General features: G+C 36.5%; 3 protein-coding genes and 1 long non-coding RNA gene across 4 annotated transcripts in view; 3 read left to right on the forward strand and 1 right to left on the reverse strand.

Moving 5' to 3' along the window:
- Positions 1 to 1,729: 1,729 nt before the first annotated feature.
- On the forward strand, positions 1,730 to 11,016 carry LOC131940497 (nuclear hormone receptor HR96-like). Its single transcript, XM_059299156.1, has 4 exons — positions 1,730 to 1,882; positions 6,134 to 6,251; positions 6,665 to 7,528; positions 10,103 to 11,016. Exons 1-4 carry the CDS (start codon positions 1,763 to 1,765, stop codon positions 10,435 to 10,437), a joined length of 1,437 nt encoding a protein of 478 aa, XP_059155139.1. The 5' UTR covers positions 1,730 to 1,762; the 3' UTR covers positions 10,438 to 11,016.
- A 7,804-nt stretch (positions 11,017 to 18,820) lies between these two features.
- LOC131940482 (uncharacterized) lies at positions 18,821 to 40,978 on the forward strand. Its single transcript, XM_059299141.1, has 8 exons — positions 18,821 to 18,913; positions 25,884 to 26,021; positions 26,382 to 26,485; positions 28,270 to 28,474; positions 30,278 to 30,388; positions 31,682 to 31,693; positions 36,675 to 36,772; positions 40,630 to 40,978. Exons 1-8 carry the CDS (start codon positions 18,821 to 18,823, stop codon positions 40,976 to 40,978), a joined length of 1,110 nt encoding a protein of 369 aa, XP_059155124.1.
- LOC131940499 (uncharacterized) lies at positions 31,682 to 36,993 on the forward strand. Its single transcript, XR_009386549.1, has 4 exons — positions 31,682 to 31,693; positions 32,385 to 32,482; positions 33,640 to 33,844; positions 36,675 to 36,993. It is a non-coding gene; the product is annotated as an uncharacterized LOC131940499 (long non-coding RNA).
- Positions 40,979 to 69,771: 28,793 nt separating the features above from the next.
- Positions 69,772 to 72,089, reverse strand: part of LOC131940483 (uncharacterized) — a 3,770-nt gene continuing 1,452 nt past the window's right edge. Inside the window, exons 3-6 of the mRNA XM_059299142.1 lie at positions 72,007 to 72,089; positions 71,291 to 71,385; positions 71,015 to 71,115; positions 69,772 to 69,942 (exon numbers count right to left, since the gene is read on the reverse strand). The exon at positions 72,007 to 72,089 is cut by the window's right edge and continues 75 nt beyond it. Coding sequence (XP_059155125.1) covers positions 69,772 to 69,942; positions 71,015 to 71,115; positions 71,291 to 71,385; positions 72,007 to 72,089 — 450 coding nt within the window. The remainder of the gene's footprint in view (positions 69,943 to 71,014; positions 71,116 to 71,290; positions 71,386 to 72,006) is intronic.

Raw genomic sequence — 72,089 nt, forward strand, 5'->3', positions numbered from 1 at the left:
GTATGCAAACACACAAAGAAAATCGTATTAAAATAGTATTGATCTTAGATGACATGAAATCAATGATCATCTGTTTTCTCTCACCCGTTCAAGGAAAATAGCAAGTTAATGTATTTTTTTTTTAAATGAGTTTCTTACTAGTTTTAATTCGGCCTCATCTTCACATTAAGGTTGTGTTTACAAAAAAAAGAATTAACCTAAAAAAGTGTCCACGCTGTATTGATTTTAGACACACACTTTCATTACTTTGCTGACGGTTGATTAGTTTTCATTTTGTTTGCTGAGCTCTTGGACAAATTGGTGTACGTTTTCTTCAAGCTATGCGTTATTTATAACTGAATTGTATTGTCGACCTTGCTCGCAGGGGGCTTCACTCAGCTCTAATTCGTACCCTGCAGCAGATATATATATATATATATATATATATATATATATATATATATATATATATATATATATATATATATATATATATATATATATATATATAAATTAGTGTACTCTTCCTATTTATAGAATGGCTACAGGGCCTAATGGGATGTCTGAAATAAACATTTTTTTTTCCATTTTGCTTATATTTTTGTTAGTCTTTAAATTTAGCGAAATAGTGATTCAGCCTAATGACTTCATCAGACTGCTACTGCGTGTGTTTTTAAGCGCAAAAATTAAATAAATGAGTAGTTGTAAAGCATGGTTTAGGGTTGTATGTATACAAAGCATCGAATGGTATCAATGTATTTATCTCCCCTTTATGTTCTTGTATATTTATTTTGACAATGCTAAGTTTGACTTAAAAATAAACTTGTCGTAGAATTGCATAGACACATGTTTATGTATCTGTGTATATATCTTCTTTTTTGAAATTATATAAATATCATATCTAAATGCGAATAAATTGTTCAGCAGAATTGTACACATAGCTTGTTTCCGCTTTTTGGTAATGTTTTTGAAAGACTTAAAGCATCATTATGAAATAGTTTCAGACAACAGCCCAATGATTAATATTATTACTTTATAACCTACACGTTCTATTGGTAACCAACACAATATAGCAAGTTACAGAGTTAAACAATACACGAAGAATTATCCTTGCCGTAAGCTGTATCTCTGGCCTTAAAACAAATCAAAAACCTGGTATTATAAAACTACTCACAACTTATCACATCTCTTTTTGGGTGAGTCCATTGTTGGACACTGGTTTAAAAGGAATGAACCTCCATCTTTAAGGTTTCCATTCTTTGAGTGTTTTCGGCTTAAAGATAGCTCGGCATGTGTGGCTTGCCACAGGCGTGTGTGGTTGAGCACAGGCATGTGACTGACCACACACACTACCACTTGATTACACTGTCACTATCTGTTAACTCATCACCAATTTCAACATCAAATTTCCACTTTTAATTTTTTTTATAATATATATATTTGTCAGGATGTCACATGATCTTTATCTGATCTATGTATTTTGACACAATGGTCCCATTACGTGCTCTGATCTATGTATTTTGACACAATGGTCCCATGACGTCATTTGATCTATGTATTTATTTTGACAGGATGGCCCTCGTTGTTCATCAGTTTTATGAATTTATGTTGACAGAATGGCCCCTGTTCGCAGTCTGATTTTCCATGCTTACCCATAAAGTCCTTAATTTATCAACTTTTTAAAAAATCAAAAAAGTTGTATTTTCACTTTTTATTTATTTATGTATTTATTTTATGTTGACAGGATGGCCCCTGTACGTCGTCTGACCTGGCCCTATCCGCCATGAACGCCAACAAGAAAGACAAACTCTGTCTCGTGTGTGGGGATAAGGCCCTCGGCTACAACTTCAACGCCGTCTCTTGCGAGTCCTGTAAAGCTTTCTTTAGGCGGAACGCGCACAAAGTAAGATCATATCCGCTGACATTACTCTCTGTCCAGTAGAGTTAGGTTGTTTAGATGTGTTTGTGTGTTTATTATCTGAGTTTATTTAACTTCTAGTCAGCCTCAGCTCTTTCAATTCTGTTTACTTACAAGTTCTGAGTCATTAAAAATATGGTCTGTCATTGTTAAATTGTTCGAAGGGTACGATGCTATATTAATTAAAGTTACCCACATAAAAGAATAGAAGTGTGAGATATGATTTGTTGTGTAAATCAATGTAGTTTATAAAGAGTAGGTTTGTTACAAATATATTTTAACACTGTTTAATATGTATACATTGTTATAATGAATCGATGATCTTTGTGGGTTTTAATTGATATATTGGGGAACTTTGACCATTTATTCCAAGTCAGTGTGGGGGAGGGCGGGGGAATGAATTGTGTGTGGGGATTAATGAATTATCTTGGGGTTGTATGAATTGTGTATGGGTGTTTGAGTGTGTGTGTTCAATGAATTATGTGTGGATAGTGTGTGGGTGTTTAATAGTGTGTGGGTGTTTAATAGTGTGTGGGTGTTGAATTGTGTGTGGGTGTTGAATAGTGTGGGGGTGGTGAATAGTGTTTGGGTGTTTAATAGTGTGGGGGTGGTGAATTGTGTGGGGGTGGTGAATAGTGTGTGGGTGTTGAATAGTGTGGGGGTGGTGAATAGTGTGGGGGGTGGTGAATGGTGTGCGGGGTGGTGAATAGTGTGGGGGGGGTGGTGAATAGTGTGGGGGTGGTGAATAGTGTGGGGGTGGTGAATAGTGTGGGGGGTGGTGAATAGTGTGGGGGTGGCGAATTGTGTGGGGGTGGTGAATAGTGTGGGGGTGGTGAATAGTGTGGGGGTGGTGAATAGTGTGGGGGTGGTGAATAGTGTGGGGGGGGTGGTGAATAGTGTGGGGGTGGTGAATAGTGTGGGGGTGGTGAATAGTGTGGGGGGGGTGGTGAATAGTGTGGGGGTGGTGAATAGTGGGGGGGGGGGTGGTGAATAGTGTGGGGGTGGTGAATAGTGTGGGGGTGGTGAATAGTGTGTGGGTGTTGAATAGTGTGTGGGTGGTGAATAGTGTGGGGGTGGTGAATAGTGTGGGGGTGGTGAATAGTGGGGGGGTGGTGAATAGTGTGGGGGTGGTGAATAGTGTGGGGGCGGTGAATAGTGTGGGGGTGGTGAATAGTGTGGGGGTGGTGAATAGTGTGGGGGTGGTGAATAGTGTGGGGGCGGTGAATAGTGTGGGGGTGGTGAATGGTGTGCGGGTGGTGAATAGTGTGGGGGTGGTGAATGGTGTGCGGGGTGGTGAATGGTGTGCGGGGTGGTGAATAGTGTGGGGGTGGTGAATAGTGTGGGGGTGGTGAATAGTGTGGGGGTGGTGAATAGTGTGCGGGGTGGTGAATAGTGTGCGGGTGGTGAATAGTGTGGGGGTGGTGAATGGTGTGCGGGGTGGTGAATGGTGTGCGGGGTGGTGAATAGTGGGGGGGGGGGTGGTGAATGGTGTGCGGGGTGGTGAATAGTGGGGGGGGGGTGGTGAATGGTGTGCGGGGTGGTGAATAGTGTGCGGGTGGTGAATTATATGCGGGTGGTGAATAGTGTGCGGGTGGTGAATAGTGTGGGGGTGGTGAATGGTGTGCGGGGTGGTGAATGGTGTGCGGGGTGGTGAATAGTGGGGGGGGGGGTGGTGAATGGTGTGCGGGGTGGTGAATAGTGGGGGGGTGGTGAATGGTGTGGGGGTGGTGAATGGTGTGGGGGTGGTGAATGGTGTGCGGGGTGGTGAATAGTGGGGGGGTGGTGAATAGTGGGGGGGTGGTGAATAGTGGGGGGGTGGTGAATAGTGGGGGGTGGTGAATAGTGGGGGGGTGGTGAATAGTGGGGGGGGGGGGTGGTGAATAGTGAGGGGGTGGTGAATTATATGTGGGTGTTGAGTGATTATATTTTATCAAATCGAGCAGAAATTGTGTTGCTATAGTTACAGCCAGCATTATATTTCTCCATCCCCCACCCTAGGGACCCATGACGTCTAGCTATAATTTTTTAAAAGCATCTTTTATAAACAATCCACCAGAGCTAATTAGCAATTAAACAAATTGAAATTATGTTTAATTGGCAGCCTTCTCGCACAGTTCATTTATTTTGTGGAACCGATTAAATTATAAAATTCCCAGTCTGAACACAGACACAATATGTTATGATTAAACTAAATATGAGACAATTTATCAGACATAACTTTGTGCTTCTGTCATAGTGGGATTAAAAAGTGAATTTTATTTTACTTTTTTTTTCTACTCTCGAACTTTTGTTTCTATATGGCTTCTTTTAATTTTTCTTTTCCGCAACGTTTTCTTTTTAAGTTTATGTGAATTTTAATTATTTTTTTTTCTGTGAATTAACAAAAAGAAAAGAAAAACAACAGTCTTTACTTTTATAAGAGAATGTGAAACAGATGAGAACGGTCTAATTGTGGTTCTCGGTTTTCAAAGGATATAATCAATACAATAAGTAAAGTCAGAACTTAAAATAAATAAAACAGTATGTATAGTCATGTCTTGCTAACAGAATTTGAACAAGTTTTAACTGATAGAATTTTTTCAAATTTCAATGTTTTCCACATAAATATTTAGTTATTTACAGTAATATTGTTAAGGATGGGGGAAGTTGATATGTGTGATACAATATTGATATTGTATGTCTGGTGTGGTGTGATACTGTGAGTGGGGACGGTGGGGGTTGAACGTAGGCGAGAATGTGACAGTTTCCCCTCATGCACCTTGCTAGTTTCCCGTCATGTAGCTTGCTAGTTGATGAAAAAGTTTGTCAACAATGACAGATCTATTTTTGTTGCGAGCGTTTGATGTTGAAATTCAATATTTTAATTGCTGTGTGTGGACACTTTTAGACGTACTATATTTATCTATATGTTAGCTTTGCCTGTAATGGATTTTCTTTTTTTTTTTTTAAATAATTTAACTAAAGCTGTAACCCTAAACTTCAGCGTTGATACTAATGTAGCGGCCTTGAAGAATCTGTTTCATATTTTTTTCTTGGGTTTCTATTGCGTGGAGTGTTATTTCCCTTGGCATGACAATTCCTTTTGAGAGCCAGCCTTTGGTGTCTCCATGAAATTAGCCGGCTCAGGCCAGACCACGCCTGGTGTCCCCCAGCATTATAAAGGGCATGGCTCTTAAATAAATACGTTTGGCTCCTTGTATATTTATGAAAGTGGGGATGTCACTCTATCTTGTTTCCCCCCCCCCTCCACTCACCATTTCGTCACCTAAAACCATGTAAGTAAAAAGTAAAGTTTCCCTTTCAAACCTGACGTGACCTCGGCATATGAAGAGATAGTGTGGTCAGCAATATGCCCAGCCGCCTTTACTTTCCCTAACGTGAGTTAGGTACCCATCAGAGTTGGGTGGACTCAGGGACGGTCTACTGACTTGAACCCGGATTCGAACTCGAGACTTACGGGTTAGCAACCCAGCTCTCTACCGCTAGCAGATGCGTAGCGACCCTTCTCGGCGCCCGGGGACATACTTTCAATTTGGCGCCCCCCATCGGGAGCAAATTTTTCATTTGCACACCCCCCCTCGAACTTTTCATTTGCACCCCCCCTCAAACTTTCGATTTGCACCCCCCTCAAACTTTCAATTTGGCGCCCCCCTAAGGTCGGCGCACGGGAACATATGCCTCGTCCCCCCCCCCCCCTCGCTACGCCTCTGTCCGCTAGACCACTCCGTCCCAAAGCCATGCCCGCTCTCAACTAGCGTCATAAAGCTCTACCCTATCCTTCTCACTTACTAACAAAAGTGAACTTGGTTTGCATCGTTTTCGTCCGTGTACACAATGTTTAAGTCACCCCCACCCACCCACGGACCACCACAGCGTTCTGAACTCCGCAAGTTCTTACCAAGTGTAAAATCACATCCCCCCTCCCTCCTCAGTCTTTAGCTATCATTGTAGTTGCCGCTTTTATTACCCCTACCACCCCCACCCCCTTCCAAATACCTTAGGAATGTCGGCTATTTCAAAGCACATTAAAAACCAAAGTATATCTGTGTTATGTGTATCAGTATGTGGCCCTCCACATATTCAAATCACCGGGGTTTTTTTTTGTTATTTTTTTTTATAACTTAAAAGTTTTTATTGTAGCATTAACGATGGCTCCCAAATGTTTCTAATCCCTGTTGCATGTTGGGAAAATCTGCACTGAGACAGTTAAAAACGGTTGATTGTTTTTGTCTGCAGGTGATACGAGGCAGGTGTGAGGGCAAGTGTCAGGTCACCGTGGAGTCAAGGTCGTTCTGCAAGCGGTGCCGCCTGGCCAAATGTTTCACAGTCGGCATGAGGAAGGACATGATACTCAGTGAGTCACGTGACTTTCGACTGGAAACTTTTTCTTCCTCCATCGTTTTTATTTTTTTATTTTATCTTTTCGTAACATTTTTAACATGATATTGAGTCACGTGATGTTGTAGGTTTCTTATTACATCGTGTTTCTTTTATTTCAGTTTTTGTTTTTCTTAACATTTTTAAAAGAATTTGTTTTTTTTTTTTAATTTTAAAGAAGGTTTCTTTTTCGTTATTAAATTATTTTTTTATTAAATTAAAATTAAGAAAAATCTCACCAAATTTTACATATACAAGATAATGCAACACATCTCTATTTTTGTCTCACATAATGCAAGATATTTAAGTTTTGACGAGAAAATAATTTCCCCTATATAATATCTTAAAATTATTTTATCTCCATTAATTTCTCCTGTCGTCTGCCCGCAGATGACGAACAAAAAAAGCAACGCAAGCAGAAGATCATCATCAACAAGCTGCGGCGCCAGGGGCACCTCCCGCCCCAGGACACGTACTCCGCCTCTGCCAAAGACCTGCTGTCCCCCATCCGCGGTATGGTCGCCCGCAACCCCGACAAATTCCTCGCCTCCTACAACGCATTCAGCCCGCCAGAGGTCATGGTCAAACAGGAGGTCATCGACTCCGTCAACAGCCCGGGGTCAGTGGCGTCCCCCCCTGGGGCAGCTTCGTACCAGCATAGCAGCACCGGGGGTTCCTACCCCACCCCTGGTCCCCAGCCTGAGGCTGTTATTTCCTACGCTCCTTGGGAGGAGAGCAGAGATGTGGTTCAAGCTGCGATTACGTCTATGAGCGAGAGGGATCAGTTTCTGATTAACGAGCTTCTTCGCGCTATGGAGAGCAGCAGTTTCCTAGCTATGACGCAGACGTCTATGAAAATGATGCCTTCGAACCCTGAAGAGTTTGTCAACATTGCCGAGCTCTTTGTTCGGAAAGTTATCAAAGTCGCGAAGAACATCACCTTCTTCAAGCAGCTTCACAAAGACGATCAAATCGCACTGCTGAAAGGCTCGGTTGTGGACATCATGATGCTGCGGTCTGCTGTGAACTATGACCCCTTCACGGAGTCGTGGAGTTTGAGCACTAAAGGTTGTATCAACCAAGGGGCCAGTCAGGCAGCCGGCGAGCGGATAAGCGCAGAGATTCTCAAATCGGGTTCTTCTGAGACGAAGCAGCTGTTTATGACTTACAGCAAGTTTATCAAGTCCCTGATGTCCACTATACACGGGGACCTTCTTGTGCTTAAGCTTCTCATCCTCATGTCCCTGTTCTCTGGTAAGTTGAGAGGTAGTTTCTGGTGACCACTGATATACGTCTACGTCCTTAGCTATAGAGACAAATGTATGTTAAAGTATATTCTGGAGGGTCGGCGTGGTCGAGTCGGTAAAGCTCATGTTTGCTAAACCGAAAAGTCTCGAGACAACTCCAAAATCAAACAACTGCTGCCTTGTAGTTTGTTCTTGGTTGGACAAAGGCTATGGAAGCAAATTCAAAAAGAAAAGCAGGCTGAAATCTGAGTCAATGGCCTCAATGGCGCATAACCAGTTGACATGTATCCTTAATTGTGATGGAGGCGTGGTCGAGTCGGCAAAAAACTCATGGTTGATAAATTCGAAAAAGTCTCGAGTTCAAACCCTCTGGCAGATAAGGCTCGATCCCTTCCAACACTAAAAATTAAGAACGAAGAAGTATATTCTGGTAAAGGTCTATGTCCTTAGCTACAGAGACACTTGTACCTATGTGAAAATATACTCTGGTATAAAAGTTTTATGCTACAGAAAGACTAGTACCTGAAGTATACTCTGGTATAAACAAGTCCATAGCTACAGTTTCAGTCAAAGATTTGTTTCTGTTTTTGTTTTGTAGCTGTTACTATTGATTTAACCCTCCAGTGATTTGCTATTGATTCTATTGACCAACCCTTTAGGGGTGTAAATTGATGCCGTTGGTTTACTGCTTTATTTGACAGCATTGATTAAACCCCCTGAATTACAATTTAGCCGTTTTAGCTATTAAGGCCACCATAAATGATTTTTATTTTTTTTATTTAAGATATTCCATTTTCTCTTTGAAAAAATCTCCACCACAATTGTTAGTGAAAACTCTAAAACCTCACTTTACAGTCTTTAAAGATAGTTATAGTTTCTTGAAATTTGTAATTTTTACCAGGGAAAAGCCTGAAAATCTATTTGATTAGTTGTCATGAGGATGTCAGCAGGCATGCCTAACGTCATGGCATTTGTCTGTCAGTATTGCTAACGCATAAAAATATTTTATACTGCGGTTCTGCATTTAAAAAAAGAATGTGAAATGAAAACCGATAAAAAATGGGATTTTTTTTTAAAAGTAAGCACGTTTCCCTTTCCTGGCTCATGTATTTCATGAAACATGACAGCAATCAGAATCAAGGACTAGGAAATCAAAGCATTTAACTAAAAATGTAAAGAAAACAGTAGGCTGTTACATTTAGATTGTTTATCTAATACTATAATGGGCTACGTTCGCACATCTCTCTCTCTCTCTCTCTGTCCGCAAAAATTTTTCGCCGGACATCACGTCAGAAACGGCAGCGATATATGGAGAACTTTATACGGACTTTTGTTGAAAATAATATGTTAGATGTTTTAAATGTATAACCACAATTTTATTTAAAGAAGAAAAATAAAAAATCAAGGCGTATTCGAATATAGAGAAACAGTATTATTTATGCAACCGGAAAAGCATTAATAGATATGTAAAAGAACGCATAAAACTGTGACGACACTATTGCTTACTAATGACGTCATCTGCCGTGTTTAAAATAAAAAAGAAATGAACTATTTCATTCAAATTTGATTTAGATCTACGTACACTATGAAATGTATACAATACAATTTTTCCGGCCTAAACTCATAACATTTATTTATACAAAATCTTTGTTTGGAACTGGCTAATTTGGGATAAAAAAATTAATTTGAAAGAATAGGCATATTCGCGTAAGTTAAGATTTTAAAATACGTCTTTCATTCTCTGAATTTTATAAGGTGCCTAAATAGCGGAGATGTTAGTGTACTATAAACCACGCAGGTGGTGCGGGTTCGAGACCCACCAAGTCAACTTGGTTAATGTATTTTTTTTTTATTTTGCTCGGACTAAACTTAAAAAAAAAAATTCAATTAGGATTCTAGATCTAGATTGTCGGGTGTCCGATAAGGCACTTCCCGGCGCCGCAGGCGCTTCAAATTTGGCAGGATCTTGCCTTGGGGCGACATAACACAGGGGCCGGTTGGCCGAAAAGTCTACGATGAGGGGGTCAAAACTGACCTCGACTGACCGGTACCTTATATGAGCTATAAATCGAAAAAAAAATGTCCACGGAGGAACCTCTTCATAACTCTTGAGGTCGTAGACCGACCCTATGGCGAATTAATTAAGCATTCACATTCTCAATGTTTTCGAAAGCCTAAGCGAAGCTGGGCAGCATGCCTAGTAAATAAAGAAATCTGCTTTCCATAACAAAATAGCATACCAACAAAATGTAAAAGATAATTCGATTAGTTTTGTAAAATTGATAAAAAAGTCTTAAAGAACCCCTTGTTTTATAATTTATCAGTAGACTGTTTTTAAACATGAAGAATTATTTTATTAAATTTGCACTTTTCAAAAAAAATTTTTTTTCCGAAATATAGCTTTTCATTAAAAAAAAATATTTTTTTTAGTTCAAATTAAGCTAGAAATATGAATTTGGTTTCCATGGAAAGTAGTCACTCTCCTCTATCTCAACAAATTCTGTACACTAGGCTTACTTCATATATTATGTTATTGTAATAGAAGCCATAAGTTAACATCCTTTATAACTATCTTCCACAGCTGACAGATTGCCTATGGTTGACCACGACAAGGTACAGGAGATCCAAGAAACGTACGCCCGTATCCTGGAGGAATACGTTGGCCACCGGTTCAACCAGGAGGCCACGCTGTTCGCCCGTATTGTCATGAAGCTGACAGATCTCCGGAACATTAACGAGGTCCACTCTAAGATGCTGCTGTGTATGAAGGTGGACGAGTTCGAGCCCCTGCTTCTCGAAATATTTGATCTCCCGACTGACGCCGAGGGCGGTTTCTTTTCTAGCCGAGCCACCCAATACTCAGAGATGGCGTCGTCTACGGCGCCGTCGTCCACGCGGTCACCCCCTTCTTCCTGATGTGGGACTGACGTCATATTGTGACTTATAAAAATGACTGACGTCATATTGTGACTTATAAAAAAACGACGAACCATGTTTAATATGAACCTTCCTGATGGTGACTGGTGACTTATAAAAGTTAACCATATTTAACAAGAACTGGGGTTTTTGTGTTTAAAGTGTTGAAACTGGATGTATATATTTAATTTAACCTCTCAAACATAGTTTTACATTTATATTCTCCATGGAAGTTCTCATCTACTCTGCTTCACCTTCCTGATACTCGACTACAGGCTCTACGATTTGAAAGGCAAAGGAATTAACAGTTCTTTCATTGTTTATATTTGTTGTAATATGAATGGTTGATTTGTTAAATTTTGGTTGTACTTTTTAAAAGTTCAAGTATTTTTCTTGTAATGTTTTGATGTAATGGAGGTAATGTTAAACAATACTTTGTAACTAAAATTGTTTATGTATAGTTGTATGTTAACATATAACATAAGTTGTATTAAAGTAACTAATAATTCATTATTTTCAATGTTACTGCACATTTTTCTTCACTGTGCTTTTCAGTATTTTTTTTACACAAAGCTGGGTCTTAAAAATTTAGTTTGAAAAGCCCAAAGGTAGAGGAGCTTGTTATGTAAAAGAATGCAGATTTTATTGAAACATGGTATCTTTATCAACTAGTTGCGTGAAATAAATTCACCTCAATGCTGAGCTCATATTCTAGAGGCTACTTTACCTCATAGAGGTGGTTATATTTTTTTTTTTCAATTGTGTTCACAGCCTTTTTCTTGTATATGTATGGAACTCAAAGATTTCAGCCGCACCACATATTTTTTATCTGGCAAGGTTTTTCCTATTTCTAATAAAGTCTATAATTACTCTAATGCTGAGATATCTCACTGGTTGAAAATTAAATTTTCTGTCTATTAATTTTCTTGGTACTTTTTTATTCTAGTTTTTTTTTTATTTATTAAATCCTTTTCGGCACTCCTTTTGTAAACTGGTCATATTGAAAAAAATGTGTGCTAAAATTGATTTCCATTGAATGGAGATTAACTTGACTGTACAGACTTTGACTATTGTGTAGAGAAAATTGTTGCTGTTACATTCTGTTAGATATAACCAGGCCTATTATTCAACTCCGGTTTCTATGTAGGTCCTATATTTTCTTAAAGTTTTTCCACCACTATTTGATACATATGTAGGCTATATTTTTTTTATTCTCAATTTTGTTGGCCTCTTTTTTTTTAAATTTACCAAATTAAAAAAAAATTGTTTTGTTTAGATGTAGGGACAGTTAATTCAGTAAATTTGAATTATTCTTGAAGATCAGCTGTTTTGTGATGGAACTGGTTGGCCCAAACTTGAAAGTGCAGCTCTTGTAAAAAAAAAAAACCTGGCTCTATAGAGCATTTTCTTGCCAGTTTGCATTGTAAACTTGGTCACCACTAAAATTGTGGGGTGGGATTTTAATGTGATAAACGTATCTTTGTACTTGTGAATTCTATTCAGTGTGTGTTCAATATTTATTGTAACTTAATGTCTGATTTTGTTGTTTGTGACCAAAATGTGTTGCCATACCTGGGCTGTTTATTCTTTTTATGTAGCTGCTAGTGGAGTGATATGACCAAATGGTGTTTCCATAACTTGAACTGTGTGTTTAATATTTACTGTACTATAGGCAGTGTGATTTTTTTAATGTAGTCTTTGGTAGTGTGATATTTGTCTTTTTTAACCAGAATGTGTTTCCATAACTTGGACTGAATATTTCCTGTTGTCATTGGTGGAGTGATATTTGTGGTTGTTGACCAGAATGTGTTGCCATAACTTGGACTAGAGCCTTGACTACTTGTTAGAAGCTTTTCATTCCAGATCAGTTCAAACTATTTGCCTCATCTCCTTGTGATAATCACCTTGAATATTTATTTCTTCACCTCTTCTGCATGGATTCCGGAGAATATCAAATATTTCACAAATTCTTGTTACTCAGTGAAGGAACTAACTCTATAGTGTTAGTATCGGTGTGTACAAAATATGGAGTGGAATTTCCAAATGAAACAATGAATTTTTAAAATTGATATTGTTATTGGATAATTTAGTCTACAGTTGGTGACTGTTTCAGAAAACATAATACAATGAAGTTACATTTTTTTTTAAAAATAAAATTTCAAATGAACATATTTAGCATTTTTTATAATAATTTTTTTTTTAAATGCAGAAATTGAGGAATTTTTCAGTATCTCTTAAAATGTTGCCTTATTTTCTGAAATATTTATTAAGGTTCTTAACACTTAGTATTGGATTGCTAGAAATTTTATAGGTCTTAAACTAAATGTTCGTTATTATATTTTTTTTCGTTTAACTTTTTTATGTAAATCTTTAGACTTTTTAAATGTTTTGGTAGTTAAATGAATAATTATCTGGCAACAATGTCATACAGGTTAGTGTGTATTAGCGCACCTTTCCACAAAGCAGGGCCATAATTAAACCTTTTCCATATCAGCCCTCTGCTGGCCATGATATCACCACACCTGATTTTATCACCACACCACCACACCTGGTTGTAACACCACACCACCACACATGGTTGTAACACCACACCACCACACCTGGTTGTAGCACCACACCTTACAATAAAACCTGTTAAAGTGAAGTTTTGATTCTATTTCACAAAAACTAGCTCAAAGTCTACCTCGTTTTTTTTTTTTTTTTTTTTTTTTTTTTTTTTTTTTTTTTTTTTTTTTTTTGACTTTTAAAAATTCCCATCAGGTTCTGATCCAATCATAAATCACTTCCCTAGAACCACACTGATCTAAATCCTTTTTTTTTTTTTGAGATTTATACACTGTTGGGTTTTAAATCCACCAAGGCACCATTGCAAAAAATTTCTTACCCATATTTTGCGCCATTATTTTACAATATTTTTTTTTAAAACTTTAATGTTACAAAATCTTTAATATAGAAATGTGAAGGAAAACAAAACTTATAATCCGTGTTGTGAACATTTTTTGAAAAGTGGAGTTAGAACAGTCCGGTTCTAGTGAAGCGATGTTTCATAGGTTTTCAAATGATTATCTTTATAGATAACTCTCATTCATAAAAATATTTCAGGGAAATATATCTTTATTCTACAAAGTTGTCTTGTAATTTTACTTTTGAGTTCAATTTATATTTATAGCTTTCTTTATTTGTTGGAGTGTGTTAAACTATAGGACATATATAAGGTACCTGCTGGTGATATATGACTTTCTCTGTTCATGTTTAGTTACTCAAATTATGTCTGTTAAGTAAAAACAAGATATGAATAAATGGGGCTCAATTTTTTTTTTAGATATATCTTTATGTTGTGTGTAAAAAAAAAGTTTAAAAGAAATGAAATTTACCTCTTTTTTTTAGCTTAGGATCCTATTTACATGTGTTGTGTAATAATTAATTTCACGTTGGTATTCTTTAATTAAAGGGCAACAATTCATATCATATATTCTGCTCAATAATTTTTTATTAGAAAATATCATAGCTACATTGGCCGTCAGTATGAGGAATTTTAATTACATATGTTTCTGTTCTCAATTCTGGCAATGATATTTAAATAGTAATACTAAATATTGTTGCAGTTGATAATGCCTGGATGTATATTTTTTCTAAAAATTTACTTTCAATAATTGGCCTTTTTTTTTTTAGTTTTATAAGCTTTTTTTTTAAACTATTATTGAATATTTTTTAGTCATAATCATATTTACTAGTTTCTTTGTGCAGATATGGAATTTGTTAATTCAACAGAGTTTTTAAGATGCCTGATTTAAAATTCCTGATGGTAAGCTTTAAAACTTAATAACTGAGAAAATTATTTTTATATAGTGCCTTTTTCTTATATTAACGAGCCATTAAAATAATTCTAAAGCTTTAGTCTGTGGCTGTGAGTCAATCAAAAAAAACATTGGTAAAAAAAATAATTTCAATAAAATCTGCTAAAAATAGAATCTTTATAACTTCTTGTACAAACTGGTTAATTATTTACAATTAGATAAGAGATTTATTTTTCTAACAAAACATGTTTTGAACTTTTAAAATTTTCCTGCTTCTCATTTTATTTTTTTATATTTTTTGCATACCAACTAAATAATTTTTTTTTGTAAAATATTTATTTTAAAAAACCAATATATTTAATATCAAATACAAATTATTTGATTCATTATTTTGTTAATATTGTTGTGTTGTTGCTGTTTAAAACTAAAAACCAGTGAGTTTCTTTTCAACTTACTTGAGCTCTGTTTATATTTAGCTTTGATACATTTGAAACAGTTATTGAATATTGTTAAAAGCCTTAGAACTGCAGAACATAAACCTCAGATTTTGTTGTTTTTTTTTTAAATTACAGCATATACAAATTGTTTGGGTTGTGCTTTGATCATATTACACCATGTTTGGTAGTCATGTGATCACTGTATTAGTGTCATTTATGGCCAGAATATGTTGACCTGTAAAAATAAAAATAGTCTAAGGGGGGTAATTGATTAACTGGCAAGAATATTTTTTTCACTGATAAGTGAGACATAGTCAAAGAGAGGTAACCCAATATAAAAATGTAGTTCAAGTTTTATTCTTATATATTTGTAACTTGCCTTTAGTGTAAAAAATTGTTTGGGGTTATTGTCTATTTGAGTGTTATTATTATAACAAGTAAGAATAATCAGTTTCAACAAAACAAAATAATTATAAAATATATTACGAATCAATTATAAAAAATACAATTAATCAACATTGTCATTTTTTAATAATTCAAACTACAGTTTTTATATATTTGTTTCAAAGTTCATATTTGTTGGAAAGTTCATTATTAATATCCATGTATGAATGTAGTGTCCATGAATGTTTCACCGTCATTGAAGTAGGTTGCGGAACATATTTATCACTTGGTCAGTGACTTTCTTTGTATTGTCTAAACCGGTTGCAGGCATTTGCTCAATTTCTTGTACAGGGAAAGTGTTGTTCTACTTTATGGGCTTATTATGATGGGCTCTATATAATTCAAAGTTTTATAAATCTTACCTTAGGCTGGACATAGATTTTTTTTTCATGAAACTAACCACACTGTTTTTTTAATGACATCTAAAAATAATTATTTCATTCTTTATTTCATCTGGTTGATAATTTGTAGAAATGAAAAATATTCAATTAATTTTTTTTTTAAATTAATGTTAAATTAATTTTATTGCTGTAAAATTGTTAGATTTAAAATTGTATGACCTTTTTAAATTGTTTTTTTTCTTGTGCATGATAATTTTATAAAGTCATGAAAAGTTGCATTAGACATCTTGCATCCACTTCATAGGTTTTCTTGTACATCAGTCATTCATTTAACACTAAGCAGTTTTTTTTAAAAATAAAACTGTTTAAGGGGAGGTAATTTTGTTTGTTAGAAATTTATTTGTAGTAAATCAGATGTTCATTGTTACCTACTTTTTTTAATTCAATGAAATAGTGAGTTAAAAATTATAGAAGTTGTGTTTATATAAAAAATTATACAAGTTGTATTTATATTATCTGCTCAATTTAATTTTCATTTACTTTCATGCTATCAATGAGTTGCCTCCCTTGTACACTACTCCAATCATTATGTGTGGGATATGGAGATGTATGATGTTCACTTGATAGGATTTGATATTTGACTGCATATGAGCTAGCTTTGTACGGTTTTGTTTTTGAGAAGAATTCATTAACAAATTTTGTAGTTAAAAGGCAATAGTATTGCCTTGTAAAATATATTTTTTCTTTGTTTTTTTTAATTACTATCTCATGTTGGTAAAATAGCTGTGTAAAGTTAAATGTTTCTTTTTTTTTTTTGTACAGATTAAACAGATCTTTTCATTGCTACTAATATTATGACCATGTTCTATTGTTCTTTTTGTTAGCATTAATCCATAAAATAATTCATTGTATTTCTTGTGTGACGCTGTTGAATTGTGTGTGTGTTTAGGAATTATGACATTGGCCCTGCACTGCTGTTTTGGTTGGTTAAATTTATCATAAAAAAATGTGGATTGGATCTATAAAATAAGTGTCTTATTGGATGGATTGGAATTGATATTACTGATTTCACAATTTAATAATTTTTGCATTATTTTTTTAGTTGTTTTAAAAAATACTGGTTTTGAAAAAACAAATTACTTTAATCAGTTTATTTAAATTAAGGAGAATGGAGGTTTTGAGCTACTTGAAAATGCCTACAAAGTTAAAAAAAAAACATGTTACAAAGCTTATGAAAATTATTCTTGAAATACTGTATTAGACCTATTATATTACTGGATTATTTATTTAAAGGATATTATTCAAAGAAGAAAGGGGAGATGACACTGAAAGATAGTGTGATTATGAATAAAAGGAAATGAAAGAATTAAGTCTATTTAATTGGGAACATGGTAGTCTTGTAGTGTACTGTTGGTACAAATAGAAAAAGTTGAAAAAAATATTATTGTAAGTTATTAATAAAGTTATAATTCATTGTATAAAAAACATTCTTACTTAAATAACTATGCCGCCACTCATATCTTATATAATATATATTTATTTTAAAATAGTTTAAAATAAATATGTATTATATATTTACTATTTATTACATATGTCTCTATTGTTTCGTTAAATTTAATTATTAGATCACAGTTTTCATGATTGTTAAACTCACACACTTCTAACATTAAAAATCCTGGATCTTCAAGTAAAATCAATTATTTTTAACATAACATGTTGTTATTGTTAGTAGTGTTTCATTTTTTTTTAAATTACATTCTCGTGGCCTGTTATGTTTTTTATATTAGTGATTTTGTTTTGTTTTGTCTCTTATTCTTTAATCTTTTTGAATTGTACTGGTAATGTTAAAAACTACACTGGAAGGACGATTGTACAAATAAAGTATAAAACGACGAAACATGTTGTTCTGTGTTATTATTCTTTGTGTTGTGGATTCATGTGTATAAAATATTAGGGGAATCGGTTGTCTAGCCTCTAGCCCTTGGGGCTCATTTTTTACTGCAGCGAAATGAAAAAAAAATATGTACATAGAAAATGTAAACTTTATCAGCGTCCTCCCCCAACATCGCCAGTTATAAATGTATCACCTCGCCCAAAGTGTCTCACACCCCCTCCCAGTCTACCCCACTAATTTGCTTTATGCCATTATACGTATGGACTAAGGAAAACAACCAAGATAATATTATTTAAGTGATTTGGGGGGGGGGGGCTTTAGGGCCCACCTCCCTGGAGTATTAACGAAAACGATTGGATGAAAAATATTATTATGAATATAAAAAGAGAGAAAAAATAACCCACAGACAAAATTTATATATATATATATATATATATTTCTAATAAACGTTCTAGTTTTAGAATGAATTCAAAATGCCATTTATACAAATCTATATTACTTTTATTTTAGTGTACGCAAAGGCTTGCTGAGCTCTACGTGATTTATTATTAAACATAAATTAAGCAGAAGTAAAATGTTTCACAGGTAATGTATATTTATTGAAACCGCACACATAAATGATGGTGAATGTATTGAATACAAGCTAGACCATCCCATCTTAGAATAGGGGTCATCCATAAATGACGTCACGCTTTTTTAAACGATTTTTACCCCCCCCACCCCCCTCCCCGCTTCACTCCGTCACAAATCATCACACGTCGTCACAAAAAGCCAGACCCCCCCCCCTTAAATGACGTCACACCTCAACCTACAACCCCCCTCAAAATTGCAGTTGAATTTTTTTTAAACTTCGATATTTTTCTAAAATTTTGTCTAAACTATTAAAATTTATTAAAACAGTAATTTAAAACGCGAAATAACGTCTAAAATTCGTTTTCTAACATTGCTTTTTTATAATGCAAAAGTGTGACGTCGCAACATCTGAACACCCCCCCCCCCCCCATCCCCCTCATCACACATCGTCACAAAATTACGGACCCCCCTCCCCCATACGAGTGTGACGTCTTTCATGGATGACCCCATATTCATATATATACATATACATACATATATATATATATATATATATATATATATATATATATACATATATATATATATATATACATATATATGTATATATATATATATATATATATATATATATATATATATATATATATATATATATATATATATATATATATATATATATATATATATATATTGCTGTATTTTTAAGTTCTGAAAGACGTAAGAAAATAAAAACGATTGTATGACATGCCAAGTTTCGAATAGATTAAAGGGGAATCATACCCCCCCCCCCCCCCACCACCACCTCCCTACATCCCTTAGCCTACGCCTCTGGTGATACAGACATTGATATCGCCATTGTGCAGAATGAGCTAGCTACCAATCAAAACACGACACATGAGATTCAGGCTTGTGCGACCGACCAATCAGTACTTATCATCGCACGAGTTTATTCATCTGCATTTAATGAACAAGTGGCCAGCCTCACTAGTAAGTTGTATTTTTTTTTTTTAATTTTATGTTTTCTACACTTTCAAACATTGGACTTTTCATTAAAATAACGGATCAATGTATAATTTTCAAACCCAGTTTGATGGAATGGGGTGGTCGAGTAATAGAGCTAAGGAGTCCTCCAATCTTAGAAAACGAATTTTAGACGTAATTTCGCGTTTTAGAAAACTGTGTTAATAAATTTCAATAGGAATTGATTAAAATACTCTATTTTGACAGAAATCAGACAAGATTTTGGAAAAATATATCGATGTTTTAATAAAAAATCAACAGCAATTTTGAGGGGGGGGTGGCGGGTTGTAGGCTGAGGTGTGACGTCATTTTAGGGGGGGGGGGTCTGGCTTTTTGTGATGATTTGTGACGGAGGGGAGGGGGGAGGTAAAAATCGTCAGAAAAAAAGCGTGACGTCATTTATTGATGACCCCCCCCCCCCCTAATTGTTGTTAATACAGTTACGGGCCTGTTATTAAAATAGTGCTGACTGCGCAATACATTCTTATGTATTGATAAATGAAACAGACCGACTTAATTAGACAAAATACGTATTTCGTCTTATGTATTCTTTATCTTTCTCTTGTATATTAAATACACATATTTAAACACTTTTGAACGATGGTCACTGTAATAAGCATAGCTAAATAGAGAGGCGTCACAAGGGGGTGCGCGGTTGTAAACACCCCCACAGGTCTTCGTCATGAAGGTGAGATATTTACGTCACAAGCATGCGCGTTAGAGTTTGTCGACGGATTGATGTTAGATACAAAATTTGTGTTTTTCTAAGTAAACCCCATTGAGGTAAAGCCCCTGGCCATAAAGCTAATTAGCATTAAGTCCTTTGATATAAAGCTAACTGAGATTAAGTCCCTTGACATAAAGCTAACTGAGATTAAGTCCCTTGACATAAAGCTAACTGAGATTAAGTCCCTTGACATAAAGCTAACTGAGATTAAGTCCCTTGACATAAAGCTAACTGAGATTAAGTCCCTTGACATACAGCCCCTGGAGATAAACATCCTGGACATAATGCCCCTGGACATTATCCCTTCGACATAAGCCCCTTGGACATAAAGCCCAACGGACACAGCCCCTGGGCAGTGAGACCCTTGGCATAAAGCCTCTTTAAATAAAGCCCCGGAGCATATAACGACTAAAGAGAAAACGGGACATAAACCCCTCCCACTGGACATAAATCCCCTGGAGATAAAACAACATACCTCTCACACTGGACATAAATCCCCTCGAGATAAAGCAACATACCTCTCCCACTGGACATAAATCCCCTGGAGATAAAACAACATACCTCTCACACTGGACATAAATCCCCTGGAGATAAAGCAACATACCTCTCCCACTGGTCATAAATCCCCTGGAGATAAAGCAACATACCTCTCACACTGGACATAAATTCCCTAGAGATAAAGCAACATACCTCTCCCACTGGACATAAACACATGGAGAAAGCAGCATACCTCTCCCACTGGACATAAATCCCCTGGAGATAAAGCAACATACCTCTCCCACTGGACATAAATCCCCTGGAGATAAAGCAACATACCTCTCACACTGGACATAAATCCCTTGGAGATAAAGCAACATACCTCTCCCACTGGACATAAATTCCCTAGAGATAAAGCAACATACCCCTCCCACTGGACATAAATCCCCTCGAGATAAAGCAACATACCTCTCCCACTGGACATAAATCCCCTGGAGATAAAACAACATACCCCTCCCACTGGACATAAATCCCCTGGAGATAAAGCAACATACCCCTCCCACTGGACATAAATCCCCTCGAGATAAAGCAACATACCTCTCCCACTGGACATAAATCCCTTGGAGATAAAGCAACATACCTCTCCCACTGGACATAAATTCCCTAGAGATAAAGCAACATACCTCTCCCACTGGACATAAATCCCCTCGAGATAAAGCAACATACCTCTCCCACTGGACATAAATCCCTTGGAGATAAAGCAACATACCTCTCCCACTGGACATAAATTCCCTAGAGATAAAGCAACATACCCCTCCCACTGGACATAAATCCCCTGGAGATAAAGCAACATACCCCTCCCACTGGACATAAATCCCTTGGAGATAAAGCAACATACCTCTCCCACTGGACATAAATTCCCTAGAGATAAAGCAACATACCTCTCCCACTGGACATAAATCCCCTGGAGATAAAACAACATACCCCTCCCACTGAACATAAATCCCTTGGAGATAAAGCAACATACCTCTCCCACTGGACATAAATTCCCTAGAGATAAAGCAACATACCCCTCCCACTGGACATAAATCCCCTCGAGATAAAGCAACATACCTCTCCCACTGGACATAAATCCCCTGGAGATAAAACAACATACCCCTCCCACTGGACATAAATCCCCTGGAGATAAAGCAACATACCCCTCCCACTGGACATAAATCCCCTCGAGATAAAGCAACATACCTCTCCCACTGGACATAAATCCCTTGGAGATAAAGCAACATACCTCTCCCACTGGACATAAATTCCCTAGAGATAAAGCAACATACCTCTCCCACTGGACATAAATCCCCTCGAGATAAAGCAACATACCTCTCCCACTGGACATAAATCCCTTGGAGATAAAGCAACATACCTCTCCCACTGGACATAAATTCCCTAGAGATAAAGCAACATACCCCTCCCACTGGACATAAATCCCCTGGAGATAAAGCAACATACCCCTCCCACTGGACATAAATCCCTTGGAGATAAAGCAACATACCTCTCCCACTGGACATAAATTCCCTAGAGATAAAGCAACATACCCCTCCCACTGGACATAAATCCCCTCGAGATAAAGCAACATACCTCTCCCACTGGACATAAATCCCCTGGAGATAAAACAACATACCCCTCCCACTGGACATAAATCCCCTGGAGATAAAGCAACATACCCCTCCCACTGGACATAAATCCCCTCGAGATAAAGCAACATACCTCTCCCACTGGACATAAATCCCTTGGAGATAAAGCAACATACCTCTCCCACTGGACATAAATTCCCTAGAGATAAAGCAACATACCTCTCCCACTGGACATAAATCCCCTCGAGATAAAGCAACATACCTCTCCCACTGGACATAAATCCCTTGGAGATAAAGCAACATACCTCTCCCACTGGACATAAATTCCCTAGAGATAAAGCAACATACCCCTCCCACTGGACATAAATCCCCTGGAGATAAAGCAACATACCCCTCCCACTGGACATAAATCCCTTGGAGATAAAGCAACATACCTCTCCCACTGGACATAAATTCCCTAGAGATAAAGCAACATACCTCTCCCACTGGACATAAATCCCCTGGAGATAAAACAACATACCCCTCCCACTGAACATAAATCCCTTGGAGATAAAGCAACATACCTCTCCCACTGGACATAAATTCCCTAGAGATAAAGCAACATACCCCTCCCACTGGACATAAATCCCCTCGAGATAAAGCAACATACCTCTCCCACTGGACATAAATCCCCTGGAGATAAAACAACATACCCCTCCCACTGGACATAAATCCCCTGGAGATAAAGCAACATACCCCTCCCACTGGACATAAATCCCCTCGAGATAAAGCAACATACCTCTCCCACTGGACATAAATCCCTTGGAGATAAAGCAACATACCTCTCCCACTGGACATAAATTCCCTAGAGATAAAGCAACATACCTCTCCCACTGGACATAAATCCCCTCGAGATAAAGCAACATACCTCTCCCACTGGACATAAATCCCTTGGAGATAAAGCAACATACCTCTCCCACTGGACATAAATTCCCTAGAGATAAAGCAACATACCCCTCCCACTGGACATAAATCCCCTGGAGATAAAGCAACATACCCCTCCCACTGGACATAAATCCCTTGGAGATAAAGCAACATACCTCTCCCACTGGACATAAATTCCCTAGAGATAAAGCAACATACCTCTCCCACTGGACATAAATCCCCTGGAGATAAAACAACATACCCCTCCCACTGAACATAAATCCCCTGGAGATAAAGCAACATACCTCTCCCACTGGACATAAATTCCCTAGAGATAAAGCAACATACCCCTCCCACTGGACATAAATTCCCTAGAGATAAAGCAACATACCCCTCCCACTGAACATAAATCCCCTAGAGATAAAGCAACATACCTCTCCCACTGGACATAAATTCCCTAGAGATAAAGCAACATACCTCTCCCACTGGACATAAATTCCCTAGAGATAAAGCAACATACCCCTCCCACTGGACATAAATTCCCTAGAGATAAAGCAACATACCCCTCCCACTGAACATAAATCCCCTGGAGATAAAGCAACATACCTCTCACACTGGAAATAAAGCCATTTGAGATTTGGTCCAATGTGTTTTAGATTTGGGCCAAGGAATTTGTTATTTGGGCTAAGGTGTTCAATATCTAGGCCAAGGTGTTTGAGATTTCGGCCAAGCTGTTTGAGATTTGTGCAAATTTGTTTGAAATTTGGGCCAAGGTTTTTGCGATTTGTGCCAGGATGTTTGGGGTTTCGTCGAAGGTGTTTAAGATTTGGGCCAAGAGTTTTGAGATTTGGACTAAGGTTTTAGAGATTTGTGCCAAGATGTTTGGGGTTTCGGTGAAGGTGTTTAAGATTTGGGCCAAGAGGTTTTAGATTTGGGCCAAGGTGTTTGAAATTCGGGCCAAGGTGTTTGAGATTTGGGCCAAGGTGTTTGAGATCTGTACCCAGTAATTTTATATTTGTGCCAGGGGGTTAGAGGTATGTACCCAGTAGTTTGAGATTTGTGCCGAAAAAATTGAGATATGTGCCAAGAAATAAAATTGGCTACTAACAGCTGTAATATGAGACGGCGCGAGTCAGCGGTAGAGAACTAGACAGCTTTCCCGAAATTCTCGAGTTTTAATCCAGGTTGTAGTCAGTAGACTGTTACTGAGTCAACCCAGTTCTGATGGGTACCTATCTCACGTTTGGGAAAACCAAGGCGGTGGGGCATAGTGCTGACCACTCTATCCCTTCATATGCCGAGGTCTCTGAAACAAACTCGACTTTATCTACTCTATGAGTTGTTTTGTTTTCAAGATGGCCTTTTAAATGTCAAATGTCAGGAGTATTTCCTCATTCCTGTCATCCTTTTGACCATATCGGCCTTTGAGTCCATGTCAACCTTTATGTCAAGTCCGCCTTTAAGATGTCGGCCTTATAGATGTCAGCTTTATTTCATATCGGCCTTTTGTCCTGATCCGAAAATATTCCATATTCTCAAACGTTCATTTCCAACATACGTGGATACACCTGTTACAAAAACTAATTTAAAATGTACAAATTGCCATTTAATCCATAAGTAATTTAAAGAAAAACGGAACGTTATGTTGGTTCATACAAAAATACAATCCTAACTTAAATTGATGCACACAAATCGATTACCATCAACTGAATTAAATTACCTTATTCCAAACACCTATCTCTGATAAGTTAGGTCTACGTTTTATTCTTTTTTAAATTGAATTCATCTATGTGTAATTTAAATTATACCAAATAGCCTATCAAACCTGTCTTGGTAGTTTAATCCAACTTAATTTCAACTTGATGAATTGTATGTTTGTCGGGGTCGGCGTGGTCGAGTCGGTAAAGTTCATGGTTGCTAAACCGAAAAGTCTCGAGTTCGAACACTTGGGAAGATCAAGCTCATTAGCTGGGGACAGCCACTCTGCTAGGAGTTTGTTCTTAGTTGCACAAAGGCTATGGAAGCAATTCCAAAAAAAAGGCTGAAACCGAAGTCAATTTCCTCCATAGCGCATAACCAGTTGACACGTATACTTACAACAATACTAAAATTAAGAACGCAGAAGAAGAAGGAAAGGAGTATATTTGTATTTCAACCAGTGGCGTAGCGAGGTCGGGTGTCACCCGGTGCGGCTCTTAATGGTCATCCCCCCCCTCCTCCACTCTTGTCGGAAATAGTCAAAGACTAGTTAAAATTCTAATTAATCACTTAATTAAGTGGAATTATCATTTTTCTGTATTGACTTTGCTATTTTTGCCTTGGTGTCACCCCCCCCCCCTTAAATGGTGTCACTCTGTGCGGTTCACACACCCCATCCCCCTCGCTACGCCCCTGATTTTAACTACGTCTATAATCAATTATTCTATGATTGCAACGAGAGTATGGGTAACCTCATTTTTCCTGAGGTCGAATTGAAGTAAATAGTTATGAGACCTTGTCTACAGAGGCGTAGCGGGGGGGGGGGGGGTGCGGAGGGGACATATGTCCCCGGGCGCCGACCTTAGGGGGACGCCAAAATGAGTTGGAAAAACAAATTGAAAGTATGAGGGGGGGGGGGTGCAAAACAAAATTTCGAGGGGGTTGCAAATCGAAAGTTTGAGGGGGAGGGGTGCAAATCGGAAGTTTGAGTGGGGGGTGCAAATCGAAAGTTTGTCCCCGGGCGCCGGGAAGGGTCGCTACGCCTCTGCTTGTCTATTCGATAATTTAAAAAGACAAACCAGGGCCATCGTATCCGTGACCTACAATAGGCACTGCTATGGCCTACGTACAAGGTAAAACAAAAACTTTGAGTGGAAGAAGAAAAGTATGTTTTATGTTGATAATATCGATTCAGCATTCTAATTCATAATATGTATAATTTATACCACTAATATTTTTTTAAACCTACAGACATTATCATTATACGTACATTTTTCTACAACTAATACTGCTTCAGCTTTAAACAGTGCCACTATACGTACATTTTCTATCACTAATACTGCTTCAACTTTAAAACCGTGCCACTAGTATACGTACATTTTCTATCATTAATATTGCTTCAACTTTTAAACAGTGCCATTATATGTACATTTTCTAGCACTAACATTGTTTCAACTTTTAAATAGTACCCCTAAACGTATAGTTTCTATTACTTATATTGCTTCAGCCGTCCAACATGCAAGTGCCACTTCTTGTGTGCTTACTTCCCCTTTTCATGATGGCCTCTGCAACATCCGGGGGAAATACTTCCATCATCCAACATGAAGGTTTCCAGACACGGCAGATGCCCACTTTCACAACAGAGGTAATTTTTTTAAGCGTTTTAAAATTACAGTTAGTTGAACTTCTTCTTTTTGTTCCTCATACATCATTCTATTTTTTACAAGAGTATATATATCTCGTTTGTCAAATTTAGCAAGCAAAATTTCGACCACTTCTACTAGACTTAGACCAATTTATTTCAAACTAAGCACGTAGTTCGAGACATGATGACAATGCACTATAACAGCATAAACTTTGCTCGCTCAACAAGACGCAATCTTTCAATCCTTTACCAGTCCAAGGAACCGTTTATTTATATATGTATGTATTTATAACATAAATTGATGTCACATACCAGATGCCATGGACATGATGACGTTTATGAATGAAATTGTTTCTGCAGTATTTGCTTCCCTACACCTATGAGATCATGTTCCAGTACGTTCGCACTGCTCGCTATGAAGTCTCCTACGTGATACGTGGATACACGCCACCCAATTCTCAGAAGTAAGTGAACAGAAGGTGTTAGATTCCTACATGATACGTGGGTACACGCCACCCAATTCTCAGAAGTAAGTGAACAGAAGGTGTTAAGAATAAGATTCGGAGAACTTGAGTGTGTATATATGGGAGTGGGCCTATGTCCCAACATATATCATCATCATATCACACACACAAACGCTTACTCACACATACACACTTCAACACACACAAAAACACACACATATGTTCTTGTGAGTTGAGATCTGGACGGGGTCGAAGGACTACGTACAACGATCAAATATCATTTGATACAAATCAGAACAGGACAGCGTTGTCCATTTAATCTATTAATATTATATATATATATATATATATATATATATATATATATATATATATATATATATATATATATATATATATATATATATATATATATGTATATAAAATAAATATATATATATATACATACACACACACATATATATATATATATATATATATATATATATATATATATATATATATATATATATATATATATATATATATATATATAAGTAAAGTAAGTAAAGCTTCCTTTCGAAGCTGAAAATTCATCGGATAAGTGACGTAGAGTTCACCTGTTTCTGTTAACTCGGCATATGAAAGGATAGTATGGTCAGCACTAAGCCCATCCGCCTTTACTTTCCTAACGTGAGTTAGGTACCTAATAGAGCTGGGTGGACTCACTAGCGTTCTACGTACTTAACAGTCGGATTTTAACTCGAGACTTTCGGGATAGCAGTCATATACATTTCGACTGCTCCTTCCGCTTAAACAAAATTTGCTCTTTGAACCTTCAAATGGTTATGTGAATCTTTTGACATGTTTATAAAGTACGAGCCGGCCCGCGGCATAACATACGCCGCTATTTAGTTGTTTCTAATTTTCAATAATTCATAATTTGTGAATTCGACAGTACCAACGCTGACACTGAAAATATTTCTTTAAAACACTATAAGTAGCTCGTTAAGGACCATAACCCCCCCCCCCCCCTTCCTTCCCTCCCCCCCTCCTCCCCCCCCCCTACGTTAAAAATCGTTGGCTCTGCTTGTAAACATTTAGAGTGAACACAGCTCACTAAAACCATGTAGGGGTGGGGAGGTAGGGAGAGCGTTTGCAGCTTGTTTTCTAACGGCTCGAAGAAGAGAATTATATATATAGATACATATCCAATGACTATTTAAACAATCGTTGAATTGTTCTTCTAATGGCTGTACACAATTTGTTTTGAAATAACACACAGTATACGACAGGAGCTCACGGTCACTGATAGCTGCCCCAATGTTCGATTTGAACGTTTACACCAGCGGCGTAGCGACCTATCCCGGCGCCCCGGAGACAAACCTTCAATTTGGCGCCCCCCTATACATTTTTTAATATTTATAATTCAAATCTGCAGCTAAAATGAGCTTTTCATATTTTTTCCAACCCATTCTGGCGCCCTTAAGGTTGGCGACCGGCAGTAGCGTAGCGAGGGGGGTGCGGGGGACGACGACATATGTCCCCGGGCACCGACATTAGGGGGCGCTAAAATGGGTTGGAAAATCAAATTTAAAAGTTGAGGGGGTTGAAAATCGATAGTTTGAGGGGGGGGGGGTGCAAAATCGAATTCTTTAGGGGGGGTGCAATCGAAAAGTTTGTCCCCGGGCGCCGGGAAGGGTCGCTACGCCTCTGGCGACCGGGGACATGTATACCAACCACCCCCCTTCGCTACGCCTCTGCTGCTCACGTACAAAGTGTTATTTTTTTTGCCTACCATCCAGGTTCACTGTTGAGCTGTGTAATACCAAAGACTGTTACGTTGACAAGGCCCTTCACTTGAGCGTGCGCTTCAACAAGCAGTACGTCGTTCGAACTGGGAAAAAAGACGGCAAATGGGAGAGAGAGGTCACGAGGGGCGACATGCCGTTCACCAGGGGGTCGAACTTTGTCCTGGAGATACGCTCCAACAGAGGGGGTAGATACAGGGTAGGCAAAAAAAATGATGCCCCTTCTTGTTTTTTTTTTTAATTTGGTGATCTATGTAAGTTAGATATAAGTTATTATAAAACATAAATTGTTGGTAGATAGAAATACTGGTAGCAAAAACGTTGTTGTATCAAAGAAAATGTTGGTAAACTAAAATGTCGGTAGCATCGAAATATTGGTAGCCTGAAATGTTGCTAGTTTTAAAATGTTGGTAGCCTGAGATGTTGGTAGCCTGACTTGTTAGTAGCCTGAAGTGCTTGTAGCTAGAAATTTAGCGAGTCATCTCAATAATCGCATTAAAAATGACCAAAGACTGATATACACTGAGCGCCGCCTGATATAAACTATACATTTTTTTAGTGCTTGAATTAGATCGACCACTTGCAGGTGTGACATCAACCTTGACCTTTAGTAAGGGATAGCTTTGCTGACGTCGGCACCTGGGAAAATACGAGCATCCCAGAAATGTTAAATTTAGGGGTTAAATTTTGACCCGTTTCACTACACAATTCTATCCAACTTCTTCCAGACATTATTCTCCAAGTTGGGGGGGGGGGGGGAGGACTTGATATTTTCCCCCCGAAGAGATGCCTGAAAGAAACTCAGATTCTACCCATTAAAAGGACGTAAATATGTAATGAATTTTAACTTCATTCCCCCCCCCCTATGTGACTACCGACACAAATAAACAAATAAAACATTCTTTTTAAAGATTTGACTCTGATGCTTATTATATTTGTGTAACGATATGGAGGCATGGCATTTGATGTTTATGTTAATTTTTAGAATGCCATCAAGTGTCTGCGTTGTTGTTTTGGGTGTAGTTCCGTACCATTATCTTTAATTTTTCTTAGAATATTTTTGTAAATAAACAAACATTTTATCTCCGTTATCATTTGAATTTAGTTATGGCTATAATTAATAGCTGGAGCAAAGCCTAGCCGATATCGGCTAGTAAAGTATCTATCTATATACATAATTCTCTTCTTGGATACCCTAGAAAACACCAAGCTGTAAGCACGCCTAGCAGCCCCCTCTCTTCCTCTCTAAGCATATTCCAACCACCCCACCCCCACATGGTCTGGTGAACTGTGGTTCACGCTAAATGTTTACAATCGTAGAGCTGGGTTTAGTGACGGCTATTAGCGGCAGATAATTTAGTTTGAAACGATTTTAAACTTACGGGAGGTATCTAAGAGGAGGCTGCTTTCACGGGGTGGGGGGGGGGGGGGGGGTAGGGTAGGGGTTGGGGGAAAGGAAGGTGGGGGGAGAATTATCGTCCTTACTGATCGTGTTTTATAGCAAATATTTTCAGTGGCAGCATTGGTACTGTCGAATTCACAAATTATGAATTACTGAAAAGTAGAAAATAAAACAACTAGATGGCGGCGTATGATACGTCGCGGGTCAGCTCGTTAAATAATATTTACGGTACCAAGCTTTTATTGCAAAAAAAAAAAAAAAAGAATGAAAAAAAAATAAATACATATTGACTTTCAGTGCTAAACTGTGTTTATTTTTATTATCAAAATGCATTTAAAACATTGTTGCTTTAAAGTTTTAGCGATCAGTTATTGTATTTTATCTATTTGTTACACAACGAGAATTTATTTCAGACACATCTCCAGAGGCAGAGAAACAATGAACACCCCCCCCCCCTTCGCCACTTCATATACACACCCCCCCCCCCCCAACGAAATAGAAAATATTTTCTTTAACCAGTGTCTGACTCTCAGAAATCTCAACACTTTAGGGTTAATTTGATATTAATTGGAGCTAAATTAATGATATTTTTGACGGCAGATCTACGTGAACAATTTGTTTTTCACCGACTTTAATTACATCGTTCCCATGGAGGGCGTGAGGTACATCATGGTGTTCGGGGATGTCAAGATCAGAAAGATGTCAGAACATGTAAGTGTGTTTGTAGGGTTTGTAGGGTTTGTAGGGTTTGTAGGGTTTGTAGGGTTTGTAGGGTTTGTAGGGTTTGTAGGGTTTGTAGGGTTTGTAGGGGTTTGTAGGGTTTGTAGGGTTTGTAGGATTTGTAGGGTTTGTAGGGTTTGTAGGGTTTGTAGGGTTTAGAAAGTTGTAGAAAGATTTCAGAACACGTAAGTGTGTTTGTAGGGTTTGTAGAGTTTGTAGGGTTTGTAGGGTTTAGAAAGTTGTAGAAAGATTTCAGAACACGTAAGTGTGTTTGTAGGGTTTGTTGGGTTTGTAGAGTTTGTAGGGTTTGTAGGGTTTGTAGGGTTTAGGAATGTTGTAGAAAGATGTCAGAACACGTAAGTGTGTATGTAGGGTTTGTAGAGTTTGTAGGGTTAGTAGGGTTTGTAGGGTTTGTAGGGTTTGTAGGGTTTAGAAAGTTGTAGAAAGATTTCAGAACACGTAACTGTGTTTGTAGGGTTTGTAGAGTTTGTAGGGTTAGTAGGGTTTAGGAATGTTGTAGAAATATTTCAGAACACATAAGTGTGTTTGTAGGGTTTGTAGGGTTTGTAGGGTTTAGGAATGTTGTAGAAAGATTTCAGAACACGTAAGTGTGTTTGTAGAGTTTGTAGGGTTTGTAGGGTTTGTAGGGTTTAGGAATGTTGTAGAAAGATTTCAGAACACGTAAGTGTGTTTGTAGAGTTTGTAGGGTTTGTAGGGTTTGTAGGGTTTAGGAATGTTGTAGAAAGATTTCAGTACACGTAAGTGTGTATGTAGGGTTTGTAGAGTTTGTAGGGTTTGTAGGGTTTAGGAATGTTGTAGAAAGATTTCAGTACACGTAAGTGTGTATGTAGGGTTTGTAGAGTTTGTAGGGTTTGTAGGGTTTAGGAATGTTGTAGAAAGATTTCAGAACACGTAAGTGTGTTTGTAGGATTTGTAGGGTTTGTAAGGTTTGTAGGGTTTGTAGGATTTGTAGGGTTTGTGGGGTTGAGGAATGTTGTAGAAAGATTTTAGAACACGTATGTGTGTTTGTTGGGTTTGTAAAGATTGTAAGGTTTAGACTATAGTTTAGTACAAAATATTATTAGATATTCTTTGTTTGTAAATCTCTGTTGAGTTATAATTAGTCTTTATATGTTAATTATGTGAAATTATTTAGTCCAATACATATTGATATTGTCAAAATTAAAATGTATGTGGCATACACAATAAAATGTGTCTTTATGTATGACAATATCACTGTGACATTTTTTTTATTATAACATCCAAAATTAATTTTATTCACAGATGGTACCACCGGTAAGCAAACAGTTTTCATAAGATAAGTTAATTGGTATAAAGTTATTGGGACAAAAGTAACATAAACGAGACGTTATATTTATGATCATTATACCTTGACATACAAGTGTTCCGACTTACGAGACTTTTTGAGATACGAGCTGTCGAGGGAGCTAAAATTTATTTTGATTTACGAGAAAATTTCAGATAAGAGCAACCAAGTCTGCAAGTTTAAAAGTTCGTGGAAAAAAAAAAACCTCCAGAAAAAGCTGCAATTGATTGTGTATCTTGGCTATTTCATGACATCTATATAACTCATTTTCGAAACATATTGAAAGGGAGGAAACAAAAGATCATTGGACAGCCCTTTGAAAAGTGTGGGAAGTGATGAATGCGTGGCGAAAAAATGGATAACCACATTCTCCAGCTCAAAAAACGAAGACTAAGTGTCTATACTTATGACGGTAGCGCTAAAAAAAGGACGAAACGACACTGGCTTATATATATATATATATATATATATATATATATATATATATATATATATATATATATATATATATATATATATATATATATATATATATATATATATATATATATATATATAAATAAATTTATACCAAGTTGGTACATATATATATATATATATATATATATATATATATATATATATATATATATATATATATCGTTAATTTCATCTCTTTAGCAAACCCAATCTTCAGGACATGTGTCCCACTTCTTCCAAGCCCCCAAACCCGGCGATTGGTTCCACTATGAGTTGACTCTGCCTGCTAACTGGGATGTGTAAGTAAACGTTTTGACTCTAATGGTGTTGAAACACCTGCAGAAATGTTGTTGTACTTTCACACCATTGGAAGAATTTTAACTACATGATGTTTTTTTGAAAGGTTTTGAGCGAAAATATTCAGAGTAATTGTCTTTAACTTTTTTTTTTATTAAAAAACCCCGTGGAACCTTTTCTATTCTCCCACAATTTTCTGTCTTTTTAAGTTTATATTTCATTTTTTAGTAGACACGTATAACTTCCGTTTACCGAAAATCGCACAGACTTTTATAGAAAACTAAAAATTTGATGTCATTTTAATATATGTTGATACAGCTGCAAGTTTTCTTGAGTTAACGCACTTTAAGTTTTTCAGTCTCTTGAAGGTTTTAAAATGTCAAGTTTTGCCAAAATCTCAATTTGAATTTATTTCACAACACAATACATCCTTTATATTACGTATAAAATAAATTGTGCAAGATTTTAATACTTTCTTAATACTCTTATACGAGAAAATAAAAATCATAAAAAGGTCTTTTCTTTATAATTATTTAAATTGTACTGCATTATTATTCATTAAAAGATGACAAAAACATGTATTTTCTCGTTTTTAAAGCATAATTAGATAAAGCCGTATTATTAAAACGTGTTTTTATTTTTGTTTTCCCAACTTCTTCCGATTTATTTTCAATCATGTTTTATTTTTCATCACCATAATATTGTGTATCTCTCTCTCAATCGATTTAGTTCGATTCTTTTGTGCTTGCAAAAAGAAACGTATTTTTTTTAAATTTAGAAATATCAGCCATAAAAAAACAACAACACAAGAATTATTTAATTTAAAAAAATATTTGCTCATTATTCGTTTCTGGCTTGTTTTGTGTTCAATATTACTTTGGTTGCTTCCCTTTGCATATTTCCTAGAAGCAAACCTTGTCATACATGTTTTTTAAGACCGCGTTTACCCTTGCGACAAGTATACTATACATGTCTAGAAAACAAAAAAAAAACTCCCTCACAACAAGTTAATGTTAAACGAAAACATTTTTCCAATTGAACATGTATACTTGCTTGCGTTGAGGATTTTTTTTTTTTTTTTTTTTTTTTTTTTTTCACAACATGTATAATATACAAGTCGCAAGTGTAAACACGTTGTAACAAGTTCGATCACTTCCAGGTATCAGTTGTACCTGGCGTGCACCAACACCACGGAAATCAACCAGTTCCAGTACCACATGATCCTCATGCACAGGAAAACAGAAACCCCCCGCCTCAGTTCGATCATCAACGGGGTCACGGGCAGCCGAGTCGACGTCAGCTACACGGTAACACCCGGTCGGGCATTCAGCGTGGACTTTGAAATCAGGGCAACGACAGTTCAGGTAAGGGGGGGGGGGGGGGGGTAGGGGGGGGGGGGTCTGGAGTCTTGGTATTAACTTTCCCTCTGAGGCAGGGGTCGGCAACGTTTTGAGTTGGAAGAGCCAAAAGTTACAATTTACAAAATTTCCCATTTTTTTAAAGAGCCACTGACAAATTTTATTTTCCAACATTTTTCATTTTTATTAGGATTAGGTAAATAAATTGTATTTGTTATTTTAAATAAATAGCTTTGAATATTAAATAATATTGATTAATATAAAAACATAATGTTTAGCCAGAATAGTAAAATTGGTAATAAAATAGCATAATTATAGGACTATCCCAATCCATTTTAGAAGCTGTTAATTTTTTCTTCTTTTTTTTTTTTTTTACGATAACATCGGCTCAGGAGGTGTCTCCCATTAGCCAGGCAGGCCTCAACACGGCAAACTCCGACTAACTGGATTGGGTATTGGTTTGATTACTGTGTATCGGTCGCTTCTGTCCTTCGGTTATCGTCAGGCTTATAATCTACCCCACTAAACCCAGGGTAAACTGGTACCCCACCGTCCATTGAAAATGAAATGTATAACTATTAATATTTTGCCTGGAGCTGGAGCACCACAAGTTGCCGATCTCTGCACTTAGGGGAAAAGACTAGTGTGCAACGTGTATTCTGTGTGCGCGATGATATATATATATATATATATATATATATATATATATATATATATATATATATATATATATATATATATATATATATATATATATATATATATATATATATAACGATATTCATTCATATTTTATAAAATTAGGGAACCTAGTGTCTGGAAAAGATTGGTAATCATGTGGTCGGACCCGTGTTGTTTTCATCATAAGTTGTATGACCCGTGTTGTTTTGATCAGTAATTGTATGACCCGGGGTAAGCGTGCTCGAGTCGGTAAAGCTCATGGCTGCTAAATCGAAAAGTCTTTGGGCAAATGAGGCTCGTTAGCTGGGGACAGCAACTTTTCTCAGAGAGACTACTCCAAAATCAAACAACTGCTGCCTTGTACTTTGTTTCTTGGTTGTTTCAATTGGTTAATTGTGTTGGAGGGGATCTCTCCAACACTTAAATTAAGAAAGAAGAAGAAAAAGAATGACCCGTGTTTTTCTATTAGAAATTGTATGACCCTTATTATTTTGATCAGTAATTGTATGACCCGTGTTGTTTTGTTCAGTAATTGTATGACCCGTGTTGTTTTGATCAGTAATTGTATGACCCGTGTTGTTTTCATCATAAGTTGTATGACCCGTGTTGTTTTGTTCAGTAATTGTATGACCCGTGTTGTTTTCATCATAAGTTGTATGACATCGTGTTGTTTTGATCAGTAATTGTACAACCCGTGTTGTTTTAATCAATAATTGTATGACCCGTGTTGTTTTGATCAGTAATTGTATGACCCGTGTTGTTTTGATCAGTAATTCTATGACCCGTGTTGTTTTGATCAGTAATTGTATGACCCGTGTTGTTTTGATCAGTAATTCTATGACCCGTGTTGTTTTGATCAGTAATTGTATAACCCGTGTTGTTTTAATCAGTAATTGTATGACCCGTGTTGTTTTGATCAGTAATTCTATGACCCTTGTTGTTTTGATCAGTAATTGTATAACCCGTGTTGTTTGAATCAGTAATTGTATGACCCGTGTTGTTTTGATCAGTAATTCTATGACCCTTGTTGTTTTGATCAGTAATTGTATGACCCGTGTTGTTTTCATCATAAGTTGTATGACCCGTGTTGTTTTGTTCAGTAATTGTATGACCCGTGTTGTTTTCATCATAAGTTGTATGACATCGTGTTGTTTTGATCAGTAATTGTATGACCCGTGTTGTTTTAATCAGTAATTGTATGAACCGTGTTGTTTTGATCAGTAATTGTATGAACCGTGTTGTTTTCATCATAAGTTGTATGACCCGTGTTGTTTTGTTCAGTAATTGTATGACCCGTGTTGTTTTCATCATAAGTTGTATGACATCGTGTTGTTTTGATCAGTAATTGTATGACCCGTGTTGTTTTAATCAGTAATTGTATGAACCGTGTTGTTTTGATCAGTAATTGTATGACCTTGTTAAAACCCTGGGGTCGTCTCTGAGAGCTGTTTTGAGTTTTCCCGGTAACGTCGGGGGATTGAAAATAAACATCATCAATTTAATCGATTCTATGCCCAGCCGCCTTTACTTACGCTAAACTAAATCACGTACCCAGCAGGGCTGACTAACCAGTACGGGATCGGAACTTTAATCTTTTCTATTAGGGGGTCGTCCATAAATGACGTCACACTCGTAGGGGGGAGGGGGGTCCGCAATTTCGTGACGGTGTGTGATTAGGGGGAGGGGGGTGGGGGGGGGGGGGGGTTCAGATGGTGCGACGTCACACTTTTGCATTATAAAAAAGCAATGTTAAAAAAAAAAAAGAATTTTTAGACGTTATTTTGCGTTTTAGAAAACTGTTTTAATAAATTTTAATAACAATTGATTAAAATACTCTATTTTGACAGAGTTCAGACACGATTTTGGAAAAAATATAGCTGTTTAAAAAAAATTCAACTGCAATGTTGAGGGGGTTGTAGGCTATGTTGTGAAGTCATTTTAGGGGGGGGGGTCTGGCTTTTTGTGACGACGTGTGACGGAAGGGAGGGGGGGAGGTAAAAATCATCCAAAAAGCGTGACGTCATTTATGGTGGACCCCTTACCAGTCATGCGCTCTTTTTTTCCGACCACTCCTCACCGAGATAAGATGCTATGAAGCATTCAAAATTAGTCGAAACATGAAAAACGAACTTTCTAATTTTTTTTTTACATCCAGGTCTATGTCAACAACCAAACGGTCGGTCAATACAATGTGGCAATTCACATGCTCACCGACACCCTGTTGCATGGGCGAGTGACGTATTTCAAGCTGGAGTACTTTCGTGTTCCAACATAAGTTGTAGTATCTGCGGCGTAGCCAGTGTTCCACTCTCTCTCTCTGTCTCTCTGTCTCTCTCTGTCTCTCTGTCTCTCTCTCTGTCTCTCGCTGTCTCTCTCTCTGTCTCTCGCTGTCTCTCTCTCTGTCTCTCTGTCTCTCTCTCTGTCAGTCCTACTACACACACACACACGCACACACACACATGTATATATATATATATATATATATATATATATATATATATATATATATATATATATATATATATATATATATATATATATATATATATATATATATATATATATATGAATATATAAGTTAGCAGTTTGACAATATACCATAACATATAATCAGAATTTAGAAAATATACTTTTCCCAACAGCAATCGAACACTTACCACGTACTGTAAGATAGTGTAGGGATAACAGCCTAGCTAATGGGTTATGGGGTACGTCAAGTGATTTCTCAATGAGGTAAAACTTGTTAAACTAAGAGGAGAAGAGAGCAAAGGATGTCTTTGTTCTATTTACATTGGATTACTGTTGCTCAGTGTCTTTCTCTGGCTGCGTCGCAATACTTGCAACAAACAGCATTTGTTAAACCAGATCTCTAAAATAAAATGGCATGTGCATGGCTAAAAATAGAGTTCTGTCAATTGATTTGTTTCATTTAAATTATAACTCAAGCAATACAGATTTTCTGGGTCAGTAAAATTGTGTGCGTCGTTAGGTTTTGTCATTAGCATTGTCATACAATATGACTCCTGTGAATAGGACTCCTTCATCAATACACTCTATAGTTAGTGTAGACAACACCCTAACATAATAATAGATATGAAGCGTTTGGCTGACATACCTTTTTTTTCATCATTGTATGTGGTGTACGAAATACAAATTGACCAGTTATGATGTCAAGTTATGTCTACGGGGAGGGGTCGGCATGCTCGAGTCGATAAAGCTTATGGTTGCTAAACCGAAAAGTCTTGAGTTCGAACCCTTGGGTAGATGAGGCTCTTTAGATGGGTACAGCAACATATGTTCCCTCTAAGGACCAAGAGTGTGTGTGCAAAAATATGTTGTGTGCGCGGCGCTAAAAATGACTTGGGCAAGTTAATATGTATGTTTAGGCTTGCAATTAAGCAAAGTAATGAAGGCAATTGGATAAATTAATAGTATAATGTGTAGGACTAATTAAATGTATGCAATTAAAATAAGATATGAATCCCATCTAAATAAAATAAAATACACAATAAAAACTTTCAGAGTTGTACTTAGACAACAGGTTATATGATCAACTTACAATAATAGTGTAATATATTAACAATGTTAATACAATAACAGTAACAAAAACACAACAGTTTAACATGTTAACCATTAAAAAAGCTGACTAAAATTAGCCCACTTTACAGGGGCATTTATTGCAATTTCTCGCGTCTAACCTTGCCTTGCTTCTACAAGTTATATGCTTTAAATCCACATCCCCTCCGGGATTTAGATATAATTCAATTCGCATTAGAATCTCCAAATGTGTGGCTTCAAGTCTATTTCGTGCTTGCATTTTAATTCTGTTCATAAGACTAACATTTCGTTCGCAATCAGAGCTAGATGCTTAAAAAGTACAGCATATGTCAATTATCTTTGCCAGTGAGCTAAATTGTTCATCGTTTAAATTGTTCATCGTTTAAAGCAGGGGTCTCCAAACTTTTCCGCCCGAGGGCCACATTAACTCTAAAATGTCGGCTCGGGGGCCAGAGATTCTTCCTGGCATCTCTCCGGTCCGACGAACTCGCCCCCCCCCCCCTCCCCCACCAACAAAATATAAGTTATATTGAAATATATACAACTTACAAGTGTCCCCTCCGCCCCCCCCCCCCCCCCCCCACCATAGAAAAAAGTCTGAAAGAAACATCGTTGGTGGCTGACAACATACTCCAAGTCGGTTCTCAAATTGTTCATCACGTTATTCATTCTTGAAAGTGTTTGTTCACAGGTACGTTGTTCCAAAATTGAGAAAAGGTACTTTGATACAAAAATTTTAATATTAGAAGTCTAATACAAAAAGACATTCACATTAAACTGCAAAACTGTATTTTTCCGACACAGGGACTTATAAAACGTCGAGATTTATGAAAATCTCGAATTCAAATTTTTGCACGATAACAACACTTTGCCTATATACTACTTATACGAGAAAATAAAATCAAACACAAATTAACACAAATACAAGCACACATGCAAACAATTACGCAAACAGAAAGGCAAACGCAAACGCAAACACAAACACAATCACACACGCAAACACCAACACAAACACCAAGTCACAGTGGCGTAGCCAGGATCGTCTCAAGGGGGGGGGGGGGGTTCCAAATTTTACCCGGAGACAAACTTTCGATTTGCACCCCCCCTCTTCAAACTTTCGATTTGCACCCCCCCCCTCAAACTGTCGATTTGCACCCCTCCTCATACTTTATATATATATATATATATACCGAGGGGTCTATGGGGGGGATTATGACCCCCCTTAACCCCCCTGCAGACGCCACTGCAAAGTCAAACACAAACGTAAATCTACAGGCAAGCAATAACGCGGAACACAAACACAAATGTAAATGCAGACATGAACGCATAGTGCTCACACTAAAGCCCGGTGCGCCAAATATCTCTGTATTACTGCCAACGTCATAACACCGTCAACCATGTACGGTTGAATGCAGGCTTCATTTGTTTTATTCAACTGTGACAAACATTTTCAGTGTATCGGCGACAGGTGTAACCGGTATGATTTATGTATATAGGTAATGGCATTCACTACAATGGGATCTATAAGGTGTGGGTTATGGTGAGGAATGAGTGGGGTGTAATACACAATGTGTGGGGTATGCAGAGGCGTAGCGAGGGAGGGGGGGGGGCGGGGGTGCGGAACGCACCGGGTGACACCATTTAGGGGGGTAACACCAAGGCAAAAAATAGCAAAATATATAGAGAAAAACTTGAGAGGGGGGGGGGGTGGAAATCGAAAGTTTGAGGGAGGGGGCAAATTGAAAGTTTGATGTTTGATGAAGGGGGGGGGGGGGGGTGCACATCGAAAGTTTGAGGGAGGGGTGCAAATCGAAAGTTTGAAGGGGGGTGGGGTGCAAATCGAAAGTTTGATGGGGGTGCTAATGGAAAACTTGAAAGTTTGTCCCCGGGAAGGATCGCTACACCTCTGGGGGGGGGGGGGTGACACCATTAAGTGCCGCACCGAGTAACACCCGACCTCGCTACGCCACTGGGGGTATGCTATACAATGTGTTGGCCTGATATCCAATGTGTTGGTGTTGTGGACATACGGACACGCAACACATAAGACAAACAAACACAAACGGGTTACAAAACAAGACTGAATGAAACAAAGGCTGGTTGAAACTAAAAGAAGTTAATGCCATCTACACTATTTACACCTAACACAGTCTCTTCTAAACAAAAAACACACATGCTAGTAAAACTACGATACAGTGGCTAAAAACTAGTATAGTCCTAACCTATACTTACCTTGGAGATTTGGACGAAACTGAGGTAATCACACACGTTTCCATACACCTTATATACCCTTTCATAAACTGGTACAAATCAGATTATTACAACTCACAGTACGAGAACTGAACAAGGACGAACAGGATAGGGTACCAAGTACAAAGAACATTCATGCATTCCCCTACACTCGTTCACTACATATGTGAAAGGTGTGATGTTTTACCTTGGTGGGTCTAATGTACAAATTGAGGTGTGATGTATCTTATGAGGAGAGTTAAATTTTTTGGGGATAGGTACATAGTGAGACATTCTAATGCATAACCAGTGACTGAACACAGCAATAACACAGCAAGAACACAGCCAGAACACAGCAAGAACACAACAATAACACAACAAGAACACAGCCAGAACACAGCCAGAACACAACAAGAACACAGCCAGAACACAGCAAGAATACAGCAAGAACACAACAATAACACAGCCAGAACACAGCCAGAACACAGCCAGAACACAGCAATAACACAGCAAGAACACAACAATAACACAGCCAGAACACAGCCAGAACACAGCAATAACACAACAAGAACACAGCCAGAACACAGCAAGAACACAGCCAGAACACAGCCGGATGCCACAATTTGGGAGGCTGGCTTTGGTCACGAACACAAGGCCGTTGACGTTATCTAGGAACTTTTGAGACCTGTCCGGTGAACTTTTCTTGTAGTGATACCGTGTTAGCACCAGTTGTTTTGGTGTCTTTGGTGTCCTCAGCAATCGAGCCTCTTCTGCCCTGGGTTTGAACCAAGGACTTTTCGGTTTAGAAACCATGAGCTGTACCGCATTGGCGCACTTTATTTTTTTTTAATTTGGGAAACAAACTTTCAAAACAAAACCAGTGCCACTGTTGTAATTATTGTGCCGTAGATCAACCTACACTCTCGAAAGATTTTCAGGCGATAAAAGAAAGGAAGCAGTGGAATACGTATAGACACAAATAAAGCTGTGTTAGATAAAGCAAATAATGCTTAGATTGATTCTCTTCAGAATATTTTGTTTTTATTTTTTTTATTTCACAATATATAACGATAATATAGAACAATAATTATTTTAGTATGTAATATAGTAGCTAAACACTAATTTACAAAAACAAATATGTTTTCTACAATCAGAATTGTTTATATTGTCATCATAAATGCTAAAATAATACAGCATAATGAAAGTTTTTAAAAATCAGAGTTGGTATAAAATTACGCGTTTCAATTTGTTAGAGAAATCTAAATAGTTGGTACACTCTGCATAATAGCAAACACATAACTTTAGTTTTGATCTCACAGATCAGATCATTTGCTACTGTTTTTATGATCTTTAAAGATCATTTTCTAACATAACGATAATGTATGTGGTAGATCACTGTATTGATCACACACCTCTTTACTGGTGATTGCAAAGACAACATGTACAGAGTTTTACGTATTTCAAAAGCTATGATACTGGCGGCATGGTACTTAGGTACATCATTACGCGTTTTCCCAAATGTATTTTACAGAACAGTTCGAGTTGGGTTTGGGGGGGGGGGGGGGGGGGAGGGTTCAGCTTCATTCACTACTGTCCACTTACTTTAAGTCAATTATCAATCCTAGCGTATACCTAGATGTGATAATAATTTCGCTCTACTCATGTGGTGGGGTGGGAAAGGGGATGTGGGAACTTACTCACAATGAACCTAGCGTCAGTTTTTAGATGACTGCTCTAAACATACATATATAATAATACATATATACTGATACAAAAATAGATTTAAATAAGTAACAGTGGTATTATAAATGTAACAATTTTGTACAGACGGGTACAAAGGAGGGGTGGGGTTGTAGCCCCCCTCTTAACTCCCCCCCCTCCTACGCCACTGTACACTACAATTTAAATTACTATAAAAAAGCGTGGGTCTCCTCTTTATAGTAAAGGTATCCAGTAGATAATAAAGTGACCCGCCCCTTCCTTTATAGTAGTTTAAATATTGTATTATTATAAAGAAAATTATTTATTTTCTACTTTTTAGTGCACTATTACATAAAAGCTTACTATTAAAACGTTTTATTTATTAAAATCCAATCCATGCTGGGCTATATTTCGTGGATTCTAATAGTTAGTGCCAAGTTTATTTACACTTCCCCTAGGAGCCTTATGGCGTACTGGGTGGAAGTATTATATGCACATTAATCACCCTTCGTTAATGTGAGTTGAAACACACCTGGGTGACTTTTTTATGTGTCAGGATATTATTGGGCGACTTTTTTTATGTGCCAGGATATTATTGGGCGACGTTTGTGTCTTTTGGTTAAGTTTAGTCGGCGGATTTAGCCTCTTAATGCCGCGAAAACGCGACAAACCGTCGCGACAAACCTTTATCAGAAGATGACTTCCTAAATTAATCCCATATGTCATTAGATAGGCAGTCGGAAAAAAAAATTCATACAAATTCACCATTTAAAATATTACATTTTAAAGCGTTGATTCTTGAATTGTTCTAAATAAAATATTAAATGTGGATGCGTTTTTTAAAATTTAGACTTAATAGTGAGGTAGATTAAAAAATTAACCGAGGCATCAAGTTCATATACTATTGACGTTATAACACAAAGCATGACGTCAATTTGGTTCAATGTATTGGCCAGGATGAAAAACTTTTGCAGAAGTTCGGCAGGAACAAGGATGACGACATAGACCACGCAGACGGTAACGAACATCCGCATCACTTTCAGGTCTTTCATTTTTTTCGATACCAACGATTTTCTATTTTTAGTATTTTTCCGGATCGATGTAAAACTTTTTATCAAAATCATGATCGTACAAACGACGCTGACGACGAAAGGAACAGATGCCGTGATAATAAACCGGTTTATATTAAAGTAACTTGAGACAGTGCTTAACCCTTTTAAGTTTATGGTCACATCCAAATTAAAAATATATTTACTGAAGTAAGCTTCAATGTATTTGTTTTCCAGCAAAGACGCCAAGGCTGAATAAAACATTGACGAACATATTATAATCTTGATTCGCGTTGCTGTGATATAAATTGAACAGCTCACCGAAAGACAGACAACGATACATCTCTCTAATGTAATCAACGCAACTAGATGAAACGTGGCTAAAATTGAAAATCGATTTAGAAGAATAACGATGTTAAGATATTCAATGATTTTGCTGGAAATTGCCTTGTAGCAATGCTGAGCACAAACTACAAGTAGATTACATTGTATCCCAGTGACAGAGAAGAGTAAGCCTGTGACTGCCAGTGACGCTTCGATGATGTGGTCGGAGTCACCAAGTCCTTGGCGTGACGCCTCCATTATTGTCAAGAAATTTCCCAGGATTGCAAAAACGCTCAACACACCCATGAACACGACATTCAAGTAGTAAACTAAATGTTGAGTTACAAAAACATTTGGTGTGAACTCATGGGGCTTAAATAATGTGGACTCGTTTTCGGCAAAGGAAAAAGATGTCGCCAATAAATCCATTAGTGAAGACTTGAAGCACACTTCCTGTAGGAATACAAATATTTTTATTTTATAATTATATTTAAAACTAAATGTTAATTATGTATGTTTATATAGGCCTTATATTTATTTTAAAATGTCTTTAAAACCAAATAAATAGGTATATATATATATATATATATATATATATATATATATATATATATATATATATATATATATATATATATATATATATATAATTTTACTAATTAAATTGAACTTGTTGAGTAATTCTCCGGTAAAGCTTATTCAGTAATCTAAAAACTTGTTCAGGTTTCAACAAGATAGGAAGAGGTTTAACCAAAGGACATTCACTAGTTTGTCAGTTGTTTAAATCACAATGATATTTCAGATGGACGAATCAGAATGAAGATGATGTCATGGCTTTATTACACTGAACGATCCACGCCGTTCAAAAGATATCTTTGTTGATTCTAAAAATAAATAGAGAAAGCAGTTAAATAATGAAATTCCATTTATTTTATCAAAGTTAAATTTAATTTCTTTCGCATAGTGTTACAGCTAATGCTCGAATATAACAATTGTAGTTTAAGATTTTACGGCTGAAAAATAAAAATAAAGGAAAGCATTAAACAGGTTACACCTTTAAAGTTGTTAGACAAAACAGCGAAAATTTGCCATCAAGAAAGATATAAAAATAAATGGGGCGTTTTATTGAACAGATATTGTTGCTATAAAGTTTACCACGGAACATTTTAAAAAAGGATAATGTGTTATTGTTTTTTTAATTTCTGTTATTGTCCTTTTTTGTCTCAATTATAAATTGAAATGAAACCCTAAGAAAAGTGTTGACAAAGACTAACATTAAAGCCAGTCGTTGAATTGAAAATATAAGTACTAAATCACTTTTACAACTTGCTAAAAAAATATAAAATATCATATATTTTTATTGTTGTATTACAACTTTTTAACAACAGCTTATAGTTTATAGCTCGAGACATAAAGTTGGTGTTCTAACCTATAACAAATGTTGCTTGCGGTTGTATATTTAACATACGTTTCAGATATCAACATCAAAACTTTCCTTTCTTCAATACCAACGCTGGTAAGACAAGATGTAACGTTAGCCGTTTACATTTTCTTGTTTTATTAAGCGTTTTATTTAACACATTGTTACGCTTCTCGACTTCACTCAGATATACTTACAAAACTGAAATTTAAAACGCTAGTTTATGTATAAAATTATTTATTTATTTAGTCCGCTAATTAGATTCATTTGAGTTCTATTAAAACACATGAATAGAAACTCACACTTGGTATAGGCAAAATACAATTTTTCTAAAATAAAATGTTTATTTTACTGATAATTTATATGAGTGCTGCATGCATTTATTTCTTCTCAGATGTCATCATGTTGTTTCTGTGAAAAAAAAACAATTTAAGTCAATGGGTCAAAACACTAATAGATTAGAATAGTTTTATAAACAACAACATTTTCATTAATTGCCTATTTATCTCTTTTACAGATATATAAATATTACCTGAATGTATTTATAAAAATTGTCTTTGCAAATTAAAACTTTATACACAAGAACGTGAAATTATACATTCTTGAGATACACTCATTTTATGGATTGCTAAGATCAAATCAGAGCAACAAGATAAACAATAAATATATTTAAATCTGTTTTACAGTGTTTCATCTATTAGCAGCAAGGTTTATTTTCTGCAGCTTATACTTAATTTAGTTCAAATCACTACACGCTAACAAGATGGAGACATCAAGAAAACATGCCCATGACGCCTATGATCTAGAAGACATAGTTAACTCAACAGAAGGCAGCAGCACAGGAATTCACAATGAGGCCGCGTTCCTGTTTTCTTTCCCCATTGACATCGTGTTCTACGTTATCGGCAGCTTCGGCGTGTTCGGGAATTGTGTGACAGTTTTCATTTTATGCCGGCACGGCCTCAACAAGACAACCAACATCCTTCTATGTTCTCTTACTGTATCAGACCTGGTTTTCTCAGTCAGCAACATACTTAACTACAACTATTATTGCTATTACCATACTCTGCAACTTGAATATCAAATTCAAGACTCAGCTACACCAACAATTTTATACAGTGTGTACTATTTATCTTTATCAATGAGCTACCACAATGTTGCCTTGATTTCCATAGAGAGACTGTTAGCCGTTTCTTTACCTCTGAGCGTGTCTAAACTTAGTACACCAACCCGTGTTAGGTGTCTTGTCGTTCTACTTACAATTTACGTTGTAATAATTTACTCGTTTGACAATAAACTCACCGTGTTCTATCTGAATAAATTTATTTCTAATGATGAATCATTGATAAGTGTGGCTAACATTTTAACCATTCAAGTAGTTTTTGATATTTATAGGATAACGTTTATATCGTTGATACCGCTTACTATTGTGTTTCTATGCACCTCGATGACGATCTTTAAACTTTTGCTGGCGTCTCAAAAGATAAAAAGACTCTCATCTCAACTTAAGAAATCACACGCGCTGAAAAACCTGAAAGTGATTAGAATGTTGGTCACTGTGTGTGTTGTGTTTGTCCTGCTGGTTTTACCTGCTACAAGTTTACGTACGTTCATTGATTTAACATTACGAACCAATTTTAATCTATTATTTTCAAGTTTTATTCTCAGTCAAGTCACGGCGTCAGTCAATTTTATTATTTATGTGAAAATGAGTTCAAATTTTTCCAAAGCATTTAATTTTCGTTCTTTTTGTAGAGAATCCTAGATACTTCGATTTTATCCAAGTAAAATTTCATTTATACTTTCTAAAGTTTGTATTGCTAAACAATTTGTTAAGCTAGATTGTTAAATGAAAATACATTCCTGCGAACATACAATGTTAAAAATAAAATTTGGTTCAAATTATTCGAGGATTAAAAGTAACTTCAAAACTATGATGTGTGCTACTGTGAAATATGCATTGCTTTTTTGTTATATCCTTAATACGTGCTTTATAGATTGTAAAATATTATTTTATTAAACTTATCGTGCTTAAATCTGTATTTTTATCTCTTTCAACAAATAAATCGATAATGATATTTTTGTCCTGTTCCTTTCTTCTCAGCTTTCGTGCTATTTTTTCTATGGTAACATTCATAAAATTACATTTAAAAAAATATTAACCCTTTTTTCTTAAATTACAATTTTTTATCTGTAAATTGGTAATGCTCAAATAAAAACTAGGCGTTATGACCATCGTGAAGCACTCACATGCACCTGTCCTTATACCTGAGTTTGGATATAACTTTCTAGTTAGTCTTTAAGATTCCTCTATACCCCAACCAATGTACAACTCAGCCGGTAAAACGTTAACGAACAAACCTGACCATGCGAGGTAAGTTTGCGTTTTGATTACCGATGGCGCGTGTGGTTTTCATTTTAAACATTCATGAGAAATCTAAATTCGAATAGGGTTATAATACTTATAACCACGTATTTCCTAAATATTGGCCTTAACGGTAAGCATTCGTTCGTCGCAAACTCATACATATTTCCGTGTTTTGAAAGTAGTCTTCTCTAGGGCCCAGTAACTTTATAGAAGGGCAAATATTTCTCATTATATGACCCATCTTTTCACTGTTGTGACCGAGTGACTGGGTCTGGTAAGGTTAGTTTCTTGTACTTTTTACAAGCTTTTATTTAATTTACTTCCTCTGTCGTCAGTCTAGATCGAAACGCCGGAGCAAAAATTCTGACACTTCTAACTGACAGATACGGTTCGTAATTGGTAAGTGTGTCAAGACATGAAGACAATGCATTATGACATTAAATTTGACTTATTTGGATGCCAAATAAATTTTTTATGAATTAATTAAAATTTGAACCGAATAAGTAGACAGTTCTATCCACACGCATTATCACGGCCGTGTTTGGCGTGGAGCGAGGGGGGGGGTGGGTCTACGTCAAAAGCGCGTTATCACTTTCAATAGACGCGCGATGGTTTTTAGTCGGGTCAGCAGTCTAGTTCTTTACCACTAGACTACGCCATCCCATAATATTTTACTGAAATAAGCTATAAACTTGACAATGGGATTTAGTCATGTAACTAATGTAAATAAAACATGAAAAGTAATGAAAAAAAAATCATAAAAAACGTTTTAATAACAAGCTTTAATGTAATAACTAGACTACCCGTCATCCGTTGGATAACTGTGAGTTTCGGGGGTCATCCATCAAAAAACATCACGTCTGTCACTCAAAGGCGTAGCGACCCTTCCCGGCGCCCGGGTACAAACTTTTCGATTTGAACCCCACCCCCCGCAAGATTTCGATATGCACCACCCCCCTCAAACTTTCGATTTGCACCCCCCTAAACCTTTCAATTTATTTTTCCAACCCATTTTGGCGCCACCTAAGGTCGGCGCCCGGGGACATATGTCCCCCCCCTCGCTACGCTACTGCAGTGTCACTTATCGTCACAAAAACAGACCCCACATTCAAAAATATGTTTTTTATCTTTTAAAAACACCGAAAACACCGATTTCGGACTATCCCTTCATATACTGACGTCACAGGTGACCTACTCAACTCTACTTCACCTGCCCAGTGTCCCGCCAAGTCTCAGACAACATGTTTTTATTGTTTAAAAAACGATTCCAGCCGAGCATGTCTCTGACCACACTATCCCTTCATATGCTTAGGACAAAGAAACAGATTAACTCTACTTCACCTGCCCTGTATCCCGCCAAGTTCAGATAGGCAACTTTATCATTCACATCTAAAAAATAAAATGAAGAATTAAAAAAAATTATCATTGACCTATTGGTCTAGAACCTGTGCCACCCGCATGAGAGCCGACTACACTATCATCTTAGATATTTACTCGTGACGTCACAGATGAATTTTTATACTATACATTGATACTTTGAGTCTCCTTATGCAACTTGATTTACGCGCACAGATCTAGATCTAAGTCTAGTAGTAGTAACTTTCAAATTAGATTTTATCTTAAATTAGCCAAACAAAGATTTATATAAAGTAAAGAAGGTCTGAAATTATCTAGATCTAGATAGAATTATCTAGATCTAGATTCTACGACTCGTTTGTTTAAGTCTTAAGTTTAGTTTTTGCGTAGCTAATGATTAGATCTAGAATCTAGATCTAAATCTACGCTAATAGGCCCGGGAGCAAGCATTTCAAAATTAGAATATTCCAAACAAAGATTTATATAAAATAATAAAGGTCTAAAATAGTTTAGCATATAGAAAATCACTATTATCTAAATCTAGATAGAATTATCTATATTTTAGATCTACGACTGAGCTATATTTAGAATTTACGTTTATAATTTAGCAAAATTACCGGTATCGAAGCAGCGTATGAATCTTAAGCTACGCAAATAGGCCCTAGAATCAGCATTTCAAAATTTGCATAGTCGAAACAAAGATTTATACAAAATAATAAAGGTCTAAAATATTTTAGTATATAGAATTTCATTATTATCTTAATCTAGATAGAATTATCTATATTCTAGATCTACGACTGGTTTGCTTAAGTCTCGTTTTTTTTTGGATTGTATTTATAACTAATAAATCTTTGATTTGACCTAGATTCTAGATTCTAGATCTAGATCTATAAATAACTTTCTTGGACAGATTGTAGATCTAGAGAAATTTATCGTAAAACTAAATGAAAAAGACAGTTGAAAATTGATATAAGTGTTGGAACGTAATAAATACAGCAAACGGACGTATTGTTAAAGTTATGACCGACAAAAAATTTGATTTAGAACGCGTTAAACTTTTGAATGGGAACACAATTTTCTTCGATAGACGCCGCCATTTTATTGTACTAAAGAGTAAACAAAAAACTGTGACGTCACGGTCCCGCCGAGTGTAGTGGTTGTTCTAATCTTTTTTAAAAAATAGGGATAATCTACCTATTAATAAATCAATAAATTAATTAACGTCTTTAAATAAATGTGTGATTAACAGTATGTCTTAAAACAAAATTTTTTCTCTACCTACATACTATTTTAAAGCTCTCCACGATGAGTGCAACCATGTACAATAGTCAATCAGCCAAACAAAAAACAAATAAATATTCAAAGATGTAAACAAACTTGACTTTTAGTAGTATATAGATAGATGCACTAAATAGTAGAAAATAAATTATACACTACTATTTAAATAATTTTCTTAATATTAGTAAAGGTATCCAATAGATACTAAAGTGACCCACGCTTTTCTGTATAGTTATTGAAATAGTAGTGTCTAATATTTAGGAAGAGACCCACTCTTTTCTTTATAGTTATTTAAATAGTAGTGTATAATTTATTTTTCTACTTTTTAGTGCATTATTACATAAAAGCGTGTTATTAAAACGACGTTTATTTATGAATTTTTTTTTCATCTATCGGTCGTTACTGTTCACTCGCCGTGTTTTAAGTTGTGTGTCATGACGTTGTCACGGTCCGATGTGTTCTAGTTTCTGTACGGGTTAATATGGACATGTGAAAGTGTGATCAGAGAAGCTTTACTCATATATATATATATCATTGTTGTATAGAATATTAGATGCCACTGTACTCGCGTGTTTGTGTTAGTGTTCTTCTATGTCACCTGCTAGGACTAGATAGACTTTTGTGTGTATAGTACAGATAGCTGATTAATTATCAGTAGAATTGTTTATGTAACTTTTATAGTTGAATTAATTTATTTGTAACTATGTTTTTCACTTTAATGTTCAATAAAAGAAGCAAAGCTGGAAGTTCAATGGTTTAAAGTTATTCTGATCTTTTTTTTTTCTGGCATCACTGCTGCAATCGATTTGTTTTTTTTTACTAGTCTATCAAGGTGCAAAATTATTATTTTTCTTTCGGATTTTGCACCCCTCCCCCCTTCCGCTGCATTGCGGGATCTGGCGGTGTATAGTAGTTCCGCCCCTGTAATTAATTTATACTTCGAAAAACTGCGCTTTTTACTAGCCACGGACGCTGTAAGTGTTATTAATCATCTCAAGGAAACAAAATTTGTTACATAATCTTCCAATTTTGGTTGTACTATTTAAAAAAGCACATCTGATAGTGACATATTGTATTTATGAAGCTACTACATTAAACTCATTGCTTGAAAAGACCGTCAGCATCAATATCTTTATTAGCGTTATTAGTCAACGACAATTCAAAATGTTTTGCAGTCAGTAAGTTTATCCGCAGGTGTTTTTTTTTATTGATATTCGATTTATCATAAAGGAAGTCAAATAGAATATTATGTTATAATTGTTGGAACCCTCTTCCAAAGACTGTATACTCATATCAAAGATAGAGTAGTAGAATTTTATGTCTATGATCTTGTAGTGCCAACAATTAATTTAGCTTGAAATTTCTAATTCAAAGTAAGAGAAAACGAGCTTTAAAGGAAGGCCACGGCTATTCCCAGCCGGTTGTGAATAGCCGTATTGGGGCTATTCCCAGCCGACTGTGAATAGCCCCAATACGGCTATTCACAGTCGGCTGCCATTTCATGCTAAATACGACTGGAAATAATATCTTACAATAATAAAAGCATTTATTGTGACTGGGGAGTGAGGTATAGATTAAGAATAAGAGAGCAGTGCTATTTTTTTTATTGTGTTATATTTTTATTTTTAAAATTTTATTACTGTTAAAGTTTAGTTTAGCTTTTTTAGGCTCATATCAGACAAATCTCCTACAGGATTTATAGGTCATAGATGATCAATTATGCACTCTAAATCTATACTAGACTAATATATCTAGTAATTTTAAAATAAATAATACTAATTAAACATCAGTTTAGTTGGTTGTTCACATTGCTATTCAACTATCTATTACCATTAAAATTCACCTAGAATAAATATCAGAGGTGAAATAGGATGTCCTTTTTCATTAGCTATTATTTACAGTTACCAAAAATCTACGGGACAGGTCTTTTTTTTTCTCGATAAAAAAAACAATTACGTCACAAAAAAAATATTATCAAAAGTAACCCTTCCATGCGTAACTGGGAAAATTACGTTGAAAATAAGAGGTAAACATGAAGAGTAATAAAAGATCACAGCGACAAGGCATCTGATGTCAAGTAAGTTTTTTTTAACATTACATCTATCAAAAACGGTCACGACTGTGAATAGCCCTAATACGGCTATTCACAGTCGACTGTGAATAGACACTTCCTTAAAGGACTATTAAAAAACAAATTTGCACGTGCTCTACGACGACGCGTTATGCGCTAGAGTGTAGAGCGATCACTAAATCAACATTAAATCATCTGAAATATTCGAAGTTAAAAGAATTAGAATATCTATACACTACTAAAAATCAACTTTGGTTACATGTTTGGACTTTTTTTTTTTTTTTTTTTTTTTTTGTTTGTCCGTTTAGCTACATGAGAGAATCTGCACTATGTGTAAAAAAGTACTTAGGTAGAGAACTATTTTGGTTTTTAGGAAGACTGTTAATCACAAATTTATTTAAAGACGTTAATTAATTTATAGATTTATTCATAGGTAGATTAACCGCATTCATTTTAAAAGTTCAGAACAACGACTTTATTTAGAGTGAATAGTGACGTCACATGATTTATTTACTTTTTACATCAACAATAGCGGCTTCCATCGAAGATTGTGTCGCCCTTTCCAATATTTAACGCTTTCTAAAGCTAATTTTCTGTCGGCTATAACTTTAACAATAAGACCGTTTGCTTTTTTATTACATTCCAACACTGATATCAATTTTCAACAGTATTTTTCATTTTGTTTTGAAATAAATTTCTTTAGATCTACAATCTAAAGACAAAGATCAGTTGTCCAAGAAAGTTATTTATAGATCTAGAATCTAGGTAGAACCAAATACTTTTAATGAGTTTCTTTACTAAACTATTTCAGACCTTCATTACTCTATATAAATCTTTGTTTAGCTATGGAATTGGCTAATTTAAGATAAAATTAAATTTTAATAGAAAATCAAGTTGCATAAGGAGACTCAAAGTATTAAACGATATCACAAAAAAAAAACAATGACGTCACGAGTCTAGATACCTATGTCGTTAGTGTAATAGGCTTTCATGCGGGTGGCATGGGTTCTAGACACATCATGTTAAAAACATTTTTTTCAATTTCTTTTTAGATGTGAATAATAAAATTGCCGATCTGAACTTGGCGGGATACAGGGCAGGTGAAGTAGAGTTAATCTGTTTCTTTGTCCTAAGCATATGAAGGGATAGTGTAGTCAGAGACATGCTCTGTCGGAAGCGTTTTTTAAACAATAAAAACATGCTGTCTGAGACTTGGCGTGACACTGGGTAGGGGGAAGAAGAGTTGAGTAGGTCACCTGTGACGTCAGTATATGAAGGGATAGTGTGGTCAGACCCATGCTCATCCGAAACTGTTGTGTTTTTGTTGTGTTTGTGTTTATGTTGTGTTTTTTTGTGTTGCGTTTGTATTGCGTTTGTGTTGTATTTGTTTTGTGTTTAGTTTTGTTCTGTTCCCAAGTTGGTACATTTAAAAAAGATTTAACGTAGCTGAGCACGGGTATACAGCTAGTATATTAAATATATATATATATATATATATATATATATATATATATATATATATATATATATATATATATATATATATATATATATATATAAGCCGCCTGTTTCTTTTCGCACTTTTTCACACTGCCGTTATCGCTAAAGACACTTTGTCTTCGTTTTTTAACCTGGAGAATGTGGAAGTCACCATGTGTCCGGACGCCAGGGTAAATCCTGTTTCGTGTTACATTTTTATTTGACGTAAAAATGTAATATTACATGGCAAATATTGTTAATAACATAATTATTATGCAAAGAAATAGACTGGTTTTATATGGCATATTTTTAGTTTTCTTGATCTCACAGAAGATGCTGGTGGATGCATAGGTCCAGTGTAGGGCGTAGGGTAGCCATTACACTACCATCTTAGCTATAGGGACACTGACTAACCAATCCAGAATTAGTCCTATAATGTACTGCAAAGTAAGAAATCAGTGACGCGAATAGATCCTATTATTTTTTTAATTTAATTAGGGGCCTTATCCCAAATAGGCCAATTACATAGCTAAACAAACAAAGATGTATATAAAATAATTAAGGCATGAAATGGTATATAGATTCTAGTTTTAGGTTCTAGATGTAGAATTTACGTTAAGTCTAGATCTAAATGTAGAAATTACGTTAAGTCTCGATTCTAGTTTTTACCGTTACTCTAGATCTAGGTCTAGAAATCTAGAACCTAGATAGATAAATCCCATGCATTCTCGAAAGATTTTTATAAAATGATTAAGGCCTGAAATAGATTCTAGATCTAAATTCTAAATGTAGAATTTACATGAAGTCTAGATCTAGAATTTACGTCTAGTCTAGTGACCTAGATCTAGATCTAGATTCATACCTTTTTCTTCCTTCGACAGCTGATCTGTAGATCTAGAAAAATGTATTGTATAATAAAATAAAATGAACTGTTAAAACATTGATAATAGTGTTGAAACGTAAAAACAATAGCAAACGGACGTATTGTTTAAGTTATAGCCGACAGAAAATTAGCTTTATAACGCGTAAAAGATCTGAATATATATATATATATATATATATATATATATATATATATATATATATATATATATATATACATATATATATATATATATATATATATATATATATATATATATATATATATATATATATATATATATATATATATTATATATCGCTAATGTTATCTCTTTAGCTAACCTAATCTTCAGGACATGAGTCCAGAGGCGTAGCGAGGGGGGGGGGGGGGACATATGTCCGCTGACGCCGACCCTAGGGGGCGCCAAAATGGGTTGGAAAAATAAATCGAAAGCTTGAGTGGGGGGGGGGGGGGTGCAAATCGAAATCTAGAGGGTGGGTGCAAATTGCGTCTGATAAACACCCAGTGGTTGGTTCCACTATGAGCTGACTTTGCCTACTAACTGGGATCAGTAAGTACACCTGGGTTCCATTGGTTTCACGTGTTAACTCGAATGGTGTGGAAACCAGAATTTCTTCCAGGTATCTAACCCTAACCATTACCCTAACCCCGGAGAAAAAAAGTCTGAAAGAAACAGTGGTGAAAACACGTGCAGAAATGTAGTAGTACTTTCAGTCATTGGGAAGAATTTCAAATGCATCTTTTTACTTTCTCGTATATACGTAGTATAGAGAAAGTATTGAAATCGTGCAAAAAAAAAAAAATCGAGATTTTTACAAATCTCGACGTTTTACACCTCACTGATACGGAAAAACATAATTTTGCAATCTTGTCCGTATGTCTGTGTGTGTGTGTGTCTGTGTGTGTGTCTGTCCGTGTGTAATCACGATAACTTGAGTACCGTTACAGCTAGGTTGATGAAATTTCATATATAAGTATTTTATCAAAATCGTAGATCCGTATCAACTTTTGAGCGATTTCCGATAACCGGAAGTGGTACTTTTCCTACTTTGAATTTTTTAAAAGCCTATAACTTGAGTACTATTTCAGATAGATAAATGAAATTTCACATGTAAGTAAAAGATCTAATTCTCTACCTTCTGTTAAATTTTGAGTAATTTCCGTTGACCGGAAGTAGTAATTTACGCTACTTCCGTTTTCTCAAAAAACTAATGTAAATTTTTAAAGTACTAATAATATTGCGCACTATTACGCACATTTGGTTTTGGTGCTAGCTTGGTGCGCATTTTTTTTTCTACTAGATTTTATTCTATTTTTAAAAGTTTAAGTAAACAAAAATCATGTCTATATTCAGAGTTGACATCCCACGTAGTGTTATATTAGAATATTCGAGAAAGTTTAGGGGAGATCACTCCCGGTTTATTATTTAGAAAGATTTTGAACAGAAATGTGCATTGTAGCTGTCTTAAACTTTCATTATGTTTTTAAAAACCTGTGGATTTTTTTCTATTCACATCCTCCCACAATTGTCTGTCCTTTTAAGTTTTTATTTCATTTTAGTAGAGCACGTGTAACCGTTGGTTACCCAAAATCGCACAGACTTTTATAGAAACTAAAAATTTGAAATAATTTTAATATAATATGAAATTGTGTCGACACAACTGCGGGGTTACATAATTTTTTTTTCCATCTCTTGAAGGTTTTAAAATGTCAAATTTCGCCAAAATCTCAATTTAAATTTATTTCACAACACAATACACCCTTTACATTCCATAGACGTTAAATTGTGCACGATTTCAATACTTTCTCAATATCTTTTATCGAGAAAATAAAAATCACAAAAAGTTATTTAAATTGTACTGCATTGTTATTTATTTAAAGAAGAAAAAAAAGCGCGTTTTCTCATTTTTAAAGCATAAATCGATTAAGACTTTTTATTAAAACGTGTTTTTTTTTTCCAACTTCTTCCTTTTTATTCGTGTCCATGTTTCATTTTTCTCCACCATAATATTGTGGATCTCTCTCTTTATCCTGGTCCTTGTAAATTCCTTGGGAATTTCAAGTGAATTCCTGTTATGACATGTTGCCAGTTTCCTCAAAGTGTGGCCTATCCACCCCTACCTTATATTCTCTAGTTGTAACTATCCTCATTTTTTTGTTTTTTTAAAAAATACTTTTTAATTATACATAGTTATCTAACAATTTTCAAAAAGAGACATTGTGAGTTAATAAGAACAAATAAAATTCATTTTAGTTTTACACAATATTTGTAATTTGGATAGATTCTTTTGTGCTAGAAAAAAGAAAAGCATTTTTAAAATTTAGAAATATCAGACATGAAAAAAAAAGAACACAAGAATTGTTTAATTTGAGTCCAATTATTCTTTCTTGGCTTGTTCTGTGTACAATATTACTTTGGTTGCTTCCCTTTGCATATTTCAAAGAGGCAAACTTTGTCATACATGTTTTTCCAAGACCGCGTTTACCTTTGCGACAAGTATACTATACATGTCTAGGAAAAAAACAACTCACAAGTTAATGTTAAACGAAAACATTTTTCCCACTGAACATGTATACTTGCTTGCAGTGAGATTTATATATATATATATATATATATATATATATATATATATATATATATATATATATATATAGATGAATATATAAGTTAGCAGTTTGACAATGTACTATAACATATTATAGTTAGAATTTAGAAAATATACTTTTCCCAATCAGCAATCGAACACTTATCACGTACTGTAAGATAGAGTGGGGATAACAGCCTAGGTAATGGGTTATGGGAAGCGTCATTGCGTGAAGTGTTTTCTCAATGAGGTAAAACTTGTTTAACTGAGAGGAGAAGGGAGCTAAGGATGTCTTCATTCTATTTACATTGGATTACTGTTGCTCAGTGTCTTTCTCTGGCTGCGTCGCAGTGCTTGCAACAAACATCATTTGTTAAACCAGATATCCAGATATCTAAAATAAAATGGCATGTGCATGGATAAAAATTTCCGGTGGGGGGGTGGACACAGTCAAAAGTATATATTTTCTATATAGATTCAATTTCGTTTGGGGTGGGTGGCGGTAGACTTTCTTCGGGGGGGGGGGGGGGGTCGGTGCCCTTTCGAATAGATGCCTGTAAGAAACTCTGCATATGCATAGCTAAAAATGGAGTTCTTTCAATCGATTTTTTTCATTTAAATTATAATTCAAGCAATACAGTTTGTATGGATAAGTAAAATTGTGTGAATAGTAAATTTATAATTTCAGACCTGAAGATCAATAGCATGGATGAAGTAGAGTTCTCCTGTTGATATGATCTCGTCATATAAAAAGATAATGTGGCTATTTTTTTCACAACCTGACCCGTTGTAATGGTGTAAATCTTAAGGCGACTCTATGACGTCATAGAGATACTGATACGAATCTGGGAGCCGGTCTCGAGACACTCGGGTAGAAATCGATCGCTCTAACATTCGACCACGACGAATACCCCAATACCATACACATGCAGATGTTTTATAGGCAGGAATCCTGGACGCCATGTATTTGTTGTTGTCGCTCATGGTTTATGTAAAACTATGAGAAGTCTCGTCGTGGTGTCAATAGACATCTATAAAACCCACATCTTTACGACTGGTTTTAAGTAATTCTGAAGACTTTTAGATATCACCATGGGTATTGCCCAGTGTTACATTTTAATGTGGGAATTTTACAACGTAATTATGTATGGTATCTCATTACAGCAACACTTCATAAGATATTATATGTAACGAGCCGGCCCGCAGCATAACATACGCCGCTATTTAGTTGTTGTTTTTTCTACTTTTCAGTAATTCATAATTTGTGAATTCGACAGTACCAACGCTGACACTGAAAATATTTCTTTAAAACACTATAAGTAGCTCGTTAAGGACCATAACCTCCCCCCCCCCTTCCTCCTCCCCCCCCCCCACCCCCCCCCCCCACCCCCCCCCCACCCCCCCCCCCCCCCCCCACCCCCCCCCCCCCCACCCCCCAACGTTTAAAATAGTTTCAAACTAAATTATCTGCCCCTAATAGCCGTCACTAAACCCGACTCCACGAAGGTAAACATAGCGTGAACCACAGCTCACTAAGACCATGTAGGGGTGGCGATGGTAGGGTGCGCGTTTACAGCTTATTTTCTAGCGTCTCCCAGAAGAGAATTATATATATAGATCATATTTTAAAATTAAAAATAATATAAAATGAACTGCAATTGTTAGTGTCACAGAAAAGTGTATATACATTATTTTACACATAGGCCTCCAATCGGACTGTAATTGCGGCAGGTGAAGTAGACTTCACCTGCGTATGTGACCACGGCAAAGGAACGAAAAGCATAACATTAATAAATATATTATAATGCATTACATTAGTAGATCAATAATAATCAATTTGTAATTGTTCTTTATGAATTGTGTGGTTTTTAATACAATTAAAATATACACACTTCGAGTTTAATATTTTAATGCTAGAATTCAAAAATAATATTTTATTTTACAACTTTACATACATGGCATCGTCAAAGAGTGGTGTGTGCGTTTGCTTGTTTTATTATGGCAAAAAAAAAATAAAGATTCCACTTTAGACCTAACGATCCATTGGGTAGATGAAGTAGAGTTCATATGTTTCTTTACCTCGACAAATGAAAGGCAGAGGCGTAGCGACCCTTCCCGGCGCCCGGGGACAAACTTTCGATTTGCGCCCCCCCCCCCCTCGAACTTTTCATTTGCACCCCCCTAAGGTCGGCGCCCGGGGACATATGTCCCCCCCCCCCCTCTCGCTACGCCTCTGATGAAAGGATAATGTAGTCAGCAGTATGCCAAGCCGACTTCACTTTTGCTTAACATGAGTTAGGTTCCCATCAAAGCTGGGAGAATTCAGGGTCGTTCCAATGACGTGAACCCGGATTTGAACTCGAGGTTAGCAGTCTAGGGCTCTACCACTAGGCCGCACCTTTTTTTCCGTCCTATATTTTCAGTATGATACACGTCTCCAAAACCGTCTTTGAATATTTTTTTCCTTTTATCCATTTAAAATAATAAACAGTTTATAATAATTACATGTTTTTTAAAATATTTTAATTTTATTTAAGAGTAACTAATACGTCAAGTTTGTAAATAATGGTAAACTTTTAAACAATTATCTTTAAAAAAAAAATTTTCAGCCTACACCCAGATATAATCTACGCTGGTTCCTCTTGCATGTCTCGCATAATAACATGGTTTCTTTTTATGTGGCCACGGTGTGCTTCACTGAAGCGGGATATGAAAGGTGACAGGGATCTCAATCAGCTGACTTTTGTACTGGTTTTAAAAAATTGAAAAGAAAATAGAGTTACCCGCCCTTGTGTGAACAGCAAGGCGCGTGGTAAATTGATTGATAGCTCCCCCTGAGCTGTAAATTTAGGTCAGTTATCTCCCCTGATTAAATAAACATTACCGCGGTTTCTTTAAGTGTGCAGTGTCAAATTTTCTATTGACAAAACGAACGACGCGGTGAAAGATCGGCGTGGGGAGGTGGACGTGAAGATTCGACTTCAGCCAACTCAAAGATTTTTGGGCGGGTTATAACAAGGTGTTAACAAAACGTCGTGGTGTGTATAGTGAAATCTTGCGTCTCTACATGGTATAATGTGTGTTTAGATAATTACACTGGGGGTGGTAAGGGGGGTGGGATTGATTTGGTAGCGTAATTTTCTCAATCTGTCATTAGACTGATTAAAACTAAAGAAGTGAAATTTTACATTTTACTAACAGGCAATTTTTTACCACTCTCGAAAAATGTCACATTAAAAGTCAGTTTTTATCCCTTTCGTCCTGTTATAAATGTCACGCGAATTCAAATTTCACACGTCTTCACCTGTCGTAATTGTCATTAAAGCCACATTAATGCACAAGTTTTCATCACTCTCCATTTCTTTTTAATTTGACGATGAACGATGACGCACAGATAATTGGCAAGACGTTGATAAGATATTGAGCTGAGTGGTAAAAACCGAGTAAATAACCATTTCATCTTCGATTTTATATATTGACGCTATGCTGAGGCGTAGCGAGGGCGGGGCGTGGGGTGCATTAATGATTACTTACTTATGCGGCATACAATGAAATTATAAGCCTATGTAGGCCGACACACACACACACACACACACACACACATATATATATATATATATATATATATATATATATATATATATATATATATATATATATATATATATATATATATATATATATATATATATATATATATATATATATATATATTTCTTTGGGGGGGGGGGGGGGAGTGACACCACGAAGTGCCGCACCGGGTAAAACCCGACCTAGCGACGCTACTGTCGCTGTTTGTCGTATAAATACCGAAGCTCACAACCCCCCCCCCCCCCCCCCACCCTACACTACCCTTAAACCCTACCACGCACAATTTAACAAACACACAATCAGACTAGACACCCACTAGATGCAAGCTGCTAAGCCGAAGCGTGAAAAACAAACGAGCGGGAGGTAAAGGGTGACAACTTAACTCGGTTTACCTCGAGTTACTGCCCACTTTTTAAATTTAAATATAAAAATTGCATGTTGTTAAAAGCCAGGAGCAATATGTGTGTGTAAATGAAATGCCTATGTATTTATGTATTTTCTTTATGTGTGTTTCTACGTGTGTATGTTGTGTGAGTTTTAACTGACCTCTAGACCTAACTGACCTAGCTCTAAACCAGGGGTCTCCAAACTTTTCAGTCCGAGGGCCGCATCAACTATTAATTTTCAGTTCGGGGGGCCAGTTTCTTCCAGACATGTCGTGATTTTTCTGGGCAAAATTCCTCTCCCATCACCAGCAAACGTTTTTTCCATGGACAAAAAGATCTCTGCGGGCCGGATGAGAGGACATCGCATGCCGCATCCGGCCCGCGTGCCGTAGTTTGTAGACCCCTGCTCTAAACATACAACTTACACTTCGTGAAGAGGATCTGTATAAACGTAAGCAGCAGATGTAAAGTAGCTGAAGTAGAGCGACCGTACGACAAATGGGGCAATGTGTTTGTTGGCGCGCCACTGGTTACAGATATCGTTTCTCTCTAGACTGCTGACACAGAGGCGTAGCGATGGGGGGCAGGGGAAGGACATATCGGGGGCGCCAAAATAAGTTGGAAATAGTAATCGAAAGTTTGAGAGGGGGGAGGGGTGCAAATCAAAAGTATGAGGGGGGGGGGGTTCAAATCGAAAGTTTGTCCTCTGGCGCCGGGATGGGTCGCTACGCCTCTGGCTGACCCAAAAAGACTCGAGGTCTGATCTCGGTCGTCTATGAGTCCACTCAGCTCTGATGGGTACCTGACTTACGTCAGGGCACGATAAGGCGGCTCAGCTTAGTGCAGTCCACACAATTCATTTATATGTCGAGGTCAGGAAACAGATGGACTCGACTTTATCTGCCATACTTAAAGCCGGAGGGGGGCTTTTCAAATGTTTTGTTATGCTATGATCTGTCGTATTTAATACTGTTATTAATAAGTAGGATACGTATTGGAATTTTAAAGATGTTTTTATTTCACTGACTTGTTTCCGTTTCCAAGGTTGGATGATCTGACTATAAAACGGCAACTTCAAAATGAGGGTCTAATTTCGGAGGACCAGCCATACAATTGATTAACTAGACTGCTGAAACCTTGTGTATGGTCACTCCTGTCATATTAATTTTTTACAACCACGCTTATCTTTCCAATGCACTGTAGTTGCCTATCCACACACGGTGGTTGAGTTAATAACAGCATTTGGAGTTTGGCGGTGATCACATCCGTACGTGAATAAATTATGTCAATCGCAAGGGGAGTTAAGCAGCAATGAGAATTAGCTCGGGGATTAGACAGTCTAAACTTACCTCAGCTGTTTCAAGCATACTGGGCATTCTTTCAATGATGAATAAACTCTAGAGCATCTACTGCCGCTTATGTCAATAACTTTTGGGTAAATACCTCGACTACCCGTTTATAGAAATTGCCTTGTGTCTTATCAGATTACAAATTATTTATCCAAAAGACAAACCATTTTTCTACATTGTATTTTATTTTGAAACACCGGTTACTGTTGTATAGAGTCACAGTTGCGTTGAGTGATTTTTGTCAATGTACAACTATAAACGTTTGTGAGGAAAAGCACTATTTGATAGCGTAATATACCAGTCATAAAAAGAGCGAATTTGATCGTTTAGCAATTTATAAAAAAATGAACAGTTACGTCTAGCAATTTTTCTAAATATAATGTTTTCATCTAGGGTTCATATAATTTAAAAAAAAAAAAACAACTATCAAATTTCAACTTTGAAGATTCGCGCATTCTTGTTTTAAAAAAAAATAACTATCAAATTTCAACTTTGAATTCAACTTTGAAGATGTCGTGTGTTGTAAATTTGCTTTCAGTTTTGGGCGAGTCTTAGTTGACTCTTTCCAGCCCCTGCATATCACACGTGAATGTAACCTAATTACCAACACTAACACGTTGGGGGTTCTTGATTGCATTCTAGCATTTAATTCTGCTTCTCTTAGCTGTGTTACTTTGAAGACGCAGTTTCGCAATTTAATCTGTTATAAAAGAAGCATTTTTCTTCTAATATAAATGATCTGGCGTTAAATAGAATTGAGCCTGTTTAGTCTGTTTCCTCGGCCTCTAGATATGATCCGCGCGATGTTAAAAAAGAGCGGCCCCTTCATATCGACCCCCATCAAAAACGCTAGCGACAAAAGGACTCCAGCAGACGTACGTCTCCCGACAATAAATCCCCTCCCCCCACCACCTAACCTCCCCCCCACTACACAACCTCCCGCGGAAGGGCTCCGGTATATGATTCCGAACAAAGGAGCCCCGCCAATAATATTCTTCACAATAATTCTCCTGGGGAAACGTCGCCATACAATATGACTCCTGTGAATAGGACCCCATCATCAATACACTTCAGAGTTTGTGTAGACAACACCCTTACATAAAAATAGGTGTGAAGCTTTTGAATGGCATGTAATATTTTTTACATTAATATCTGTGGTGTATAAAATACACATTCTTGTCAATTTATGCAATGACCAGTTTTGATGTCAAGTTTTGTTTATGAGGAGGGTTCGGCGGGGTCGAGTCGGTAAAGCTCATGGTTCCTAAACCGAAAAGTCTCGAGTTCGAACCCTTTGGCAGATGAGGGGACAGCCACTCTTCTAGGAGAGACAACTTCAAAATCAAACAACTGCTGCCTTGTAGTTTGTTCTTGGTTGGACAAAGGCTATGGAAGCAAATCCAAAAAAAAATCAGGCTCAAATTGGAGTCAATGGACTCAATAGCGCATAATCTGTTGACACGTAAACTTAATCGAATCCCTTCCAAAACTAAAATTAAGAAACATATCTATGTGGAGCGGATGGGGAAGGGAGACACATATATGATTAATTTAGCGTCCGTACGCTTGTATGGTATTGAAACAATACGTTTTTATGTTTACAGTACATCCAACTAAGATAAGAACAGTTATATACGTGGTAGAACCTGTATAAAGTGTAAAGTGAAAGTAGAAATTTAAATTTCTGTGCTCACTATTACAAACCAGGTACGGCTTTCATAGCCTAGCAGTAGAGAGCTTGACTGCTAACCCAAGAGGCTCGAGTTCGAATCCGGGTTCAAGTCAGTAGAACGTCAGAGACCATCCAGCTCTGATGGTTTGCCTACCTAACTCACGTTAGGGAAACAAAGGTGGCTAGGCATAGTGATGATCACTCTATCCCTTTATATGCCGAGTACTCTGAAGCAGCATTGGTCGCTCATGAGACCTTTTACATATGTTAGCGACACAAGCTTTTAATAAAGTGCATTTAAAAGCTTGTTGCTATAAAGGTTTTACATATTTGTTTTATTATCATAATAAATAAACAAAAACAAGACAACTATTAATTTTTTTTTAATTTTTGAATAATTAAACGTTTACAAAAATAACTTCAACATTGCATTATAATACAAAAATAAATAAAATACAAAAATAAATAAAACAATTTCTCATTAGACAACTGTGGTGAAAGACAAATAGAACCCATCGTCATCTATGTACATATATGAGAATGTGAGATCGTCATCATCCAATAGAAACGAGGCATTGGTCACGTGAACAGCCAGATGGTATCTGTCAAAGTTGTGGAAGATGCTGACAGATCGCAACAAAAGTTCTTTTGTCTGGGAAATCAAGATTAGAAGAAATTATAGAAGATTTTCTTTAGCGAGTGAAATAAAGGTGGGGGTTAATCGTAAGTTCTTCAATCATCCTAAATTTGTTTTGTGCAATGCTGTGAACTCAAGTGCGGGGTAAAAAAAAACATTCTGTGTATAATAGTGCGGAATATTATTAGTACTTTATAAATTCATATGCGTTGAGAAATCGGAAATAGCGTAAATTACTACTTGCGGTCAACGGATATTACTCAAAATTTGACAGAAGACAGAGAATTAGATCTTTTACTTACATGTCAAATTTCATTTATAGGCTTTTGAAAAATTGAAAGTAGAATAAGTTCCACTTCCGGCTATTGGAAATCGCTGAAAAGTTGATACATAACTACACGATTGATATAATACTTGTATATGAAATTTGATCAACCTAGCTGTAACGGTACACAAGTTATCGTTTTCACAGACACATATGCACACTTACACACATACACACACACAGAGCATACGGACAAGACTGCAAAACTATGCTTTTCCGACTCAGGGAGGTGTAAAATGTCGAGATTTGCAAAAATCTCAATTTTTTTTTTGTACAATCAAAATTTTAAAAATGTAAAAAAAGTATTAAAAAATGCTCATTCATGGCCCATAATGAAGATGAAGTAGACGTTATTTGTTTTTTTGTAAAATCAGCGTATGAACAGGTTATGTAGCCAATACTAGGCCTAGTCGCTTTTTACAGCTCACGCTTGTGACTTGTTCAGATTCAGGGTCCGTGTCTTTAATGCTATGATAGGAATAACTTTATGATTACGTGAGGTGGCGGGAACACATGATTTCAGTGTGCAAAGAGGGCACATATTCCTAGAGGGCCCATTCAACAATGGGGGCACATGTTCCTAGTAGAACCTATACTATGGGGGCACATGTTCCTAGTAGGACCTATACTATGGGGGCACATGTTCCTAGTAGGACCTATACTATGGGGGCACATGTTCCTAGTAGAACCTATACTATGGGGGCACATGTTCCTAGTAGAACCTATACTATGGGGGCACATGTTCCTAGTAGAACCTATACTATGGGGGCACATGTTCCTAGTAGAACCTATACTATGGGGGCACATGTTCCTAGTAGGACCTATACTATGGGGGCACATGTTCCTAGTAGAACCTATACTATGGGGGCACATGTTCCTAGTAGAACCTATACTATGGGGGCACATGTTCCTAGTAGAACCTATACTATGGGGGCACATGTTCCTAGTAGAACCTATACTATGGGGGCACATGTTCCTAGTAGAACCTATACTATGGGGGCACGTGTTCCTAGTAGGACCTATACTATGGGGGCACATGTTCCTAGTAGGACCTATAAATCAACACTAAGAAAGGGGTGAAGCTATCTGTATAAATATTAGTGCTCTACTTTGGTCTCTTAACTGAGATAAAAAATAAAAAAAAACTAGAAGAGATTACAAAAGATTAGGAATGTCAAAATGCATGAGAGATTATTAATCAGGTTTGGGTGGGTGGTGTAGGGTAGAGGTTTGTGAGTTGGAGGGGGGCGGGTAGGAGATTGTGTTACGTGGATGTCAACATAAGCGAGGGAATTAAAACCTTGTTTCTATGCGTGCCACTGTACATCCCTACCTGCAGTATGCTTGTAGGTTATCAAAACAAAATGTCATCATCCTGTAAACATCATGTATATCATAGCCTACATTTACACTTCTGTGCTCGCTTTTAAGCAACAAATCTTTGCTGTTGTAAATTAAACTTTATTACAATTTTAGTATTGGTTGAATTTAGTTGTTATGGAATAGATTTGTTTGTGAATTGATGTTGGTTCATGAAAAACAATTTCATGCAGGCATTTAAAATAGGTTATAGTGGAAGTGGATGTAGGACAAAATGATTACTTTTATGCCAATAGTAGTAATACGATTCATTTGTCTGGAGCCAATATGTCGGGAGCCCATTTGTCGGGAGCCAATATGTCCTGAGCCTATTTGTTGGGAGGCAATATGTTGGGAGTCCATTTGTCGGAAGATAATAAGTCGGGGCCCTTTTGACGGGACTATTTTGACGGGGTCGTTTTGTCGGGGGTCGATTTGACGGGGTAATATTAACGGATCCTTTTTGACGGGGCAAATTTATCCCGGGCCGTTGATATCTTGTAATTTTTATCTGTTTATTTTTCTTTTAAACACCACAGCTCTACCCCCCCTCCCCCCACCACCCTTTACCTTACCACGCACAATTTAACAAACAAACACAATCAGATAAAAACAAACCCACACTGATGCAGGTAAGCCGAAGCGGGTTTACAAACGAGCGTGAGGTAAAGGGCGACAACTTAACTCGTTCTATTCGGGAAGCTCGAGTTACTGCCCATTTTTTAAATTAAAATATAAATATGTACTGTTATTAAAAAAACATGAACAGTGTGTGTGTGTGTGTGTGTTTGTGTGTGTAAATGAAATGTCTAAGTTTTTATGTGTTTTCTTTATAAGTGTTTGTATGCTGCTGTGTGTGTTTTAACCAACCTCTAGCCCTAACTTACTTTCTCAAAAAACTACTTTTAAACTTCATGACGAGGAACGATATACACGTAAGTTGCGGATGTAAAGTAGCTGAAGTAGAGTGACAGTATGACAAAGGGGTGATGTGTTTGTTGGCGTACCATTGGATGTCGATATGATTGCTCTCTCGACTGCCGACCCGAAAGTCTCGAGTTCGGATCTCGGATATCTATGAGTCCACTCAGCTCTGATGGGTACCTGACTTAAAATAGGGCACGATAAGGCGGCTCAGCTTAGTGCAGACCACACAATTCATTTATATGTCGAGGTCAGGAAACAGATGGACTCGACTTTATCTGCCATACGTAAGGCCGGAGGGGGAACTTTTCAAATGTTTTTGTTATGCTATGATCTGTCGTATTTAATACTGTTATTAATAAGTAGGATACGTTTGGAAATGTGGAAGGTGTTTTTATTTCACTGACTTGTTTCCATTTCCAAGGTTGGATGATCTGACTATAAAACCGCAACTTCAAAATGGGGGTCTAATTTCGGAGGACCAGCCATGCAAATGATTAACTACACTGCTGTAATCTCGTGTAGATCATTCCTGTCATATTAATTTCATAACCACGCTTATCTTTTCAACGCCCTGTCGTTGCCTATTCACACCATGAGATACCGCACAGGGTGACTTTTTCTCCTGTGACTTCTTTTCCTGTGTTTTTTTCCTGTGACTTTTTTTTCCTTCGTCAAACAGTTACGTGTGTTCTTAATCTGTTGCGGTTGAGTGACTTTTTAATTACGTCCCGGACTTGCCCTTAACTTAGCGAGGCATGAATTGCAACGAGATATGGTGACAATGACAAACCACAAAAAGACGCTACATATTCCGCCTCTCCGACCCCAACCGAACACCTAGTTTTGGTTCCCAATATTAAACATCGCATAACTTAAACCCGTTTATAGAGATGTCTTGTGTCCTATCAGATTACATATTATTTATCTTCAAGACAAACCATTTTTCTACATTGTGTTTTTTATTTTGAAACACCAGTTACTGTTGTATAGAGTCACAGTTGCGTTAAGTGATTTTTGTCAATATACAACTATAAACTTTTGTGAGGAAAAGCACTATTTGATAGCGTAATATACCAATCATAAAAAGAGCGAATTTGATCGTTTAGCAATTTATAAAAAAAATGAACAGTTACGTCTAGCAATTTTTTCTAAAAATAATGTTTTCATCTAGGTTTCATATAATTTTAAAAAAAAACAACTATCAAATTTCAACTTTGAAGATTCGCGTATTCTTGTTTTTTTCAAAAATAACTATCAAATTTCAACTTTGAATTCAACTTTGAAGATGTCGTGTGTTGTAAATTTGCTTTCAGTTTTGGACGAGAATTAGTTGACTCTTTCCAGCGTTCAAAGCCCCTGCATATCACACGTGGATGTAACCTAATTACCAACACTAACACGTTGGGGGTTCTTGATTGCTTTGTAGCATTTAATTCTGCTTCTCTTAGCTGTGATACTTTGAAGACACAGTTTCGCAATTTAATCTGTTATCATAGAAACATTTTTCTTCTAATGTAAATTGTCTGGCGTTAAATAGAATTGAGCCTGTTTAATCTGTTTCCTCGGCCTCTAGATATGAGCAAACGTCTATGATCCGCGCGATGTTAAAAAAGAGCGGCCCCTTCATATCAACCCCCCATCAAAAACGCCAGCGACAAAAGGACTCCAGCAGACGTACGTCTCCCGACAATAAATCCCCTCCCCCCCACCACCTAACCTCCGCCGCCAATAATATTCTCCACAATAATTCTCCTGGGGAAACGTCGCCATATAATATGACTCCTGTAAATAGGACCCCATCATCAATACACTTCAGAGTTTGTGTAGACAACACCCTTACATAAAAAAAAAATAGGAAGCTTTTGATTGGCATGTAATATTTTTACAATGTAGTGTATGAAATACAAATTCTTGTCAATTTAGTCAATGACCAGTTATGATGTCAAGTTATGTCTATGTATGAGTCGGCGTGGTCGAGTCGGTAAAGCTCATGGTTGCTAAACCGAAAAGTATCGAGTTCGAACCCTCGGGCAGATGAGGCTCATTAGCTGGGGACAGCCACTCTTCTAAAAGCGACAACTCCAAAATCAAATATCTGCTGCCTTGTAGTTTGTTCTTGGTTGGACAAAGGCTATGGAAGCAAATCCAAAAAGAAAAGCAGGCTAAACTCGGAATCAATGGCCTCAATGGCGCATAACCAGTTGACACGTATACTTAATTAATTGTGTTGGATGGAATCTTTTCCAACACTAAAAACAACGAAGGAGAAGAACGATGTCAATGAGGAAGGGATGGGGAAGGGAGACACAAATGTTGTACATATGATGTCAGTATGTTTGTACGCTATTGAAACAATACGATTTTATGCTTAGTATACATCCAACTCAGATACAGGTCGGGTGTCACCTGGTGCGGCACCTAACGGTGTTAACCCCCCCCCCTCCTCACTTTTTTTTCTCTATAAATTTTGCATGAGACCTTTTACATATGTTAGCGACACAAGCTTTTAATAAAGTGCATTTAAAAGCTTGTTGCTATAAAGGTTTTACATATTTGTTTTATTATCATAATAAGTAAGCAAAAACAAGACAACGTTTAATTTTTTTTATTTTTGAATAATTAAACGTTTACAAAAATAACTTCAACATTGCATTATAATACAAAAATAAATAAAATACAAAAATAAATAAAACAATTTCTCATTAGGCAACTGTGGTGAAAGACAAATAGAACCCATCGTCTTCTAAATACATATAAGGGAATGTGAGATCGTTATCAGCCAATAGAAACGAGGCATTGGTCACGTGAACAGCCAGATGGTATCTGTCAAAGTTGTGGCAGATGCTGAATGTTCGCAACAAAAGTTCTTTTGTCTGGGAAATCAAGATTAGAAGAAATTATAGAAGATTCTCTTTAGCGAGTGAAATAAAGGTGGGGATTAATCGTAAGTTCTTCAATAATCCTAAATTTGATTTGCGCAATGCTGTGAACTCAAGTGCGGGGTAAAAAAAACATTATGTGTATAATAGTGCGGAATTATATTAGTACTTTATAAATTCACATGCGTTTTTTTTGAGAAATCGGAAATAGCGTAAATTACTACTTTCGGTCAACGGATATTACTCAAAATTTGAAAGAAGACAGAGAATTAGATCTTTTACTTACGTGTGAAATTTCATTTATCGGTCTGAAACAGTACTCAATTTATAGGCTTTTGAAAAATTGAAAGTAGAATAAGTTCCACTTCCGGCTATTGAAAATCGCTGAAAAGTTGGTACAAAACTACACGATTGATATAATACTTGTATATGAAATTTGATCAACCTATCTGTAACGGTACTCAAGTTATCGTTTACACAGACACATATACACACATACACACATACACACACAGAACATACGGACAAGACTGCAAAACTATGCTTTTCCGACTCAGGGAGGTGTAAAACGTCGAGATTTGCAAAAATCAAGATTGTTTGTACAATCAAAATACTTTCTCTATACTCTGTATATAAGAAAGTAAAAAAAAAATGCTCATTCATGGCCCATAATGAAAATGAAGTAGACTTATTTATTTTTTGTAAAATCAGCATTAGAAAAGGTTATGTAGCCAACACTATGCCTAGTCGCTTTGTATAGCTCACGTATGGGAATTGTTCAGATTCCGGGTCCGTTACATATGTCCCCTGGCGCTGAACTTAAGGAGCGCCAAAAAGGGTTGGAAAAACAAATTAAAATATCATTTAAGCTGCAGCTTTGCATTTTGAATGTAATCAAAGTATGGGGGGGGGGGTGCAAATTGAAAGTTTCAGGGGGAGGGGTGGGGGTGGAGGTGTGCAAATTGAAACTTAAGTTGTTATGTTATTTTAAAAATGTTCTATTTATGAAACTTGATATAGTCTACAGTGATATTCTGTCGTCACCCATGAACTTATTGCGACTCACCTGTGCAACTGTACACGCCATCCCACCTCTGCACAACACAATTTCACACATTTGTAAATTGTTGTTCGTTGGATTTAACACGATCAACTCAACAGTGGCTTCTGTAAGTAAACAAATGCTACAATATCATATACAACAATAACGCAATGTTAACATTTAGTCGCAAAAAATTACGAACATATTAAATCAATACTTAAATTATAAACACAGAGACTTATCAACGTATCAAATAAAAAAGTATAAAAACAGCGACGTATTGTCGTCTTGTTACAGTACCTCGCCTACGAGCCCTTCTTCTTCTTCGTCCACGACAAGGCACTTGTCCCATCAGTGAATGATCATCATCTTGTCTCATGGTTTCTTGCACATACCTGAAATGTTCACGTTATTTATTAACAGCAGTGTACATATAGATTATGTATTGTGATATAATTGAAAACGTGTAGATATATAGTGAAAATTGAAAAGAGATATCCTACACAGGTATGTGTACACATATTTGCACACAGTCAGATATAGAATATCATAATGTTCAGACCTAATATATGTATTTATTTTTAAAAAGCTGTGTAATGATAAGTTGTGGGGGGGGGGTCAAATAACACATAGAGAAATGAGAAGAAGAGCCGGCCTAGACGATATCGTGTAAAATAAAGGCAAGCTGATTAATTTGGATAAACATTGCCCTGTGATGGAATGTTTTAAAAAAAGCCTCGAATACATTGCACTGAGATAAATCCACCTGTATAGCGAAAGAGGGGAAGACCACTGGTAACGTGAAAGCGAAATAGTAATTGAGGTGCTGTCCACAGCCAAATTCTAACATAGTGGCTCGTACATGTCAGATGGAGCTGTTAGGATTAACAACAAAACAACATGACTCTGCGCAATAGGTAGCTAAATGGCTGCCTACCTTATATATGGATGTCTTTTTGTTTACAAGATGTAAAAAGAAAACTAAGTATCACAACAACAACGTTATAAATATTTACCTCTGGTTAAACATCAGACAAGATGACTCACTAAGCGGCATGAAGTTAGAAATTGGTTGATCTTCAGGCAATATCCGGTTAGA

Source organism: Physella acuta, unplaced genomic scaffold, assembly GCF_028476545.2.
Source record: "Physella acuta isolate Inbredline_101_S28 unplaced genomic scaffold, ASM2847654v3 ptg000319l, whole genome shotgun sequence".
Taxonomy (NCBI): domain Eukaryota; kingdom Metazoa; phylum Mollusca; class Gastropoda; family Physidae; genus Physella; species Physella acuta.

Bases quoted from the DNA above. Each gene is read 5' to 3' on its own strand.
- LOC131940497 (XM_059299156.1), top strand. From the start codon at position 1,763: ATGAACGCCAACAAGAAAGACAAACTCTGTCTCGTGTGTGGGGATAAG. The intron at 1,883-6,133 runs GTAAGATCATAT...TTTTGTCTGCAG, and splicing joins TTAGGCGGAACGCGCACAAA to GTGATACGAGGCAGGTGTGA. The intron at 6,252-6,664 runs GTGAGTCACGTG...GTCTGCCCGCAG, and splicing joins GAGGAAGGACATGATACTCA to ATGACGAACAAAAAAAGCAA.
- LOC131940482 (XM_059299141.1), top strand. From the start codon at position 18,821: ATGAGATTCAGGCTTGTGCGACCGACCAATCAGTACTTATCATCGCAC. The intron at 18,914-25,883 runs GTAAGTTGTATT...ATATTGCTTCAG, and splicing joins ACAAGTGGCCAGCCTCACTA to CCGTCCAACATGCAAGTGCC. The intron at 26,486-28,269 runs GTAAGTGAACAG...CCTACCATCCAG, and splicing joins ACGCCACCCAATTCTCAGAA to GTTCACTGTTGAGCTGTGTA.